This window comes from Amphiura filiformis, chromosome 4 (genome assembly GCF_039555335.1).
Source record: "Amphiura filiformis chromosome 4, Afil_fr2py, whole genome shotgun sequence".
Classification (NCBI taxonomy): Eukaryota; Metazoa; Echinodermata; class Ophiuroidea; order Amphilepidida; family Amphiuridae; genus Amphiura; species Amphiura filiformis.
The window spans coordinates 85261379-85333467 of NC_092631.1; the positions used below are offsets into that span (position 1 = coordinate 85261379).

The 72089-nt window shown below is 36.8% G+C and overlaps 2 protein-coding genes and 1 long non-coding RNA gene across 3 annotated transcripts; 2 read left to right on the plus strand and 1 right to left on the minus strand.

The window, feature by feature from the left end:
- Positions 1 to 12938: 12938 nt before the first annotated feature.
- LOC140151568 (alpha-N-acetylgalactosaminide alpha-2,6-sialyltransferase 2-like) lies at positions 12939 to 44009 on the minus strand. Its single transcript, XM_072173958.1, has 11 exons — positions 43895 to 44009; positions 36786 to 36863; positions 27708 to 27893; positions 27385 to 27425; positions 26347 to 26597; positions 24999 to 25167; positions 23094 to 23271; positions 22080 to 22328; positions 20884 to 20967; positions 18741 to 18828; positions 12939 to 14332 (listed from the first exon to the last, which is right to left on the minus strand). Exons 2-11 carry the CDS (start codon positions 36800 to 36802, stop codon positions 14159 to 14161), a joined length of 1437 nt encoding a protein of 478 aa, XP_072030059.1. The 5' UTR covers positions 36803 to 36863; positions 43895 to 44009; the 3' UTR covers positions 12939 to 14158.
- A 4329-nt stretch (positions 44010 to 48338) lies between these two features.
- LOC140149959 (uncharacterized) lies at positions 48339 to 52796 on the plus strand. Its single transcript, XR_011858786.1, has 2 exons — positions 48339 to 48566; positions 52201 to 52796. It is a non-coding gene; the product is annotated as an uncharacterized lncRNA (long non-coding RNA).
- A 6481-nt stretch (positions 52797 to 59277) lies between these two features.
- LOC140150444 (uncharacterized) lies at positions 59278 to 61716 on the plus strand. The gene is made up of 4 exons (XM_072172456.1): positions 59278 to 59351; positions 59744 to 59959; positions 60753 to 60995; positions 61668 to 61716. Exons 1-4 carry the CDS (start codon positions 59278 to 59280, stop codon positions 61714 to 61716), a joined length of 582 nt encoding a protein of 193 aa, XP_072028557.1.
- Positions 61717 to 72089: the final 10373 nt, after the last annotated feature.

The window sequence follows — 72089 nt, forward strand, 5'->3', positions numbered from 1 at the left end:
TTAAAATGGTACAATGGACTTCCATTCTTCCATTTCAGACACCCCTGGGCCGCACTTGCGTGGCGCGATGGCCGCTATGAGGCCATTACTTACATCATCATAATAATAATTACCTAAAATCTGCAAAAACGAACCCCTCCCCTAACTCGGATGGCTGGCTACGGGACCATCTTAATTCTACTACATTTGAAATTACAAATATATTACGTCCATTGGAGCACCTCTGGGATCCCTCCACCAATATCTGAATAACATATATGTTACTGAGAGTCAAAGATGTACACATGAAATTAATGAAACCCCTGCGCCTGAATTGCACCTTTTTCTTGTTATAACCGATATAATTTGCCTCTTTGTTATAATATATTAAACCCATATATTCCCGAAAATAATGTTAAAATGGTACAATGGACTTCCATTCTTCCATTTTTGACACCCACTGGGCCGCACTTGCGTGGCGCGATGGCCGCTATGAGGCCATTACTTACATCATCATAATAATAATTACCTAAAATCTGCAAAAACGAACCCCACCCCTAACTCGGATGGCTGGCTACGGGACCATCTTAATTCTACTACATTTGAAATTACAAATATATTACGTCCATTGGAGCACCTCTGGGATCCCTCCACCAATATCTGAATAACATATATGTTACTGAGAGTCAAAGATGTACACATGAAATTAATTTCAACAACATGATGAACTAGGTATCGTAGTGACCCCTTAAAGTTGGAATAGTAATCCTTTCAGTATTAGGAAACTACAGAGAGAGTTTCAATGGCATACGACGTCTGAAAATGGTATATTAAGCCGATCCTCCGTTTTCGATCCTCGTTTTATAAAAACGAGGAAAACGAGGATTCGTTGCTATGCTTTTATACAACAAACAATTGCGTCCTTTGACGGTTGCTAGAGAGTAAATAGTGCGCTTCTCACTCTAATAACATCCCCATGCCCCTACTACGTCAATGGGAGTATCCCTGGGGACCCCTCTACCAATATCTGAATAACCTATATGTCATTGAGAGTCAGATCAAAGATACACACACGAATTTAATTTCTTAAAAATGATGAAGTAGGTATCATAGTGACCCCTTAAACTTAGAATAGTAATCGTTTCGGTATTAGGACGCTACTCAGTGAGTTTTAATGGCATACGACGTCCGGAAATGAAATATTAAGCCGATCCTCGAGTTTTCGATCCTCGTTTTATAACCTTATATATAGGTGTTTATAAACCGAGGATTGGAAAACGAGGATTCGTTGCTATCTTTTATACAACAAATAATTGCGTCCTTTGACGGTTGATAGAGAGTAAATAGTGCGCTTCTCACTCTAATAACACCCCCATGCCCCTACTAGGTCCATGGGAGCACCCCCGGGGACCCCTCCACCAATATCCGAATAACATATGTGATTGAGAGTCAAAGATGGACACACGAAATTAATTTCTTAAACATGATGAAGTAGGTATCATAGTGACCCTTAAACTTGGAATAGTAATCGTTTCGGTGTTAGGGAGCTACTCAGGGCGTTTTAATGGCATACGACGTCTGGAAGTGGAATATTAAGCCGATCCTCGGTTTTCGATCCTCGTTTTATAACCCTATATATAGGTGTTTATAAACCGAGGATTGGAAAACGAGGATTCGTTGCTATGCTTTTATACAACAAATAATTGCGTCCTTTGACGGTTGATAGAGAGTAAATAGTGCGCTTCTCACTCTAATAACACCCCATGCCCCTACTACGTCCATGGGAGCACCCCGGGGACATCTCCACCAATATCTGAATAACCTATATGTCATTGAGAGTCAAAGATACACACACGAAAGTAATTTCTTAAATATGATGAAGTAGGTATCATAGTGACCCCTTAAACTTGGAATAGTAATCGTTTCGGTATTAGGACGCTACTCAGTGAGTTTTAATGGCATACGACGTCCGGAAATGTAATATTAAGCCGATCCTCGGTTTCCGATCCTCGTTTTATAACCTTATATATAGGTGTTTGTAAACCGAGGATTGGAAAACGAGGATTCGTTGCTATGCTTTTATACAACAAATAATTGCGTCCTTTGACGGTTGACAGAGAGTAAATAGTGCGCTTCTCACTCTAATAACATCCCCATGCCCCTACTACGCCGGGAGCACCCCCGGGGACCCTTCCACCAATATCTGAATAACATATATGTGATTGAGAGTCAAAGATGCACACACGAAATTAATATCTTAAACATGATGAAGTAGGTATCATAGTGACCACTTAAACTTGGAATAGTAATCGTTTCGGTATTAGGGAGCTACTCAGTGAGTTTTAATGGCATACGATGTCCGGAAATGGAATATTAAGCCGATCCTCGGTTTTCGATCCTCGTTTTATAACCTTATATATAGGTGTTTATAAACCGAGGATTGGAAAACGAGGATTCGTTGCTATGCTTTTATACAACAAACAATTGCGTCCTTTGACGGTTGCTAGAGAGTAAATAGTGCGCTTCTCACTTCTCATCAATATTGGCCCTAATCAGATTTCACAAATACCAGATACTAATACCCACTTTTCCACTTATCTCTCTAATCCTATTCAAAGCAGCATGTTCTTCACTCCAATTACAGAGGAGGAGGTGATTGAAGTTATTAATAATCTGGATACTAAAAAAAGTGCAGGTCATGATGACATTTCTATTCTAATCATAAAAAAACTTGCTGATGAATTAAGTATTCCTCTTACATGTATTTTCAATATGTCATTAAAAAGTGGCACTGTTCCAGATCAACTAAAAATTGCTCGTGTTATTCCAATTCATAAGAAAGAAAGTAAGAATATCTTCACCAATTATAGACCAATTTCAGTTCTGCCAGGATTCTCAAAAATCCTTGAAAGACTTGTCTTCAATAGATGTATTTCATTTTTAAATAAGCATAATATTCTATTTGAAAATCAATTTGGTTTCCGTCCAAAGCATTCCACAAATATGGCGATAACTAAGCTTGTTGACAAAATTGTACATGCCGCAAATGATAATCAAACAACTGCTGGCGTATTTTTGGACCTTTCCAAGGCATTTGACACTATAAAGCATGATATCCTCTTGGATAAAATGGCACATTATGGAATTAGAGGTACTGTCTTGGATTGGTTCAAAAATTACCTCACTAATAGAAAACAGTTTGTTGATTACAACAGCCATACTTCTGCAACAAAACCAATTAATTCTGGAATGCCACAAGGTTCAATTCTAGGACCTTTAGGTTTCATAATATATGTAAATGACATTCCAAATTTCTGTTCCTGAATTATCATTTATTCTCTATGCAGATGACACAAGTGCTTTTACATCACATCAAAATATTGAAACACTTAATAATATTATGAGTAATGGTCTAAGTAAATTAAGCACATGGTTTATGTCAAATAAACTTTCTCTTAATCTTACAAAAACTAATTATATGCTATTTGGAACTCGTAATAAAACGAATCAAGTTAATGACAAATTTAAACTTTCACTTGATAACACAGAAATAAATCACGTAAATGCATTTAAATTCTTAGGTGTTACTATTGATCAAAATCTGACTTGGAAAAATCATATTGATGAACTTTCAAAAAAATGTTCAAGTAGTATTGGTATTTTGTATAAGGTCAAAAGATATCTTCCTGAAACAGCACTTGTAACCCTTTATAATACACTGGTCCTTTCACATATTAACTATGGTATTACTGCTTGGAGTAGTGCAGGCAGTGTTGGTAAAAATAAGCTCCACATATTACAAAAACGTGCTCTACGGGCAGTTAGTAATAGTGAGTACAGAAGTCATTCAAATCCACTGTTTATCAAATATAATCAACTCAAAATTTTTGACTTATGTAAACTTAATATTGGCACATTCATGTATAAATACAGCAACAACTTGTTGCCACCAGCATTTAACAATATGTTCACAACTAATGCAGATAATCATAATTATAACACTAGATATGCTTCTGACTTTGAATATCCAAATAATAAGCTTGAATTTGGCAACAAATCTATTTGCTACCAGGGTGTAAAGATTTGGAACAACATCCCAAATCATGTTAAAAACTCCAGAAATCTTAACTCTTTTAAATGTTCTTATAAGGACTCTCTTATTTTAGATTACAAAATGTTAGAGTAATGATAATGGAGTCTGGGACTTGACAGGCCTTTGGCTTATTTCCCAGTCCTCCTCCACTATGTTTTAAGTAATTGTACTATATATTTCTAGTGATTTTATTGTACTTTGCATATGTGGAAAAATAAATTATGTTATGTTATGTTATGTTATAACATCCCCATGCCCCTACTACGTCAATGGGAGTATCCCTGGGGACCCCTCTACCAATATCTGAATAACCTATATGTCATTGAGAGTCAGATCAAAGATACACACACGAATTTAATTTCTTAAAAATGATGAAGTAGGTATCATAGTGACCCCTTAAACTTAGAATAATAATCGTTTCGGTATTAGGACGCTACTCAGTGAGTTTTAATGGCATACGACGTCCGGAAATGAAATATTAAGCCGATCCTCGGTTTTCGATCCTCGTTTTATAACCTTATATATAGGTGTTTATAAACCGAGGATTGGAAAACGAGGATTCGTTGCTATGCTTTTATACAACAAATAATTGCGTCCTTTGACGGTTGATAGAGAGTAAATAGCGCGCTTCTCACTCTAATAACATCCCCATGCCCCTAATACGTCCATGGGAGTATCCCTGGGAACCCCTCCACCAATATCTGAATAACCTATATGTCATTGAGATTCAAAGATGCACACACGAATTTAATTTCTTAAAAATGATGAAGTAGGTATCATAGTGACCCCTTAAACTTAGAATAGTAATCGTTTCGGTATTAGAACGCTACTCAGTGAGTTTTAATGGCATACGACGTCCGGAAATGGAATATTAAGCCGATCCTCGAGTTTCCGATCCTCGTTTTATAACCTTATATATAGGTGTTTATAAACCGAGGATTGGAAAACGAGGGCTCAGTTCTGAGGAGTTACACGACAGATAAGTGCGTAGATCGAGGGGGGAGACGGAGCAAAAAGAGAGCTTCTCACTCTAAGAACATCCCCATGCCCCTACTACGTCCATGGGAGCACCCCGGGGACCCCTCCACCAATATCTGAATAACCTATATGTCATTGAGAGTCAAAGATGCACACACGAAATTAATTTCTTACAAATGATGAAATAGGTATCATAGTGACCCCTTAAACTTGGAATAGTAATCGTTTCGGTATTAGGACGCTACTCAGTTAGTTTTAATGGCATACGACGTCCGGAAATGGAATATTAAGCCGATCCTCGCTTTTCGATCCTCGTTTTATAACCCTATATATAGGTGTTTATAAACCGAGGATTGGAAAACGAGGATTCGTTGCTATGCTTTTATACAACAAATAATTGCGTCCTTTGACGGTTGATAGAGAGTAAATAGTGCGCTTCTCATTCTAATAACATCCCCATGCCCCTACTACGTCCATGGGAGCACCCCGGGGACCCCTCCACTAATATCTGAATAACCTATGTCATTGAGAGTCAAAGATGCACACACGAAATTAATTTCTTAAAAATGATGAAGTAGGTATCATAGTGACCCCTTAAACTTGGAATAGTAATCGTTACGGTATTATGGAGCTACTCAGATCGTTTTAATGGCATACGACGTCTGGAAATGGAATATAAAGCCGATCCTCGGTTTTCGATCCTCGTTTTATAACCCTATATATAGGTGTTTATAAACCGAGGATTGAAAAACGAGGATTCGTTGCTATGCTTTTATACAACAAATAATTGCGTCCTTTGACGGTTGCTAGAGAGTAAATAGTGCACTTCTCACTCTAATAACATCCCCATGCCCCTACTACGTCCATGGGAGCACCCCGGTGGACCCCTCCACCAATATCTGAATAACCTATATGTCATTGAGAGTCAAAGATGCACACACGAAATTAATTTCTTAAAAATGATGAAGTAGGTATCATAGTGACCCCTTAAACTTGGAATAGTAATCGTTTTGGTATTAGGCCGCAGTTTTAATGGCATACGACGTCTGGAAATGGAATATTAAGCCGATCCTCGAGTTTTCGATCCTCGTTTTATAACCTTATATATAGGTGTTTATAAACCGAGGATTGGAAAACGAGGATTCGTTGCTATCTTTTATACAACAAATAATTGCGTCCTTTGACGGTTGATAGAGAGTAAATAGTGCGATTATCAGTCTAATAACATTCCCATGCCCCTACTACGTCCATGGGAGCACCCCATGGGGACCCCTCCACCAATATCTGAATAACCTATATGTCATTGAGAGTCAAAGATGCACACACGAAATTAATTTCTTAAAAATGATGAAGTAGGTATCATAGTGACCCCTTAAACTTGGAATAGTAATCGTTTTGGTATTAGGCCGCAGTTTTAATGGCATACGACGTCTGGAAATGGAATATTAAGCCGATCCTCGGTTTTCGATCCTCGTTTTATAACCTTATATATAGGTGTTTATAAACCGAGGATTGGAAAACGAGGATTCGTTGCTATTTATTTTACCACAGCCTCGTTTTCCGATCCTCGGTTCATAACCTTATATATAGGTGTTTATAAACCGAGGATTAGAAAACGAGGATTCTTGCCTATGTATTTTACCACAGCCTCGTTTTCCGATCCTCGTTTTTCGATCCTCGGTTTTCAATCCTCGGTTTATAAACACCCGGGAACCAGCAGATACAATAAATTAATTGGGTACTAAATTCCTCCCATTCGCGGAGCACCACTACTATTTTGTCAAAATATTTCACACAAAACTGTCCTTGGAAAATGAAAAGGGCGAACATTAGATGGTGGGCAATAATTAGGGACCGTTCACAAACACTTGTTAGTCGGGCCTGATGCAAAAAGGGGGCCCTTAAAAGTTTTGACCCTCCTGGGGGGGCTGAAAAAAATTACCACAACTTTGGGAACATTGAGTTTATATGCTTTTCTATGGGGTTGACTTCGGACCCATAATTTTCATGCAAGTGAGGCGAGCAAGGTAGGCTACGCCAACTTGATGTGGGAAACAAGTAAGGGGTGGGGTGGTGCAATAATTATGTGTACCCCCAGGGGTGGTGAATTATAGGGGGGGGCAAAGATTTTTTGGCAGGCCAAAAGGGGGGGCAAGCATTTTTTGCAGGTTGAAAGGGGGGGTCAAGCACTGAATTTTGGCACTAGTTGACCGTTTATATATTAGGCCTATGCCCTAAAAAGGTGTAGGAAAACGTTAGGAACATGTTTAAATAATTATGCAAAATTTCCTGCTCGCTGCGCTCGCATTAGGCCTATAGGCATACTGGGTAAGACAATTTTTAAAAAAGGTTTTAAATTCGGTTCCCCAAAATCTTGCATGTGTAAGGGTGCAATAATTATGTGGGGGTGAATTCTCAAAATGGTCTGCCAAAAATCGCTTGCCCCCTTTGGCCGTGCCAAAAATCTTTGCCCCCCCTTTCGACGTGCCAAAAACCTTGCCCCCCCCTTTGACGTGCCAAAAATCTTTGCCCCCCCCCTTACACATGCAAGATTTTGGGGAATTCAAAACATTAAATTGTCTTATGCGAGCGCAGCGAGCAGGAAATTTTGCATATTTGAATGTGTTCCTAATGTTTTCCTGCGCCTTTTTAGGGCGTAATATAGAAACGGTAGGCCTACCCAAAATATCTGTGCCAAAAATTGCTTGCCCCCCCCCCCTTTCGACCTGCCAAAAATCGCTTGAACCCCCTTTTGACCTGCCAAAAATGCTTGCCCACCCCTTCTGGCCTGCCAAAAAATCTTTGCCCCCCCCCTATAATTCACCACCCCGGGGGTACACATAATGATTGCACCACCCCTAAGGAGGGGGGGCAAAGATTTTTGGCACGCCAAAAGGGGGGGAAAAGGTTTTTTGGCACGTCGAAAGGGGGGCAAAGATTTTTGGCACGGCCAACGGGGGGGGGGGGCAAGCGATTTTGGCAGATCATTTTGAGAATTCACCACCCCGGGGGTAGGCCTACACATAATTATTGCACCACCCCTAAAATACAGACTAGACAATCAGGGGCAAAACCAGCAAATGTAGGCATAGGAAGTAGGTAAAGTTCAATAGCCAAAAATTCTAGTACCAGTTCCAAGGCTCACAAAAGTGCTAAACCTGCAAAAACAACAAGGATCAATGATGTAAATCACTGTACACATAAGCAGATTCGGTAAACCAAACAACCAATGTAGGTACAAAAACAGGCAAAGTTCGATGGCCAAAAATTGCCAATTTCAGAGCCCACAGAAGTGTCAGCAAAACAGTAGGCCTACAAAAGTAACCTGGAGCAGACAAACAAAACCAAACAGACAAAAAACAACCGACGTTTCGAGCACATCCCCTATCAATATATTGGGGATTTAACCCCCATTCCCCTTGGGATCTACGCCTAGGTGCCCTGTGGGGGAGGTCATTTGATATTGTGTTCCCCCATCCAAAAATGTGAAGGGGACATGAACCCTGTCCCCGAGATTGCCGCCCATAGTACATGGTCTAGAAAATTCAGAATTCCGCCACTCGGAAAGGGCTCACAATCCATCAGGGGCGCTGAATGCATCTAGGGCGACATGTTCCCCATTTGAACTCCATTGCAACACTATAATGACACGGCGCTAAATGTTTGAAAAAACTGTCATAAGCAGATAAGGATTAGGCCTACCTTTTAAATTCGCAAGAGGCGCGGAAACATTTTTGCCGCTTGCATCATGGAAGGGGCTCAAAATCCACCGAGGGGTGCTGATTCGACTTGAGGCGCCTGTCCTGATGGGAACTTGAGGCACCTGTCCTGATGGGAACTTGAGGCGCCTGTCCTGATGGGAACTTGAGGTACCTGTCCTGATGGGAACTTGAGGCACCTGTCCTGATGGGAACTTGAGGCGCCTGTCCTGATGGGAACTTGAGGCACCTGTCCTGATGGGAACTTGAGGCGCCTGTCCTGATGGGAACTTGAGGCGCCTGTCCTGATATGGGGGGGCACATGGCGTTGGAATTTTACAGGGATCGTAACGGTGCCCCCACCAGGTACCGAGGTGCGGGCATTCGGGTCATGATTCGGGGCTCTTGCGGCGCTGACCCGGGGCGCAGAGCGCCGTGGGAACTAAGAACTGATTTTTGGGCTATAGGCTTAATTGATGATCCGACATTTTTGTGGGGTATCCGGGGTTCTGTGAACTAGGGCAGGCTGGCATGGCTTCGTTCCATGCAGTTTTGTCTGACACTAGAATTCATCACGACCTTTGCAGGACTTAAACCCCATTAAAAGCTATTAAACCAAGATAACACTCATTGAAAACAGCTCAACTATGTTAAATCAGATCTTCTCTGAGATCTGGTTAAATCCACACTACACATGTTTCTGTTTTACCTATGCGATATTGCAATGAGTTGGTATTAGAGTTTCAGTCGCTGAATGATTATAAAGCAAACGCTGTTTCCGAATAGTCTGCATATTGTTTACCAGCATTCTTGAAAATGAGAAACATAATGGTTGTAGACTTAACACGGTTTGGAAATAATTTCTTCATTTTTATTTTTTGGTGTGTTATCTGGCGTTTACATATCCTTCCTAAAACACCAAAGTGCGAATATTTCCAAACACCTAAATTAGCTAAAACTTTAGGACATGTTATACAAAACTATATTTTCTAGAATTTCAGAGAGTACTTTAAATATTGGCCGGTTATTTTTCACACAGTGACGTTAACTAGGCAATGCCCTATACCTATAACATACACTAAAACACCAAAGTGCGAATATTTCCAAACACCTAAATTAGCTAAAAATTTAGGACTTGTTACAAAACTATATTTTCTAGAATTTCAGAGAGTCCTTCAAATATTGGCCGGTTATTTTTCACACAGTGACGTTAACTAGGCAATGCCCATATGTGTAGGCCTACATCCATATCAAAACGATGCACTTGTCGGCTGCTACATGTGTCTCTTTTTACATAATTGCTGGGAATAAATACGCGACTCATCCTTAAATTTGAGGCAACTTAAAATTATCCCCAAGTCATATGGTTTAGGAATCAGAGAACATTTCTAAACCACATGACTTTGGGATGATTTGATGCAACCTCTACTTGAGATGAGTTTGGTATTCACTTCTAGCTATAATGTGAAAAGAGACACATGTAGCAGCTGACAAGTGCATCCTGTTGATATGGATGTACACAATAACATGTAGGCCTATACACTGTTTGTAGAGGTCACGCGTCAATGGTGAAAGTACTGTGTATTATGTATAGTAAAATGGACAGTAACTGCAGGATGCAACATCTTCCATTCACCCGTGTATGGTGAACTTGATTGACTAGTACCGTACGTGTAGGCCTACGTAATAATCATACACTCAAGGATAAGTCTATAGGCCAATTGCTCATAGGCCGAATATTTTACGTTCTGTGTCTTTTTCTTGTGGAATCCAGAGGCTATTTTAACGTGACCCTTGTCACGTTCTTGCAGTGAGATTAAAATCCATGCTGTGAGAATTGAAAATCCGTGCCTTAAATATTTGTATGCTATTCAAATTCAACCTTAACCCCACAAATCACCAAGAAATTATGTGAAGTTCCTCCACAAAGAAAGCTCAAAAGAAAAATTCAGCCTGGTCGCCCTGGCGCAGCGGATCTGGATCTCTTTTTTAGATCTAGGCTATTTATGACCAAAATTTACTTTCATTATGGCCTAATCATGCTAATTAGTATGAAAAGGGCTTAAAATAGTAAAAGAGAGGCTCCACATGTTGGCTCATCTTATCATTAAAACTGCAAATTTTCGCTCGCATTTGTCCCGGTTAAGTCATTTCAGTACATGCAGCGAATCAGCGGGACGATACTTACTCTGTACATGGTCCTGGTGGTGTGTCAGAATTCTAGAATTCCGACGGGTGTCAGAATGCTGAATTCCGACAGCTGTCAAAAAGTTGGAATAATTTTGTAAAGTCGGGTTCATGCTATTTTTTAACCAACGTTTAAAGGGATATTCTGGTGGGGGAAAACCTCGATTTTAAGGCGATTTAGTTGCACTAGCGGGACACCCGCGCTTCGAAGGAGGAATATTCTAATGAAGAAGGCGGCGGCCTATAGGCCTATGCTTCACCCTAGCAGGGCGTAAGACAATGCGAGACACACATTAATAGGATCCGAAATAAACGATGCAAGCCCGAGAAATTATTATTGGGGCTCCGTTTGCTAGCTCGAGCCCCAAACACGTCATTTTAATAAAGTACATAACAATCGTGTAAAAAACAGAATTTTTAAATATAATTTTTATTGAGAGCGTCCTCCTCAGCAAATATATGGCTTTGAATTGACATTAGTAAATAAATAATAATAATAATAACATGATGATAATGATGATGATGATGATGAAAGATAGCACCACTAAGCATAACAACAGACCCGTACGCAGGGGAGGGGCCGCACTCCCCAAATTTGCAAAAGTATAAAAATAGTTCCAATAAATGCCAATTTGCGAGCAAATAATCGGATTTTTTTATGCTTTTTTGTCAAAAAGTCCCATTTTGGTTCCAACTTTTCACAAAATCGCCCCCCCCCCCCTTCATCAGTGTCATGCAAGAAAGTCCACTTTTTCAAAATCTACGCTCTCCAATAATTCTGCGTACGGGCCTGCCTAACACGATTATAGAAGTCAATATGTCTCGTTCAGGAGACAAAATGATAACTTTTAATTGGCGCCATCTTCAGTAGATAGCAAAATCACTTGAATTCACATACCAAAAGCAAATGTCGCAACACTTGGAAATTTTGATCTTCAGCAGACTAACACGATTCTAAAAATATCGATCTATCTCGTTCGAGTTATCTTCAGTAGATAGCAAAAATACATGAATTCAGTTATACCTAAAGATTAGCTGCAACAACGTATTACGAGCAGAAAGAAAGACAGTATCATAATGATTCAAATTCTACAAAATACAGTCTTACACAAATTTTGATAATGTTCTGTTTAATACGGTATTTATGGAGAAAGATGAAAGTTGACATGAAGTGACTATAGTATCCAAATTGATGCTTTTGTTTCTCATTATTAACTTTATTTAGTGAGTTACCCTGTTACAACAGGTGCTTTATACTTTATAATATTTTCTTATGTTTTCGATTATGTATGAGGTAATAATATCATAATGAGTTATATTAAAAGGGCATTTCGTGATCCACAGCCTCATCCCCCCCCCACTTTTCTCAAAAAAAGTTGAGATTTTTATATCACTGGAAACCTCTGGCTACATAATTTTTATGTACAAAATATTTCTTGCAGATTAATTCGTTTAGCAAAGATATCGTGAAATTTGACTTTCGTTTTGGTGCACCAGAACGAAATTACAACACATTGTCTATGGAGCAGTGTAATACACATATTCATGCATAACTCCCAAACACAAAATCGGAATTTTTCGTGGATATCTGCTGAAAAATATCATAAAAGGAGGATGCTAGGATCACGAAATACTCCTTTTTTTTTGTCTTTCAAAGCCCGTGAGGGTCTTTATTTTTTTTTTAACTCACAAACATTACATAAAATGCAAATACAATAATATCATTAAGTAAATACAATGTACCTTAATATTTCTATTTGCATACAAAATAAAATGAAACACACAAGTTTACAAACAACCATCAAACACGATACCAAAATTATTACAAACAACTTTTTTTCTGACATCTTTTGGACAGAACTCATCTTAATATTAATAATGGTCCCCATTTCTTCACATGATAACCATAAGTATCTTTTTTATTTGCAATTTCCTTCTCTACTTTTTTTCAATGAAAAAACCCAGTTTTAAAATCATTAAAGATAGGGTTAATTTCTTGAACTCTACATTTATAAATAAATCTTTTCGTCAATAATAGAATCAAGTTCAAAAAAGTGGCATATTTGACATCATAAATACCAAAACATACTTCCCGATAGGTAATATTCACAGTAATATTTAATTCTCTCAACCAGCCAAAAATATCACTCCACATTGCTTTGGCAGATTTACATGACCACATCAAATGCATCATGGTTTCTTCTTCCTCCTTACAAAAGGAGCAAATACTTATTTAAGGGAATGGATAGCAACGTTTGCACAATATTTTTTGTGAGACATGAGAGCACATCAGACATATCGAGAATTGCATTCTGAATACGAAATTATTAAGATTAGCCTAGACCCACAGGCGTGTGCTTGGGCTATATGCCCCAAAGCGTGATGTACGAAGATTCGTTATGTTTGTGTCTTCAATGCATAGGCCTATTTTAATTTCTACTTGACATTATATCAGTATCATGCTTATAAATGATGCTTCATATCATTTTTTCTTCGCGGACGGTCCCAAAAAATTTTAAAACCTAAACTGAGCCTATACATAAAATAATTATAGTGTCATCGTTTTCATCTTCTTTCGCAAAACAGGATACTCCAAAAACTATCGCATTTTTAAAAATGAATTTATGACTTAAATCACCTTGCTTTTTATATTCTCTTTTAGAATTATGGCCACTCAAACTCAAACAAATGTTTGCTGATGGTCCAAAACCTTCACTTGTCCGAAAGTGGAAGTAGGGATAGGGTCAGAGTTAAGACTTAGGGTTATAGCAAATTATTCAAAATTGCGGATGCAGACCACCACTCGTCCCATTGTTTAGACAACATACTTCCCCATCACCCAAGATTTGTCCTACTAATGAAAGCTATATATATTTGCTATATATAAAGTTATGTATACCACCGCTTGCAAGACAATTTGGACTTCACTGGGAGTTTGCTGCTGAAGCCCCATCCCTATACACTCTAAATAAAAAAATATATAGTAAAAAATACACAACGTTGAGTAAAAATGAAACAGAGCAATAAAATGATGGAACACGACATTTTTATTCAATTTGAGTACTATACATTCACTCATTTTGTTTGCTCTGTTCTCTTTACACTCAACATTGAATCAGTTTTATTTATAGAACTTTTCCCGTCCCTGATGGGGGCTGCACAGTCCGACCCCTCTGTCAAAAATCATGCGTAAACTCTAAATCCAGTATGGTGATGGCAGTGATCAATCCCTGGTATATATATGAAAGATGCCTTCGTCTATCAATAATTTCCAGAGTTTATTTTCCTTTTCCCAGTCGTGCCACGCCACACTTGTTAAGTCGGATCGGGTAAAATTCTGATCATAGTAATGTGAAGTATACTTTTTAGGGTCGCCCATAAATCCAAAGGCGTTGACCTGTCGAGAGAAAATAATGATAATAATAATAATAATTGATTAAAAACGGATTATCAACATAATTCTAAAGTAAAATTATATAATTAAGTGTATAGGCTTTCTCGAACTTATTAAAATTATATACATTTTATACAACCTTTGAAAATACGCTTTGCAAATTACCTCTTGATATACTTCTAGTGCCCGTTTCTATTCATCTAATCGTTATGAGCTGTTATGTATTCTTCTCCCGTGCATTATTTTCGCGAACTACTTCGCGTGCAGGTTTATATAATTCTCTGTGTTCGGAATTAAATATTAAATGATCACAACATAAAGTCAATTGGTTACAAACCATGCGTGAATAAGTTACTAAAGTATGACGTATGGCGCAATCGATACCATTGATAGCTAACTTCTACAGTGATTGATTTTCTTGACCAGTTACTAGTAAATGCTACCTGGTCAATGACCTGACGGTGTTTTTAAAATTTAAGATATTTTACCTAATATTCAAACTAATATAATGAATGCAGCCATTAATATTGCCTATTGTTTTAATACACTCAAAGTATATGACGGATAATGTACTCGTGCAAATGCATTCGTCAAGATAATCGCACTTGCCATGGAGTTATTGCATTTAGCTCTCGAGCCTATCGGCTCTCGAGCTAAATGCAATAACTCCACGGCGCGTGCGGTTATCTTGACTAATGCATTGCACTCAGTTCATTATCCTTTATATCATAATCCTTGATCAGTTTTCTGGGTACGATTCCAACAATCACTGGTGTGTTTTCAAATCGATTAAAATGTATTTATCCAAAAATATACTTCTAGTGCCCGTTTCTATTCATCGTTATGTATTCTTCTTCCGTGCATTATTTTCGCGAACTACTTCGCGTGCAGGTTTATATAAACCTGCACGCTAAACAATACATTATCTAAAACCCGCACGCTAAACAATAGATTTTAGATAATACGTGCACCCTCAAATACTAGAAACACTACTTTCACATTACTATACAGCTCAACTTACCGTACTTTGCCTAACCAGACAGTCCATGCCAAAATTGTTACTACACCTTTACATTTCATCGAATCTCTTTTTGATGTCTGTCATTTTGAACATCATACTTGAAAGATGTATGCTATGTAGAAACTTTATTTTGCAATTTCATAATTTGCATATTATTAGCATATTTGCAAGAAAAAACATGAAAATCTATAAATACCTATATTTTCACAATTTCAATATTTTATTAGAAATTAAGCATGTAGGCCGTTTGTTATGACTTGATGAATGAAACTGTTAGACAGATTTTGATATTTTTGCTTATTTTTTTTTTTGCCCCAAAATGTGTAAAAATCACAATTTTTGGATGACCTATATTTTCTTTGAATATTTATCAAATTTCTTAATTTAGGTATAATACAGTGCAGAAAAAGATGTCAAAAAAATCTGTTAAAACAGATTTCCAATAAATTGTTCCATTTTCCATTTTGGGTTAAATACTCAATTTTCATGCGCGGGATATTTAAAACATAAAATGAAAACATGTCCATTGCACTTTTTCCTCGAGATGTACTATAATATCAAGGTTACGGATATTATAATCCCTTCTTATCTTCACTGATCCATCAGATACCTATTGTTATGAATGATCAATGAAAAGGTTCAGAACTGGGCTACTAATGGTCTTGTCAAGTATCTATAGTTATTTTCATGACTGTGTCAACTCAAAAATCATCCAAGGTCGAATGTAGGCAAAGTATAGAGGTTATCCATGTTCTATAAGCTGCATGTCCTATCAACGACTGCTATACCTTGTTTAGGACATTCTAAAGAAGTACCTGCATGCACAACCATGACTGTTTCAAAATAGCCCGCCAAAGTCATGCAGGTAACTCCGAGGTCGTGCATTGAATTAGTTTGAATAAGGAATACTACGGGAACCAGTGCCTTTTGTTAGAAGTCACACATGAGTGAAGTGGATAACCTCTATGATAAGTTGAGCTGTATAACTTATTTTGTATAACTATGTTCGATATAAAACCACCAAAAAAGTACGAATATACATTCTGTGGTGTTAAAATAGTTATAGGGTATGGTATTTTTTCATGATGCAGTCATGTCTACAGTAGAATTCAATTCGACCTTTGCAGGACTTAAACCCCATTAAAAGCTATTAAACCAAGATAACACTCATTGAAAACAGCTCAACTGATTAAATCATATCTTCTCTGGTTAAATACACACAACATATGTGTCTGCTTTACACGTACAATGGAGCAATGAGCTGGGATTATACTTTCAGTTGGGTGAACGATTATAAAGCGAGCGCTAGAGAACAATTGTGTGTGGTCTTTGTTTACGAAATGAGACAATACGTGCTTATTGTTAACCAGCGTTCTTGAAAATGAGAAACATGGTGGTTTGCAGACTTAACACGGTTTGGAAATAATTTCTTCATATTTTTGGTGTTATCTGTCGTTTACATATCCTTCCTAAAACACCAAAGTACGCATATTTCCAAACATCTAAATTAGCTAAAAATTTAGGACATGTTACAAAACTATATTGTCTAGAATTTTAGAAGAGTACTTTTAATATTGGCCGGTTATTTTTCACACAGCGACGTTAACTAGGCAATGTACTATTACCTATAACATTAACTAAAACACCAAAGTACGCATATTTCCAAAAATCTAAATTAGCTAAAAATTTAGGACATGTTAGATGTTACAAAACTATATTTTCTAGAACTTTAGAAGAGTACTTTTAATATTGGCCGGTTATTTTTCACACAGCGACGTTAACTAGGCATATCCCCATACTTTTAACGTAGGCTATTTGTAGAGGTCACGCGTCAATGGGAAAGAGCACTGTGTATTGTGTATAGGAAAACGGACAGTAACTGCAGTATGTCATGCGCACTTTGTAAATCATAGGTTACAAACTGTTCTATTTTGCAACTATCATTGCCATAAATTATGATTAATGAACTCAAATAAATCAAACATCAAATGAGAATAATCGAGCTTCTATTAATTAAAAAAGGGCTAAAAACAGGTGGACCATAATTATACAAGATGACACCATTACAAAATATTCAGCATTTTACAAATGAATTACATGTAGGCCTATATCTAAGATAACATAAACACGCCCAGGAAACACACACTAGCGCATAATATCATGATCATGCTTTATAATGCTGAACAAATTGAAAAATTCCACTGTCGTGTGTTTTAACAATATTAGTAGATTTTAAAGTTCAAATTGTAGAACTATAAAGTCCAGTTGATATATAAATTTATTCTCTCATCTCCATTCACCGTAGTACTACATGTAGTGGGACGTCAAAATCGATTGTTTCTAGGTCAACTGCTTCAGTGCTCTCTGTGTTCGGAACCACGATATTAAATGATCACAACATAAAGTCAATTGGTTACAAACCATGCATGAATAAGTTACTTAAGTATGACGTATGGCGCAATCGACACCATTGATAGCTAACTTCTACAGTGATTGATTTTCTTGACCAGTTACTAGTAATGCTACCTGGTCAATGACCTGACGGTGTTTTTAAAATGTAAGATATTTTACCTAATATTCAAACTTATATAATGAATGCAGCCATTAATATTGCCTATTGTTTTAATACACTCAAAGTATATGACGGATAATGTACTCGTGCAAATGCGTTCGTCAAGATAATCGCACTTGCCATGGAGTTATTGCATTTAGCTCGAGAGCTAAATGCAATAACTCCACGGCGCGTGCGATTATCTTGACTAATGCACTGCACTCAGTTCATTATCCTTATCATATTCTATACGTTTTAATAACATTTGATGCCTGTTCGCGATTGATAAAATGATAATAAATATTTTAGCTAACAATTTTTACGTTTACAAAATCATGTTATTGCTGTAAAATATTTAAACAAAATATTATTGTATCAAAATGTTTCGTCAACATTTAAAAATAGTTGTAAACATTGTGAGGCATAATTTGAAATTGTTTTGTAAATGTTATAACACAGTACACTGTGTATGTCGCGAGCTTATGCTTCCCCAGCAAACTCAAAACGTTTTACACAAAACGTGTAAAAGTCGGGTTATAAAAATCGTAGAAAACGTTCTAATAATAACATTAAGAAAACATTTTGAGGAATTGACAACTTAACACAACATAAAATAACGTAATTAAGTGTTGACAAAATATGTTGCATGCCACACTTATATTTTTAAATAATTTAGACATTTTAAAAACGTTGTTGTATACTGTATAGTGCTTTTTTCATATAAAATGTTTTCAAAATTTTGACCTTAAAATTGCGAAAAAAATGTCAGCACTTCAGAGTATCAAAATGAACAAATCAAACAAACATACGAAACAAATACAACAAAATGGTAATATTACCTCATCACAGGTATGGAGTGCAAGAAATATCATAATAGCACCAGTGGTTGCTCGTCCTGATTTCTGTAACTTAGGAGACCGTAGCCAGCTGTTTGTAGAATGGGAAAACAACCAAGAAATGTATATTAGGGCCTATATTTAATCACAAAAAAGTAATATAATCCTAGATTATGATTATCCTAAAAATAATCCTAAAAAATTCTCTGCTGCACAGATTTAACCTGCACCCTCTATCAAAAAGATGTCTACGCCACTTAGGCCTGTTCTATACATTTTTAAGAAATAAAACCACTCTTCCAATAATGCCTTTAGAATTTGAAACATTTAAGGATTCAAACATAAAAAAAACACTGAAAAGCATTTTGCATTAGTTGGGAAGAGATATATATATAAGCAGGCGTACATAAAAACGGAAATTTTGTAAACACATCAGGAAGCAAAGTGCAAAAACGTATAAATGATATACGTAGGCCTATAAATATATACGGCACGTGAGAAAAAAACACGTGGAGAAAACCCAAGATATCACTGTTCAATTGAACACAATACACTACAGCAAGACCCAAAGCAAGTAAAATTTAATAAAGTGACCAATGTATGAGGAAAAATATAAAAATAGACATAGCACAAACTAATTAATTGAGATCCACGAAGATTTGACAACGGTATATGTAATGCTGAAAAATATACAATACGCGAGGGTCATTCAAAATGTTGTGCATTAAATCTGATAACTTCAGTTCTGAAAATGGCACCCCTAAAAACTTGACATGTTATACATTAGAGTATAAACATTAGCTACAAAATAAAAGAAATAAGTTGAATACAAGTTCATTTTTGTTGTAAATAAACTTAGAACATAAACACGTTTTGTTGTACTACGGAAAGGGTAAAACAAATTTTCACCCCCCCAACACACACACACACACATCTTTCCTGCACATCTTTATATTGGAAAGATTTTGTCTCCTGCTATACTACACTTTTATTGTTTTATTACATCAGAGGTCACTCAAAATCTGATAAAAGACCACTCAAATCAGGCCTCTTAAAAAGGGATGGAAATATTATATTGACAAGAAAGAGAGGAGTAAATTTCACTTCGCAGTGGTGGTGGGATGGATAAAACGAGAGCTTGTTGTTTTCATCTGGAAGTCCTATGTTCGCCTCTGTTATACGTTAGTCTCCGAATTCTAAATAACTATTATTTAACACCTTTATGTAATATCATAATTGTACAGGGTGAGTCAAAAAAAGTGCAATAGAGAAAAGAATCCATTTTTACTTAAGAACCGAGTTGAACTTTTTAGGTATGAAAACATTTTGTATATAGTATATCCATCATTGACCTTGTGTGTAAAAATTAAGGAATTAGCATTTACCGTTTTGTTTTTATAACACATTTTATAGCGCTACCCAATTTTAATGTTTGTCCAAGAGACATCTAAAATTTGAATGTCAGCCCACTCTGTGTAAGGTAGATTTGGAACAACTGCCATTTTCTTAACCTCATTGTCATTAAAATAAAATGGAGCACCCAAAGTGTTATTGCACTTGGTCTTGTTTAAGGAGAAGAAACATTATTTGTTGTTATTTTCATTTTACCTTTACTTTAAAGATGTTTATTCTCTATCAAAAAACATACAAATTTCCAGGCGGGTTTTTCAAATGTCAAAATGAAATGCGCGCAAATTGAAATGGAGTGAATTACAAAATATCCAGTAAGTTGGACATTTTGGGATTAAAAAAAAACTGGAGTTGGAGTCGAGTGAGGTATAAAGGACTTAAAGTAATGTTAGAAAGTATAAAAAAAAAAAAAAAAGAAATTAAAATAACGCAAAATCAACCTAATATTTAAGTTAAAGTCAGTTTCAGATATGGTGCCTTTACCGCGCACTGTGTGCTCTCATTCAAAATACATGGTACCTCGTGGACAAATAACGAAATTGGGTATCGCAACAAAAGGACTCATCAAAATTAAACGGTAGTCGCGATTCACTTTATATTTTCACAGAAGGGGGCCATTGAATGTAGCATTTATAGAATCTTTCAATATTGGGAAAGTTCGATTTGGTTCTTACATAAATATCGATTCTTTGCTCTATTGCAGTTTTTTTGACTCACCCTGTATTATATTACTTGCCTATTGTCGACATATCTACAAAAATCTGGATGGATTATTTTGATTTCTTCGGCCTTCAGCGGTTTGGGAAATAGGAACGGGTCTCTGTGCATATGGATGAGACAAATCAGAAATGGACATAGAGATGAATAATAAATTATTATACATAATTATTCAAATGAAGTAAATGATTCGCAAGTATAAATAACGGAACTGTCAATACAAATTAATATACACGCCACAAAAGGCAACTATACTATTTTTGTGCATCAATTTTTCTAACTGAAATGGCAAGAAGCAAATTATATTGACATATTTTGATACCTCATCTGTCACTTTTATGTCAATATATGGTAGCTCTCCAAAGTATTACCATACCAATCTAGTAACACATTGAATGAAAACAAACGTAGATTCTGAAGTTGCCGCCCGCAAAAGCTGCTCACTCGGCATAATACAATAAAATGACACGGGATTCGGTATGAGTGGCTATGGATGGGTAATTTTTTCGGAAAATAACCCAATTCTGCGTCATTGTTATAGCCAACATTTTAGAAATTTCCCCCAAATGGTAAAAAATTAGACTTTTGGCATACATGTAGGCCTATAGGCCTATGTGGGTCAAAATTTCTTGAAAACTGGTATATGACAGTGATGGGTCTACTTTTAAATTGAAAGCGGCAAACAAAACTTGAGTTGGCCTATATAGGCCTAACCCGCCGGCCAACCTTTTTAAAATGCAGGAGGAAACTGGAGAGCCCCGGCGGAGAAAACATGTGAGAGCATAGACCATCAAAATGTGGTGTGAGAGCAAGTATAAATACCAAATGCACATATGGTGGTATGGGAAGTTCGGCGCCAGGGCTAGAACCTAACTTAGAAGGGGAGAGTAATCCGTATAGACGAATCCAACGAGCCAAGTAATGGTCAGAATTCAGCCGACCATTGCTGGGTCCCGTCTGCACCAAACTGGTGTGGTTACTGCCCAATTGGGTGGATTAAATCCGCTTAAAACTCGATGTTGAATTGTATTGTGTTGTAAACTTTCATCATTCTTTTGTATATGTGTAACACGGGTGATGGAATGCAGTTTAATATCCCCGCCAAGGCCACATCATTTCACATTTTGGGTGGAATAGACCTAAGGGGGGCAGCTATGACTGTCAATAAGGTGTAGGAATGCGTGAAAATAGATTCGTCTATACCTGGGAAGTTACCTTTCAGCGTATCTTTCCTGACTTCCTTTCGGTATAGTACCGTTAGTTAATGCAGCATGAATGTATCGATACGCCCAATCATCTTCTGGTAAAAATATATAACGTATTCCAGCGTTCCACGGAGGAGCGGGAAATCCTTTAGATTTAAAGTAGTAAACGGAGTTGGAGAGAGTTTTCATTCCAAAGCAATAAAAAGATGTTTTAGTTCCTACATCTTCTTCGTATCCGTCTATTATTGCTACATTAGTTCTGAAATGGAAGAGAGTTCAAAATAGAATGGTATGAGAGCGTTATTTGCTGTACATTATTTACACTTCGACATATCTTGCAAATTAGTTGCAAGGAATGTGGAAAACAATTTGCGCTTTATACAGACTGTAACAAAAAAAATACACAATTGCAATTTCGATCCTAAGAAAAGGCCTAAATGAGATCATGGCAACAATGTTATATGCAGTGAAATCAGTAACATCTTGGCTGACAGAAAAACTTAACTTGTTTTTATTTTACTAGTTCGGGCTCAAACGCTATGCTCTTAATCATCCAGAAAACGGGTTGTGCCATACATATTAAGGTTAGCAACTATTTCAAACTGTTGCGATTTAATAGTTCACAGCATCTTGCGAATGGTAGTGAGCTTTTGGCAAAAATTGCATGGATCATTTCATAGCAAGTGTGTAGAAGAATTCAAATATCACAGATATTCTTTTGTAGGTCCTGTGGTTCTTGAGTTATGTTGTAAAGAGGGCTGAAACAACAACATTTTTGTAAAACTTACATAACTCATTAACAAGAATAAATCAAGCAAGTATTCAAAGTATATGATTTGTAGAATGAACTTTTGTAAAACATCAAAGTGTTATTTTCCAATAATATATAGATTAGATTTAGATAATGAAAATCATTTTTTTTTTTTTGGTTGCTTCGACCAATAATACCTCGTCTACCCTTAAATCAACTGAAACTTCTCCTTTTCTCGCAACCTAGACAAAAGAATGGCAAATTATTACCAACCTGAACACATAGTCATGAGAATCAATCTCGTGCCCCATTTTCGATCCATTCAAAATGCCACCATTGCCCACTACTGCACATCGTATACAATTTTCACGAAGACCTGTGTCACCGAGTCTATCATCAAATAAGAATTGATTGATTGTAGAATTTAAAAGCGCCATAGTTTTTGCTATAGCTGAAAACAAATATAAAAAAGGTATAATTTAATTATTGCATATATAAAATTGGAATATGAAAGGTAATTGAACATTGTATTTTGACGTTGGACTATTTTTTACTTTCACAATTGCCGCGTTCATGTTCCTTCATCTACACTGAGACTGAATTAAACAGATTAGTTTGGCGTCATTCAAACTCCTATAACGACCCTTGATTGGCTAGTACTAGCGCGTAAAAGAAGGCTGATTCAGTCATGGTGTCTTCATCGGAAAAAAGAAATGAAATTGTTGACATAGACCCTTCAGGAAAGAAATTTTCCTATTACTAATTTACTAAGACCTAACTTCTGAGCTGAGACCAGTGGCGTAGCCAGGATTTTGGAACCGGGGGGGGGGGGCACAGCTTGTAAATGTACCGACGGAAATATTTTTGCCGGCTGAGACGGTATGTGTGTTGAAGGTGCAAAATTAACCATAATGCACGCTGTTTTATGTTTAGACAGTTCAATCTCCCGGTTCAATCTTTACGACAACTCGTATTATCGCATATCAATTGGTAAGCGCTCTTTAGCAAAGTCATAGTTCATTGACTTTTACAACCGTATGACAAAACAGGCGAAAATAGTAACTTTTTCCACAAGATTGCAATTTAAAGAGAATTGGCCATTTGCTCATTCTAATGACGCTAGAGTATGGACAATATAACTTAGAGTATGGACAATATAACTTAGCGTGCTCTTTCATTTAATGACATAAAATTTGAAAAATATTGTAAGGAACACTTGAGGTTTTGACATTTATAACCTACATTTTGGTCAAAAATCGTGCTTGGATAGGTCGTTTCCAGCAGATTTACCACATTCGCCTTGCTATAAACATTGAATTGCGTCACCTGTTGACCTACTGTCAAAAAGTGTTATTAGGGGGAAGTGTTAGCTTTCGTTTGATATAAATAAAATTATGATTGGATGAAGGGAACACTTGAGGTTTTGAGAAAAAAACAATCACAGAGGCATATTTTCCAGCTAGAGCTACACAGCTCATATGATGCTATGCACTCAACCGTGTAGTATAATGAAAGATTCTGTAGAGACAATTCACTGCTAGCTTGGACGAAATTGTGTGCTCAGGTGTATCGAGGTGGAAATTGTAAGAGAATCGTTTTCGGTTTTGGGTTTATCCTTAGTGTACGAGAGCACAAAATACTAATAGGATTAGATTTAGGGTTAGGGTTATAGGGTTATATTAGGGTTAGGGTTAGGAATTAGGGTTAGGGTAGGATTGGGGTTAGGGTTAGGGTTAGGATAAGAGTTGGGATTTGTTTGGTATTCTCTTACACGAAGGATATACACTCGTTATTGTAGCCAAACCTTTCCATATACGTCAGACACAAAACTAGTAATTTATCTGTAGCTCGCAATTATTCTGCTCTTAGCCTTTAGGGACAGTTCACAAACACTTGCAACAGGGGGTGCCTGATGCAAAAAGAAAAATTCACATATAAAATTATTTTCAGGCCCCCTCTTTGGACATGGAAAAATGAACGTCAACCCCATAGAAAATATAGTGTAAACTCATGTTCTACGAGAAAAATTAACGTGCTATTTTTAAAGGCCTCCCCTATAAAAAAAAATGTCAGCTCCCCTTTTTGCATCAGCCCCACCCCCACCGTTAAGTGTTTGTGAACGGTCCCGTAGGTCTCTGTCTATATGAAGAAAATATAAACCACACTATGTAGGCCTACCTTCAAATTTATTCATCTTCCATCCCGTCAGGTCGCGATAAATCTTGAGTCGCTTATACTCCGATTCTGTAATATGTTCAGGTGTTAATAATATGGGAACATCCTGGATATATTTTCCTTTAAGTGCCCTGCTCCTTGACATTTTATGTCTAACTGTTGTAGGACATTTCTGAAATAGAGAAGAAATTAGTGACGAGAGATAAAGTTTCAACACCCGAGCATGCAGCACAAGTCGGCTATCACAGATCACATCGACCAAGAAAATCACGTTATTCATAAGCTTGGGAACCGGAGCGGAGGGGGATTCTTAGCCCACTCAATAATGTGGGTCGGGGACTCGAATATCCTTCAGCCCCCCATCTCCAATTTTTCCAGGTGAAGTGAAAAAATGTAATCATAAACCAGGGAAAATGGGTGTTTTGACGTATTTTTTACAGACTGAATTTTCTGACTCAGAGGGGGGGGGGCACTCCCGGTCATCAACAAATGTTCATTTTGTCAGCCCACCCCCTGTTCAACATCTTCCAGTAAGCCACTGTATTAAGACACGCATAGGCCTATTGGACAAAATACTCAAATGCCATTTTTAATGCCAAAGCAACCAACCGCTATGACGACACTATTTTCTCTCAGTCACGTACATTATGATCCACTGCTAAACATGTAAAACAAACTTCGATCCCGAGGAGTGAGATTGCATCCAAACATCGCGGGAAATGCATGGCGAAAGCCCATCATATCAAGTCGTGAGTACGATTTTATCCCCAAATAATCTGATAAAATTGTCGGCTCCTTAATTATTTGCAATTATATATACGAGCTTGCTGCTTCATTATTATGTTTAAATTATGTCATTATTTTAGTCAAAGGCAAATATATCAAAAAATATGCAAACTGAGCACATGTATAGCTATATCTACACACTACATATACAGTAGCTAAAATGAAAGAGAAAGGTGCCCCTTTGACAAAAAATGAAAGAGAAAATTGGACAGGCAAAGGAAAAGTAAAGGGACAAAGAGCCGGTTTTCCACAAAATTCATCCACGATCAGGGGCCAAAATAGTGTAATTTTTTTTGCGCGTTGCGATCGCACATTGTCCCAATAGGCTAAAGCACTTTTCACTTTCCACCCCGATCATGGGCCAAAATTGTGTTATTGTCCCAATAAAGCCTTTTTTGAAGCTAGAAGACTTTTATTGAGAATTAAGCCGTCTTACCAAAGGATGCAATATGACACTGGCCGTGTTGGGGCTCGAACCTGCAACCTTTCGATTATGAAGCTCGCGCCCTAACCGTACTTCCCTATAAAGATACTTTTTATGCGCAATATACTCTTTCACGCTTACCGTGTAATTCAAGTACTGAGAATCATGTTTGTAAATCGATCCAATCTTTGGCTTCTCGTATTTGTAGAACATGTTCTTCACTTTAATAACATTCTGGCGAATATTATTCATTAACGTTTTGCTTGCTTTTTGTTTCGTATTAGTATTGGTTTCTTTGCGGGTATGTTTAATCGTCTTCTTTGGATCTTCATTAACTTTAGATGTGTTCTGAATCTTTTGTTTGATGTCCGGAGCTGGTTTCACAACTTGATCTAAACAACAAACATGGAGAAGAAGAAAGAATTGTGTTTAAAGCTTTAACCCTGTTAGAAACTCATCGTAAATTTAAGATAATTGATATAGGAACAGAGATGAAGGACAGTATCAATTAGCTCACATTTCTAAAACTGCGATAAAGAAAATCCCCCGTTTGCGCGAAAATTTCTCAACTTCAGAATATTAGCCCCCCAAATGAAGGTGATTTGTTATTTGAGAGGCTTATGCGCGCGAAGCGCGAAATCTTTGCAATTTTGCCCTATGTGGATCCAAAACACGATGTTTAAGATGCACAGGGTAATCATTGCTTTATTTTTTCTTCAATTACGATTTTTAGGGTGGCCGTCCCCCATGGAAAAATTTACGTGGGACGTGTCCCCCCTCCCACACTTCCGCCGCCTATGAATAGGGGTGGGGTGTGTGTGGTGTGAGGAGAGAGAAAGAGAGAGAGAGAGAGAGAGAGAGAGAGAGAGAGAGAGAGTTAGAGAGAGAGAGAGAGGACAGAGGGCGTATGGGCGAGAAGCACACTCGGAATCCCGAATAAAAATTAATATTTTGTGAAACAAGATTCGTTCAATATAAAAGCACAATCACATCATATTATTAGGCAGATCATGAGGTTATATAAAAAGGATATACTGTAGGCCTACGTGTAGTATTAGTTAATGTCGAAATTACTAATGTTAGTGCACGACGGAAGAACATCTTTATTGTTACCACGGTTACAGAAATATTTCGCTAATGATTGACTAGTGCTCATCATCCCAGTTATTTGTACCGTACCTTTTATCATGTTTATTTTAGTCGTTAAACCACCTCCGGCTCTGTGAAAGCAAATATTACAGAATGTCATCAAAATAAATTAGCAATAGAAATAGTCAACATTGAAAAAACAAAACCTGACAAAATTTAGATATATTAAATTAGGTCGCTCATCTCTTGAATTTCAGCTTAAGACTGAATAAGTACAAATTATGTATACATAATTAAGAATGAATAAAACACAAACAAGCAGCTGAAAAAAGTGTTCAATTGTGGTTTCGAAGTTCAACAAAAGACTGAAACAAAAGACATTAATCAATTCAATTCAATAATATTTCTAATACCTTTCGTGTTTCACAAATGATGACAATAGGCCCCTTCGCTCATCGTTGTTTACACCATGGAAAATCTGAGCTCTTTCTTCCATGTTTATATATTTACTTAGATGGTACACAAAAATTACTAAGCTTGGAGCACTCCATGATATAAGAAATATAAAAATAACCCTATGCCTCTGGTTTCTGACATCTCTGAAATAACAAAATAGAGAGGAGTTAATGAGTAATCTTTTGAGGAGCATAGATGAGTAGTATCACTCTCGACACGGTGTAACTTCAATAACATTATAGAAAACACACAATTACTGAGATGCGTTTTTTTGTATTGATATAATTTGATTGAGAGGGACTTTTTTTTTCTTTATTTATTTTAAGCACGGCCCTTTCACAATACAAGTCTTTGTAGCCGAGCGTGTGATTCGAAGTCGATCTTCGTTCCTCGGAAGCAATATTATTAATTTGCTCGTTTACATGTAAGCTCATGTACAGGGTGAGTAAAAAAAAGTGCAATAGCAAAAAGAATCCATTTTTATATAAGAACCGAGTTGAACCTTTTAAGTTTTAAAACATTTTATAAATAACTTATCCATTAGTGATCTTGCGTGAAACAATCAAGGAAATAGCATTTACCGTTTTGTTTTTATGACACATTTTATCATCATCATCAGTCGGCTGCGGAGCAGGCGACTACAAGCTTTCTCCAACTGTTGTGATCTTGGGCAAGCGAAACAATTTTGTTTGGCTGCAGCATCCCTTCAGTATCTCCCAGGAGGTGCTGTACATACTGTAAGTACAGTGTCCGCGGCCGTCCCGGTTTCCTCTTCCCATGTGATGGAATATAAAGGGCATATTCTTTCACAGGCTCGTCATCTTCAAGACGCAGTATATGGCCGAGAAATTTGAGTTGATGAATCTTGACTCTGGCAACCAGTGGAGTGGTGTTGGTCAGATTGTAGATGGTTTCATTTGGGATCCGATCCACATGCTTGATGTTTAACATGGCTCTGTAGCAAGATGTTGCAAAGGCATTGATCTTGTTTTCATGTCCTTGGTGATTACCCATGACTCGCACCCGTAGAGAAGGATAGTGACACAAGTTGTCTCAAACAGCTTGATTTTTGTTCCGATTGGCAGGGATGGGCTTCTCCAAAGGCGTTCCAGTTTCCAGAAAGCGGCCCAGGCTAGTGCTTTTCTTCTTTTTAGGTCTCCAACACTAGAGCCCATCTTGGAACCCAAGTACTTGAAGTCTGTGACATGGTTGATGGTACTACCAAAGACTTCAAGTGCTGGCTGGGCGTTACAGTTTGCAGTCATATACCGTATTCACTCGATAGTTAGCACATGTGCTTACTATCGAGGGCTTTTGAAAACGTGCAAAATGAAAAAAAATGAACAGCGCCATCCACAAAAGTGACAAAAGTGTAAAGGGTTTTCAGCAAATCATCGATACACATAGCTATATACGAACAATTAAACCTACAAATTTGTGTGTTAACTACATTAGCTCAGTTGAATCATCTTAAGGCCAGAGTAATGGAAGACACATTCGTCCACGCCCGAATTTGAGATTTCTTGATATTTATCAACACTAAGATGTATTCTTTCACTTGAAACTGATAAAATACAACTTGTTAATATTTACACGTATTTTTGCTTGATTTATTTCACTCTTTTCAACTCTAAAAAGTCACATGGCTCAAGACAGCTTAGTAAATTGGCGGGAAATAATGAGTCAGAAATGCGCGAATGCGAAATATTGTGATTACGCGCGCGATTCGTGTCGCGTGACGCGGCGCAAGTCTGCGCGTATGTCCGACGCAGTCAAGGCGCATTCGGTATGTTTTTAACGCCGGCAAATGCGGTGTAAACAAAACACAAATTTGCAGTCAAATGCCACTTAGATTTTTAATTATTTTGAATTTTGGCGCACTAAAAGCAGACATTATAAATTCATTGTTGCAAAAAGATGCATATTAAGACCATGCACCAGGTACAGCTTTTACAAGCGTGAAAGTCTTGCCGTTTTAAAATATAAGGACATTTTGTGCATAATTTTGACATTTTTTTACTAAAACGTCGATTTCTCATAGTTCACTTTTGACAATATTGCACGATTTTTGTGACAAGATAACTCGAAAAATGTGCAAGCAAAAGGTAAACTTTTTGCACTATCGTTTAGAGTACATCAAAGTCTAGGGAAGGTTTTCTCATTTGTTTTAAACAAAAATATACACCATTATGTGCAAATTTTAATGACAAAATTGCTTTTTTCACATGTTTTTTCCAATATTTCGAAAAAAGAGACGAATTTCAAAAAAATAAAAAAACCTTCCCTAAGTTCATGTCTCTTCTTCATTAAAAGCTAACTGATTTTTTTTTACTCCGAACTGATTTTTTTTAAGTTGTCACAAAAAAATTGGGATAAAAAAGTGATTTTTTGTGATTTTATCAAAAACTCGAGATTATTGAAAAAATCTGACGTCACCATGGGATTCCTTGACTCATTTCCTTTCCAAAAATGTATAGTTTTATATACTTTGGAGATACAATTCAGAAATAATGATGCTCGAAAAGGTCCATGTTCTCTCCCATTACTCTGCCCTTAAGAAGAGCGAACTGAGTTTGAGGCTCGTTATAAACTTTTCCGTTGCTTTATTTTTATTTTGTGGTTTGAGCTTTTCTTAATCTTTGTTTTTCATTTTGTTTCTTTATTGTTTTTTATTTGCTTTATTTTGTTTTGTTTTTTTTTTCTTTTTCTCTCTTTCTTTCTTTTTTGTTCTATTCATACTGGGGTCATGGGTTATTTATTCAAAACATACCTATATACGAACAATTCAACCTGCAAATGTATGTCTTAACCCCATTAGCTCAGTTTGGAAAACGCCGGACTTCGAGACTCGATGAAGTTCAAATCTGTTCAGTATTTCACTATTTAGATTTTTTTCTCTGCCATGTTTGTTTTACAGGTCTTTTTTTAACTACGAATATAGGCCTACATTTGACAATTTTTGAAGGTTTTTTGTGGGCTTTTTATTTATTTATTTATTTATTTTTACCAAAGGAACAATTAGAGATCAGTTGGATTAAAAGTGGAGTGGTTACATAACTCCTTGGTAACTTGATCACGCACCTTTTTGAAAGCAAATAAATACGCTCATTTCGTTCTAATAGACAAAGTGATAATCGGATCACACGTAACACTTCGCTGGCGAATAATTGGATCAACTTTAAAATTTCACCCCTACATCCAATTTCATGCATTCCTACACCCATGCTACACCTCAATGGCAGACATAGCTGCTGGGACACAATAGAACAATAAATGGCGTTGAATGCCATAGACTTTGTGTTGCAATCATATCGATCGTGGTGCAGAACTCAAAAGCGTGATCCAGCTGACAGTGATAATCGGATTACACGTAACATTTCCCTTGCGAATTGTTACGCATAGTCGTGCTAAAAGTCGGTCGATACATGTTGAACTCAGCACAATTCAGAAATACGCGTTTTTGCTTTGAAAATTCTCGGTCAAATAAAAACTTTTTTTTCAGTAATGTTGAATAAAAATGTTGAATAAAAACATAGTTCTTAAATATACATTTGAAAAAAATCCCAGTGTTAAAATTAGGCACGAAATTGTTTCCTGTTTGATTTTGATAGGACTCAGCTTCACCTAGACTGCGGAACTTAGTCCTCAATGAGCGTGTTTATAGTGAGCCAGATTATCCGGTATTTAGCGTATAAGTACATCTTATACGGTATTGGTCGCCACTATAAACAGACCAATTCAGTATCGAAGTTACGTAATGTTACTATGTCAACGGGATCACGCGTAATCACGAGTAATGAACCACGATCGAAATGATCACCACATAAAGTATATGGCACTCGAAGGCATACCAAAGTAGCGTGATCCGGTAACCAAGAGAATTACGTAACCACTTCGATGCTGAATAGCGCTATTTGCCGCACATTTTATACGGAACTGATATCCTTCGATATCGATGGATATTGCAGTATATTCTTTCCGTATACGGCCACTATAAACAGACAGGGATTAACGATACCGTTATTCAAGGAAGTGGAGCAGGGTAATATAACTCTCCGAGCTCAAATTTGTCACTGTAATAACACATCACCTACAGATATGGTACGGCACTGTAGAAATAATGTTTTTATAAATGGTCGGTATCGTTTCGACGGCAAACTATTGGAAACTGGCACCATATTTGTGTCTCCCACATTGCATTGCGGTGACCTCGAACACGCTGAGTTCAACCACCTCGGATTCAGAATAGCGCTATTGATTGCCACTATAAACAGCCGAGATAACGGATAAGTCACATTCCATTCTAATCCCATATGCGTATAATGATACCGTATAAATACCGTACACCACTATAAACACGCTCAATGATAGTCAGTCATTTATCTTTTGGTCGTTATATGACTATCATTTGAGGAGATTGAGCGTGTTTATAGTGAGCCAGATTATGCGTTATTTAGCTGGACTGCCACGCAGTCTATATTTGTTTATGTTTTCTCCAACCATTGCAAATCTAGATTACGCGGTAGTTTAGCTAAATAACGGAAAGATTGTCTCACTATAAACACGCTCTATGATACATCTCCGAGGAGCAATTTCAGACAATTGCTTTGGATTACTGGGGCAGAGGTTAATTGAATCCTTTCATGACCACTGATGCATAGTCAAGTCTGACAAGGACACTCGGCACGAAATGAAAGACCATGTCACTCTCGACAAAAGAATGCATGCATGTCAAAGGTCATACGACACAAATTGCTGTTTTTTATGCTCCTCGAAATATGTACAGTAGGTCTATGTCTGGTTCCCTTCATTGTAATGTCCTTCCATACTTCTCCAACCCACTTGGTGATCAGAATTCGTCTTTGGCTTGCTGTTATGTCATTGTTGGCGTATTTTTGGCCATTCAATCAGGGACTGCAAACAGATATTGATAGCTATTGTCAAGCTATTGTTATCAGATTATCTTTTCGACCTTCGATTGTATGCGAGTTGCGCCGAGTGCGCTATGTTTGAATTTTATTATTTACTCATGTTGCCCTACTAAATATAAAAAAAATTCCAATATCTTTTTTAAGTTATGTAAAATTGTTTAAAATGTCTATCCTTTGTAGAACACAATTTCTGTGTAGCATGGAAAATCATTTACATAGGATTTTGAAGACAAAATGTGATAATTTTGTGGAGATACAGAATGCTAGAACAAACAAAATTATATTTTTTCTGGAATGTGTACACCGTACGCTTGGTATTCCTACTGATTTCGATAGTGAAATAATTCTTAAGATGATGTTCTTTAAGATTTATGTTGGCATTTCTAGAGTCTGTCATCATAGGCAAACATGTAGGCTCATTTCGCAATGTACAAGACAAGCCACGCGTTGTGTTGTAACTGTGCTTGGATTCGTACCATGGTCTATTGATCAACGTATTATTCATGCTTGCTCAACTGAGGATAATTTGTAAACCAGCAACTCGCATGGTACAATGGGTGGAAGCCGTTTACAGTCCCTCCATATAGAGGCCTTGCATGTGACGTATCATCCCGTGGCGGACTACTCAAATGCATTCAATAAAAGCATGATTGCAATCTACCGTGACAGTTCGTCTCACACACATAATCCTGCACTCCGATCAAATAGGTTGATGACAACATTTGATTGAATGGACTGCACTCCGCTATAACTACGGTGAAGGACACCGGTTCAAATCCTTTGTCTGGAGCCAATCGATAATTTCATGCAGGGCCTCTATACAAGGTCCCTGATTCAATAAAGCACACAATGTAACAGGCACAATTGAATCGGAGCGGGATTTTACATGTTACACAATGAGCGTGTTTATAGTGAGACAATCTTTCCGTTATTTAGCTAAACTACCGCGTAGTCTAGATTTGCAATGGTTAGTAAAACATAAACAAATATAGACTGCGTGGCAGTCCAGCTAAATACCGCATAATCTGGCTCACTATAAACACGCTCTTTGTTTTTTTATTTTTCGTATTGCACAAAATCATAAAAGTATAATGGATAAGGTTAAAATTATAAAATGCAAAAGATTTCTTTGCGGTTAAAAAGCATGTCCATATCAAGTCGCAGTTATTGTGTCCTTCTTGATGTAAAACGAAGTCAGTATTTTGAAATAGACTGCGGAACTCAGTCTTCAATGATAGTCATTTGATAGAAGGGAACCATCATCAGAGCCTTTGAAAAATATGGAATTTCTGTAGCGTGTAATGGCAAAAAGGACCATGACCACCTCATTTTAACATTGAGGGCATACCCAACTACATTGTTGAATAAATAGCCCATGACCCCAGTATGAATAGAACAAAAAAGAAAGAAGAAAAAGAAAAGAAAAGAAAAAACAAAACAAAATAAAGCAAAAAAGAAACAATAAAGAAACAAAATGAAAAACAAAGCAAAAAAATATTAAATTTATCAAGAAAAGCTCAAACCCCAAAATAAAAATTAAACAACGGAAAAGTTTATAACGAGCCTCGAACTCCTGCTCAGTTCGCTCTTCTTAAGATGATTTAAATTCTGTCGCTTTACCAACTGAGCTAATGTAGTTAGCACACAAATTTGTAGGTTTAATTGTTCGTATATAGCTATGTGTATCGATGATTTGCTGAAAACCCTTTACACTTTTGTCACTTTTGTGGATGGCGCTGTTCATTTTTTTTCGTTTTTGCACGTTTTCAAAAGCCCTCGATAGTAAGCACATGTGCTAACTATCGAGTGAGTACGGTATAGGTCTTAGGTGCGCTGATGACAAGGCCTAGATCTGCTGCTGCTGTTGCAGTCCTAGTAAGCTGTGACTGGGCACGGGCTATAGAAGATTCCAACAGGGCAATATCATCAGCAAAATCCAGGTCATTCAGCATAGCAGGATACCTGCTTGACCGACGTGGGTAGGTAACAATTCCAGTGTCAATTCCAGAAGTTGATTTCTTCAGGAGGTAGTCTACCAGGATAATGAACAGGAATGGTGCCAACACATCACCCTGAAGCACTCCAGTTGTTACTTGGAAAGGCTCTGAGATACTTCCATCTATCATAACGGCACTATTGGAGTCCTTGTAGAGCACCTGGATGGCATTGACCACAACCTTATTCCATAATGCCGCAGCACTGAGAACATGACGGACCTGTTGATGGAGTCAAAGGCTTTTTTGAAGTCCACAAAAGTGACTGTCAAGGGAAGTTGGTACTCCTTGAAGCCTTCCATGATCCTCCTCAAAATGTGTATTTGCTGAGCACAGCTTCGACCTGATCTAAAGCCAGCCTGGTTGCTTCTCAGTAAAGGATCAATGTGAGGTCGGATTCTGTTCAGAAGGATCTTGTTGTACACTTTTGCGGCAATGGACATAAGTGAAATATCAGCCCACTCTGTGTAAGGTAGATTTAGAACAACTGCCAGTTTCTTAACCTCATTGGCATTGAAATAAAATGGAGCACCCAAAGTGTTATTGCCCTTGGTCTTGTTTAAGGAGAAGAAACATTATTTGTTGTTATTTTCATTTCCCTTTATTTTAAAGATGTTTATTGAATATTCTCTATCAAAACCATATAAATTTGTAGGCGGGTTTTTCAAGTGTCGAAATGAAATGCGCGCAAATTGGAGTGGAGTGAATTACAAAACATCCAGTAAGTTGGACATATTGGGATTTAAAAAAACTGGAGTTGGAGTCGAGTGAGGTATGAAGTATTTAAAGTAATGTTAGAAAGTTTGTTTGAACAAAAAAAAAAAGAAATTAAAATAACGCAAAAATCAGCCTTATTTAAGTTTAAGTCAGTTTTAGAGCTGGTGCATTTATCGTGCATTGTGTGCTCCCATTCAAAATACATGGTAGGCTACCTCGTGGACAAATAATGAAATTGGGTATCGCAGCAAAAGGACTCATAAAAATTAAACGGTAGAAGTGAGTCACTTTATTTTTTCACAGAAGATGACTATTGAGTGTGGCATTCACAGAAACTTTCAATAATGGGAAAGTTCAACTTGGTTCTTACATAAGTATCGATTATTTGCTCTATTGCACTTTTTTTACTCACCCTGTATATCACGTTCAGCCTTTTGTAGCGTTGGATTTGTTTTTAAGCCTTGACTATATAGCTAATAGGAAACTATCTAAAGTTATGTTTGGGTTCATTTTATTCACTATCCATGCACAAAGTTTATTTCCGTCTTCAATATAATTATAACTTAAGGGGTCTGACCATTAAAGGGCATATTGCTGAACAAGTTTAACTCAATTGAAAGGTGGTCTCCAGTTTTGAACTCGGACCACAAAATCAGAAGCAGAACGTCTTCTAATGTCGAAAGCTACACTGTAAAAATGATCGTAAATTAACGGACGCCCGTATTTCGAAATTTCCCGTAATTATACGGGAACCAGCCGTTAGCAAAACTGCGTTTTGTGATTAGAACCACCTACCTACCTCCACACCCACCCACGCATCTACATGTAATACTACAAACTCATGTGTGTCACTAACTCCCACTTTAATCCTGCTTAATAAACACACTGAAAGTGAAATTTAAATTCCGTAATTTTACTGGTCGGTAAGTATAAGGGGAAACCACTGGCAGCAACTTTTCCGGTTATCCCGTAATTTGTTGTTTTTACGGGGTAACCGAAAAATTAATAATAATAATAATAATAATTAATAACGAATTAGTCACCTCATTCTCTCAGAAGAATAGGCCCTATGTGATGGGGGAAAATGGGAATCCATCGACACCATGGGGAAAGAGGAAGTACGAAATTTTATCTACAGATAATTAAAAAATTAAAAAATTAAAAAAATTAAACTTAATTTTCCAGGTACATATCCCTGCAAGTTTTCCACAGCTGGGAATCGAACCCAGGACCCCATGTACCTGACACAAAAATAATTCTAAACACTGAGTCACACTCTCATTTAAACCTTAAGGTTTGGTTTTTATCTCACAATGGTTTTATCTTTAGGGGTCAGCCAGGGTCCACTTTCTCTCTCATTAAACATTTAAAAAAAAAACGATTGTGTACTCACCTTGTGTGTTTTGGCATCGCAAAAACGCTGCTATTTTATTCTGATATAGATATTTCAATATTATGACATCGTCCCGGGCTACAAAAATTAACACAAACATGATAACATTAATTTATTTTATTATTATTATTCCAAAACGGTTGATCGTATGCCAAATTAGGGATATGCATTCGAAGCAGAATTTATTTTTGTGTATTATGACACCTCATTTGTTGGAATGGTCCCAATTGATAGCAACCCAAGATTTGAAAGTTGGAGGAAAATCCTATTCCTTAGTATAGATTTAGTAGCCATGGATAGAAATGCTTTCGCTCTTATCATGCCCTAAACCCCTGTTGTTAAGCATATTTTAGTTGGATTATACGTAACTGACCTGATCCTGTCATGACTCACTGCAGTAAACAACACATTTTTGGGGACTAAATTAGGTTGAAAAGCAATCAAATTATGATACAAATTCCTTGAAAGTTTGATTTTCAACAACGTAAACTTGAACCCGGCTTTAAAGCACCGCAATCGGCCAGACAACGACCGAGATGCATACGAATACGTTTCGTACACAAACCTGTTCATGGTTCAATTCAGCACAGAAACAGGGGCTAAAACAACGCTCAAAATCATCACCTCCAGATTTCAGATTTAGGTTGAGACATGATTTCTAGAAATTCACAGAAAATTGGATCACGATAGGTTGTTGCGAACGAAACAGACCAACTTTTTACTAACGCTATGGAAAATCTAGACCTGAGACGAAATTCAATCGCACTCAGCCACACATGCAACAACGAGCGAGAAGCATGCGAGTACGTTTTGTATATAAACCTCCCGGATAAACCTGTTTAATTCGGCACAGAAACAGCAGCTAAAAAGCGTTCAAAAATCACTTTTTAATTCAACACCTCCAGATTTCAGATTTAGGTTTACACATGTTTTCTAGAAATTCACATAAAATTGGATGACGATACGGTTTTGTGAACGACACATGCCCACTTTTTACTGTCGCTTTTGAAAATCTCGCCAGGTGAAATTCGATCACACTCGGTCAAACAACGAGCGAGATGCATGTACATACATTTGTACACAAACCTGTTCAATTCGGCACAGAAACAGTGCGGCCAGTTTCTGTCCTGCTCTGGATCAGACGTAAGAAACATGCTTTGTCCAGGTCAGCTTGCTGTCGACTATGACTCCCAGGATCTCCAGCTCCTCCTTCTCAGCTAGTTTGGTGTTACCAAACAAAAGATCTAACCTGGTTGGTTTCTCCTTCTTGATATTGTCATTGTCTTACATTACGATGGCTCTAAGGTCACCTTCCATCTGTCTGCCCAGATCCTCATTTTCTCCATGTCTCTGTTCAGGCTAGCAGTAATGACCCCTCAGGGTTGTCTCTAGATGTAATCTCACAAAACAAGCTGGAAGCATCTGCGTAGTGGTAGAGGTCATCAATGAAGACAGATATCAAAAGTGGGCCTAATATTGACCCCTGGAGAACTGATGCATTGATGTAGGAAGTAATTGATGACTGGCCATGCCAGATAAGACAACTTTGATGGAACGATCTGTCAGGTTGCTCCCAATCCAGGTGAGCAGCTTGCCGGATACTCCTTTAGCCATGTGTTTCGAGCAAAGGCCATTATGCCAGACCTTGTCAAACGCTCATTTGATGGAGTTGGACCACTCTTTTAGGATTTGACAATTTTAAAAATTAATGGAGTCTTTTTATGTTAAATGACAGAAGGCCTATATTACCTTTTATATAGGTTCTCGTTCCGATAACAATCGCAGTTTATCGCACATTGATCCGTATTTAATCGTAAAATCATCGCAGACGATGCAAATCCGCCATTTTGTGAATATAATGAAAATGCTGCTGCCATGTAAAATAGCGTAATACTATCAAGATGCAAGACTTAAGCTGTCCTCAGATCGATGCGGCAAGTCTCCAGTCCATCGCACTATACGTGCTCTATATCTCTGGTCCATGCTATCAGTTGGCTCCCACGGAGGTACTTCTGAAGTTGGTTCTGTACAGCAACATCCATGAGCTTGCTGATGATGCAGAGCACAGAGATGGGGCGGTACATAATTATATGGCTTAGACTTCGAATCTCTCTTGTTTGTGAATAGGGATGACAGATACAATCTTCCATTGGCTTGGGAAAACTCTCTTGGAGAAGCAAAGCTCAAAACAGCAGGCTGGGTGGTCTTGCGAGTTCTGCGCTACACTCCTTCAGAAGACCTTGTAAGACCAAGGGTTACATCTGTTGGTAACATCTCTCCCAATCAGGACATAGGCTAGCTTTACCACTGAAAGGACAACTTGCAATGCCATTTAGGACCTTGTTAGTCAGAAAAATATTAAAATCGTCATATTTCAATTTGATTTTCACATGTTTTGATCCCCTCAAAATGCATGACACAAAAAGGATAATCCATTTAGAGCTGAACAGATTTCCTCTAGTCCGAAGGTTCCCTAGTCCGAAGGCTCCTTAGTGCGAAGGTTCGCTAGTCCGAACACGTAATTTACTATTCGGTTATTCGGTAGTCCGAATTCTGAAAAAGTTCGCTTGTCCGAATACCCGGTCCGAATATCGGGTTTTCAAGTCCGAGGGTTCGCTAGTCCGAATAATAAATAAGGTTCTCTAGTCCGAATATAGAATAAGGCTTGCTAACCCTAACCCTAAACCTAAACCCTAACCCTAACCCTTATTCTATATTCGGCTAGAGAACCTTCGGATTAGCGAACTTAATTTGGTTTTCGGACTAGCGACCCTTCGGACTAAAAAACCTTCGGACTAGCGACCCTTCGGACTAGCGACCCTCCGGACTAGAGAGAAGTCACGTTTCCCTCCATGGATACTGAATACAAGGCAATAGGATTTTACTGCAACTTCAAATCTTGGGTTAGGCTACTTGCATTCAAATATTACGATGCTGCATCGATATTGGGACCATTGCAACAAATGAGATGTCATAATGCGCAGAAATAAATCCTGCGACTGCCCATACCCGAAATTTTGTATAATTATGATCAACCGTTTTGGAATAATTGTCATTCATGGGGGGATTACTTATTGATTGATGTTTAGAGTGGTCACTTTGTGGTTACATAGGTCCCCGTGCAACAGTTTGGACAAAGGTGACAGCCGGGGTAGAATTAATAGGGCCGGATTTACCTTTCTTGGGGTCCTGGGCCAGGCCAAAATCTGGAGACCCCCAACTCACCGTGAGGAAATCATGTGCGCTCATAAGTTTTGGTTATAGGTCAAAAACTTTTCACGGAGTTGTCATAATTAATTTTCTTTTTGATGTACACATTTATATTAATGCTTTGGTATACTTTTTATTTCATATATTATCTTAACTTTAAAATAATCCACTATTTAGGGCTACCATGTAAAATTAACATTTTTTGGTCAAAATTGAACAAAATCATCAAAATAATGCATTTCCCCAAAAATATTGCATCAAGACATAAATCCACATTATGAAGTTCGCATTATGAAGGTGACCTGATATATTTGGAAAATCAAATTCTTTAAAACTTACGTATAACATAAAATGTCATCCCTTTCAGCTCCTTTCAAGCACTCATGCAAAAAGAAAATGTAAATGTTTTTTGTAAATGTGACTAATTCCTAATGGAATTACCGACATTTATACAGTGTGATATTGGAAGTCCACAGTGTTTTTATTAATGATAATCATCGTGATCATGTAATATATTGATTTCAAGTGAAAGGCCCTATTTTTCTCATAAACATATTGAAATTAAAAGTTCCAACTCAGTGTATTTCCCAAGATATCATCAAAAAACTGCCGAATTAGTCAAAACTATGGTATACCATAGTTTTGACTAATTCGGCAGTTTTTTGATGATTTCTTCGGAAATACACCGATTTGGAACGCCAAATTTCAATATGTTTATGAGAAAAATATGAGCTTTCTTCTGATACCAAAATCAGCATTTTGATGAGGTAAAGTGGGGGATGAGATTTTCAATCAGGTTACCCACCTTTAATTTACTTTCAAAGTTAATATAAAGTCTGCACAAAAAGTAACTCAGCTGTTATAAATGCGCCTATAGATTCAGAACTAATAATTGTTTTCACAATATTTCAACATAGCGAGAAGGATGATTTATTTACATGCATTTTGATACCCCATTCGTCAAATGTCGTTCAATATTAACGCCACAGTAGTGCTTTTACAGAAAAATACCCGAATTTAAAAGTTGCAGTTTACAGCGATCAATGGTTATAATGCCAGCACTGTAAACACGTAAAGCCCGCCATTAGAGAGATTGCGGAGAGGCGTTCACTGCAAACGCCATACGGGTTACGGATTTCTGCATTTTGCGGTAGAACGTCATAGTCCCGTTCACATCCAAACTAGCCTCCTACACAGCCAGTTTGTGTCGGTCCTAACGCTCGTCGTTCCTAGTATGTTCGTGATAGCCGCATAGAGTCTGACCCAAGACTACGTATAAACGCAATTGCAATCATGATGGCGCTATATGCTGAGACAAATAATCTAAAGGTAATAGGAAGCACCCATTGATTCACCTTGGGTGCATCGAACCAGAGAAGATTATCTTCTTTCATCGAACTACTTTCCTCGGTATTGATATGCAAATACGACTGGCTGTATCTATAATGCTCTAAGCATTCAGTCCAGATTAGCGATATTTGAGTTTTGCGGGCTATTGGAAAATGAGTATAGGCCTATGTTCACACGTGTATGCTATTTGTCTGAATAATCTAAACAGAGTTTGGTGTTGGATGCCTAGGAAGTCTTGGTGTATATTATTCGAATAACAAGAAACAAACTCCATTATCATATAAATAATACACTGTTTACTTTCTAAAGCAAAATGAAAATAGATAATCTAATATGCCTAGTTACTACCCAGCAAACACAAATATATTACAGAAAACGTTAAATGTCGGGTTAAAGGTTATGTGAGGGTCAAGGGCATTAAAAGTTTTAATAACATTCAAAAAACCCTTTGTTCTAAACTTGCTGATAAACGTTCTAACACAATAGACACTTAAATATGTTTGCCAAATGATATTTTACTATAGCATTTCGAATTTTGGCTTGAAATGTTGTTGTATTATTTTTCAGTATAACACGAGTTTTCATGATTTTTATATAAACATACATCGATATGTTATCAAAACGTTTTAACTAAAACTAAAAACACATGCATTATCATGTTTTAAAAACATTTTGGAGCTTGCTGAATAGTATCCATAAGCAAAACACTTTGACAGCTGTTTAATGCACAACGGAAAAGCAAGGCGAAAAATAGCGTTGCACGAACTTCTGTTCCCCGTCCCAAACAGACAATTATACCGCATTTATGCCGTAACACGACACAATCTTGCCTAAAACGCCTCTTCGCAAGCTGATTTTTGGACGGCATTTTCCACACACAAATGAATAGGCAATCTACCCGTTCGAATTCGCGTCGAAAAAATTTGTTCACTTCTTCTTGTCTATACGAGATCAAATTTTAACCCCCAAAATGGATTTTATTACATTTCGGACTCTACTTGTTCTATTAGGATACTTTGATTCGTTTCATAAAATGATAAACATAACATTTTTCTGCATTTTATAATGCGTTTTTTTGTAATTTTGGAACGTCATTTTTTGCTACCAACCGCAACGTAATCGCCTTACGGTAATTCCACGATTGACCAATTCACAATAGATTTCACCCTCTAGAGGGCATAATAACCGATTTTCGACTAATGTAGCTTGCCGTTCGCGTTCCCGTGTCACGTTTCACGTAAATTTCGCAATCTCTCTATTATCTTCGTGCTTACTTCAAATCAATACAAATAAGTGCAACTTTTAAATTGGGGGTATTTTTCTTTAAAAACACTGTTGTATTGTCAATATTAAACAAAATTGGACAAATGGGGTATAAAAATGCGCGTAAATAACTTATCCTTCTTTTTATGTTACAATATTGTGAAAACAATTATTAGTTCTGAATCTATATAGGCGTATTTATAACAGCTGAGTTACTTTTTGTGCAGACTTTAGATGTTTTAATAATTAACATTAGAGTAAAAAAATCACAAAAACTGCATTTTACAACCCATCATCTCAACACACATCACTCCTCAGAAATGGCAGTCGGGTAAAATGAAAGATCAGAGCAAGTGGTATTATAACGTTCACTGGCGTGAACAAAAAATTGAAAATGAATTCTTTGTCTGAACTTTCATGAAAAATTACGATTGTTTATATTGCCTGCAAGTGAAGGATAAGTCATTCAAATTGTCATTAGGTATTTTTGAAATAAAAAAAAATACATGTAACAAAATATATTAGCAGCAATATTGACAAAGTTGAGATTTATATGCGCTACCGCCCCAAAAGCAACACATTTTGATGTATATTACAATTTTTTCACATTTTCCGCCCTTTTTCTTTACTAATTCTTTTTTGCCGCCCCTTCTTCTTCCGCCGCCCCTCTTTTTGCCGCCCCTTCTTCTTCCGCCACCCCTCTTTTTGCCCCCCCTTCTTCTTCCCGCCGCCCCTTCGTTTTGGCCGCCCCTGCTTTAACCCCGGGGGGCTCGTGCCCCCAAAGCCCCAAAAAAAATACGCGCATTATGTTAGGGACCGTTCACAAACACTTGCTGCATGGGGGCCTGATGCAAAAAGGGGGCTAAGGGGGGCCTGAAAAAAATGACCACAAATTTTCCTGGGAAAATTGAGTTAGGGGGACTTATAATGCTTTTCTATGGGGCTAACTCATAATTTTCATGTCAAAAGGGGAGCCCTGAAATTTTTGAGATCTCGAAAGGGGGGCCCCGAAAAAATTTGTGATGACATTTTTTTTTTTTGTATCAGGCCCCCCAACAAGTGTTTGTGAACGGTCCCTTAGCACATCTATGACAATGACAAAGGTACCAAAATCTGAATTGTGATGATTTTTACAATCGCCGGGATGCGCAAATCACTGAATGGGCTTTTAAATAGAGCAATATAATTATACGGACCAGGAAATTCAGATGTCAAATCTCCATTTATGAAAATGGTATATGCCTAGTACGTGTCGCTATTAAAGAGAAAAACTAAGGCTAACTTACCAACTGCGTCCGCATTTTCATTTGCATACGATGATACGAATTGTGTGTATCGTAGATAACAGAGCTGATAAACAGTACTACTCTGTATGCGGCTCCGATTCCAACTGACAGTAATGTGAGCTCAATCACTTCTGCAAATTGTATTAGGAAAGCACATGTGCAGTTTGCACGGTGTGTGTAATCTTGGTATTAAACATTGACCGAAAAGTTTCAGACAACCCTACACGAAGCGACTTTTGACCTTTTTCCAAGGTCTTGGCAAATAAATATAAATTATTCCCGGAAATTATTCTGCCATCCCGGTCTGCCATCTAGCTATTATTATATCTCTGCCCACTGCCCATAGCAGATTGTGTGATTTATTGGTTGTGTCAAAATGATAAATCTTTTAATATGAGTAAAATAAAATAAGAACTTCACCCGGGGAACATCATCTTATAATATTATCATCATTAAAATAGGACTATTTAGTATTAGGGGTTGTGCAATAATTATGTGTACCCCATGGTGGTGAATTTTCAAAATGGTCTGCCAAAATTGCTTCCCCCCCTTTGGCCGTGCCAAAAAACCTTTGCCCCCCCCTTTTGACGTGCCAAAAAATCTTTGCCCCCCCTTTACACATGCAAGCTTTTGGGGAACCCAAATTTTAAACCTTAAATTGTCTTATACAGGGTTCAAAAGATATAACTCCCCCCTAAAATTACAAAACATTTCTTTGCATACCATCACATACATTTGGTTGATTTAAATAAATTAAAAACCTATGAACAGAGGAATCTGTTTGTAACCCTCCCAATCTTCTTCTTTTTGAAAATCATTTTTGTTGGTCAAAAATAATTACATTTTTCAAAACTGATGCTTTTAAAAAAGTTGCATTTTTCAACATACTATACATGTAATGTACAATAACGTTCTCGATATCAACGTGATCAATGTTTTGATTGATTTAATTGTTTCTTTATTTTCTTAAATTTTATGTATCCAATTATTCAGTCACCCATGCAATCCTCTTTAAGTATAAAACAATGATTTATTGACATGAATTTTGACATGAATGGGGTTTTCAGTCGGTGTTTCAAAAATGGTAAAACCATTATATAGGAGCAGAAATAAGGTGTGTAGTGTGATGCTTATTTCTTTCGTTGGTTAGAAGAGATGACAAATTGCAAATGGTATGACTGAAACATTTGCAAAGATCTATAGCAGCGGCCCCGCAGCGGCTCTAAAGGCGTACATGACAAAGAAGAAATGGCAAACAGAGATTGGAGGTTGGAAGTCAGATTCCAGCCAACTGCATGCAGTTAATTGGATGCATCTTGTGGCCACATCATGAGTGTTACACCTTTATCCAAGAAAGCCATCATTTTAAATCAAAATGCAAGATGCTTCAATCGACCCAATACAGGTAAATATTCACCCCGTGGAGATGATTTCTCCTTCCTAGCTTTTATCATTTCGAAACAACATTACTGCTGATTAAAAACTTCAAAGAAAATCTCATTTTACGTAATAATTAAGTTCAACAAATCATTGTTTAATTTGTTTTGCACTGAATGGTGGTTGCATGGGTGCCTGAAGGACAGTGAAGGAAAAAACCAAGAATTAAATCAATCTTAACTTTAATATCGAGAAAGTTTTGTACATAATGTGGTAAAGTGCAACTTTTTCTGAAAGCATCATTTTTATGTGAATATGTGATTATTTTTGTCCAAAAATATTGTTTTTGTAAATGAAACAAATTTGAGAAGGTTGAAAAACGATTCCTCTATTCACAGCTTTTTGAAATTTTCAAATCAACAAAAGTTGTGTCAAGTTATGCAAAGAAATGTTTTGTAATTTTAGGGGAAGTTATTCCTTTTGTGTAATACGAGCGCAGCGCGCGAGCAGGAAATTTTGCATATTTGAATGTGTTCCTAAAATTTTCCTACGCCTTTCTGGGGGTAATATAGAAACATCCAAAATATCTGTGCCAAAATTCGCTTGCCCCCCTTTCGACCTGCCAAAAAATGCTTACCTCCCTTTTGGCCTGCCAAAAAATCTTTGCCTCCCCCTATAATTCACCAACGGGGGGTACACATATTTATTACACAGGGGGTTTACTTTCAAAATTTGATTTAAAATGATGGCTTTCTTGGATAAAGGTGTAACACTCATGATGTGGCCACAAGAGATTGGCTGCATGCATTTAATTGGCTGGAAGCTGACTTCCAACCTCCAATCTCTGTTGGCCATTTCTTCTTTGTCATGTACGACTTTTTATTGTTTATTCAAGAGAGCCGTTCCTGTAGATCTTTACAATTGTTTCAGTCTACCATTTGCAATTTGTCATCTCTTCTAGCCAACGAAAGAAATTAGCATCACATTTAATACAAACCTTATTTCTACTCCTATAGTGGTTTTACCATTTTTGAAACACCGACTGAAAACCCCATTCATGTCAAAATTCATGTCAATGAATCATTGTTTTTTACTGAAAGATGATTGCATGGGCGACTGAGTAATCGGATGCATACATATATAATTTAATAAAATAAACTAACACTTAAATCAATTAAAACATTGATCACGTTGATATCGAGAACGTTTTGTTACATTACATCATTTTTGGAAAATGTAATTATTTTGACCAACAAAACATGATTTTCAAAAAGAAGAAGATTGGGAGGGTTACAAACAGATTCCTCTGTTCATAAGTTTTTAAATTTTTCAAATCAACCAAATGTATGTCAAGTTATGCAAAGAAATGTTTTGTAATTTTAGGGGGGAGATATATCTTTTGAACCCTGTATGATAAGACAATTTAAGGTTTTAAATCTTACATGTGTAAGGTGGGGTGGGGGCAAAGGTTGTTTGGCACGTCAAAAGGGGAGGCACAGATTTTTGCTCCGGACAATCGTAAAAATCATCAAAATTCAGATTTGTGTACCTTTGTCATTCAAGTGTTATATATAGATGTGCTAAAATAGCCTGCTAGTTGTTCAGCCGAAAGCTGCGTATTTAAGACAAAATAAGGTATTTACATGACATCTGTAATTTATATACTGACAGTTTACAAATTAGCTACATGTATTTGAATGGGGCCTCTACTTTGACAATACAGCTGTTTTCCTCATTTTTTGCCAAAGTTTTTCGCTTTATCATTGAATGATTTAAGATTTTTGAGAGTATGAATAGCAGTTCTTTGCCACTGACGGAGCTATCCTGTATAATGAAAGCGCAAATAAATAAATAAATAAATAAATAAATAAATAAATAAATAAATAAATAAATAAATAAATAAATAAATAAATAAATAAATAAACAGATAAATATGTTTGGTCCCAAATACCATAAATTTAGATATTTAAAGTTAATTGATTATGATTCAAACCAATGAGATAGTTTTAACATACGCTCGTATTACAATGCATTTGAGAAGCTAGGTCATTTGGATTTGTGGAACTGAAAAGAGGTGTGGTGTCACCCGGTGTGTCACCAGCATATATTACACATTTACAATGTACTATACAATAAAGTAAGGTATTTACGTAGATAATAAACAATAGAGGTCCTAAGATTGATCCTTATGGAACACCAAAGTCAATAGCATTAAAGTTTGAAAGTATTGAGTTTACTGGAAAGAAAAAGAGCAAGGTACACCAACTTGACGTGGGAAAAAAGTAAAATACATACTAGATAGTACGCAAAGAGGGGCAAAAACAGCAAATGTAGGCATCAGGAGTAGGTAAAGTTCTATAGCCAAAACGTACTATCAGTTCCATGGCTCACAGAAGTGCGGAACCTGCAAAAACAACTTTTATCAATGGAATACCGTCACTAGAACCAGTTTATCTGCTCGAAACGTCGGTTGTTTTTTGTCTGTTTAATTTTGTTTGGTCTATGGTTTGTCTGCTATGCCCGGTTGCTATGTGCAAATTGATTTTCATCACGTCCAGTGTAATTCTTGTACTGTTTTCCTGCAGAGGCCTGTACTAAACTAGCATTTAAGTATATTTGGATTAAATATACAGGTAAAAATAAGTCATATTTCCCACGTTAAGGTGGTACTACACCCCCTGATAAATTTTGTGACTAATTTTGCATTTTTCTCAAAAATTAACTACACACTGGTATAAACAAAAGTTATGTATATTATAGGGGCAAGGAATCCAATTACTTCACTGAAATTTCAGTAATTCAAGACAAGTGGTTCATAAATAACGTACCGCTTGTCTTGAGTCACTGAAATTCCAGTCTAGTAATTGGATTTCTTGCCCCTATAATATACATAACTTTTGTTACCAGTGTGTTATTATTTTTTGAGAAAAATGCACAATATAGTCACAAATTTATCAAAGGGTGTAGTACCACCTTAAAGGGAAACCCGAAATGACCTTGGAAATAATGAATATGCTCATCGTTGCGAAACCAGTGCAAATAAACCTGAACTGTCAATATTTCCGGGTCAACTTATAGTATGTTGCGTGTGAATGATGTGCGTTGGTAAAATCCCGCACGGGCTTCATTAATTATTGTTAATTATTAATAATTGTTAATTGTTAATTATTGTCTATCTTATCCTTTCTTGGTTTTTGGGTTCACTCATGTTCCATGCCCGCACCGCAGTGTGCTCGCAATGATAAATAACAACACATGAAAGACTCAACGACACAAACGCGTATCACATCGTATGGTAAGTGCTATACTTATTCTAAGTAAATCAATTCAGTCTCACTCAGCTCTGGTCTTTATAATTCATTTGAGGGCCCGAAATTGTAATTTTGTAGAGTCAAAAGTTCAAAACAAAGAAATAAAAGGTATTAACCTAATTGTGTTCGAGAGAGGCTTTTCACAATGTGAGGTCGAACATGCATGATGGTCTGGATGACTCAAGGACTGAATTTGAATCTTCAAACAGCATAGGCCGAGTCTTATATAGTGAGACAATCTCCTCGGTGAAAAAAAATTATAAAAATTCTTGAACTATATCTTCACGATGCGTGGGATTTTACCTTCACGTGAGAGCGTGATAGATTGCTCACCGAATGCGTGAGAATTGGCAGCCCTCTTCGCTAGTCCGTAGATGATAAATTATAAACGGGTTATAGGGTAAGGTGAATGAGTAAATGGTTAGGGTATTGCAAACATTTCGGACTAGCAAACTTTAGAACTAGCGGATTATTTGCACACTTTACTATTGACCACTATTTTTTCACGTTTAGTTGAACCATGGAAGTGGTTGAACTGATATGAATCCTGGATATTATCAATTATACACCGTAAAGGAAGCAATAAAGCAAACAGTATGCCTATGGTTTGACTACCAAGGCCGTTACTTCGCCTTGTTTGTTAGTTGTTAGCTCATTTCAATCAGTACATTAAAATACTAGGTATATATCTGTGTTTACCTCATGTTATAAACTGTAAGCAGCTCTCTATAAATTCAAGTGTTTATTTATTTTTATTTATTTATTTATTTCTTCTTTAACCTGGGACATGCAATCAGTGACCAGCACTGTTCTCCCTTGCTGCCCAGGATACAACACAGATAAACAACAAACATGTATTTAAAAGTATTTAAAAATATACATAAAAGTTAGTATACAGCCTGTCTCAAAAAAAATTGTGCAAGTGAAAAGCGCCCTCTTTGGCAATTAGAAAATACCGTTGTGACATAATGCTTACATCAACGTCACGGACGCAGTCTTAGCTCTCCAATGCCGTTTGTTCTGTTCAAATTGCTTGTTCCAATTTCGAGATATGTTTATTTAACACCGAAAGGGTAAAATCACAATTGTGCCACTTTTACTAGGGGAGAGAGCTGTACATGTAAATCAATGATAGCTGAAGTTGATGCTTCTAATGCACTCCCCCCCTTTCGGGGCGCATGCATTAGACGCAACAACATCAGCGCACGTGCATTATTTTGCCTAATATCTCTCCCAACAAGTAATACGCGTTCATTAACCTAAATAACATGTAAAAGTGCGCAATATTTGTTTGTCTTTTAACATGTCTGAAGTGACTAAGAGAACAGTATTTACCATGATAAAATCATTGACGTGCACATGTATTAAATTTTTACAGCAGAATGTGAAATATGTATTTATCTTTTAAGCTCTTTACAGTGGAAAAAGAGAATCATCATTCCTGCATCATGATAAAACAGTAAAAACAGTCAGAAAATATTTGTATTGTGTAATTGATGCATTCTTTTGATTTCACGAAGGAACTCTTGATAAACTTGATGCTATCACTGTTACATGTAAAGCCCTCTTCCCTAGTAAAAGTGAATTGTGACTTTACCCTTTCGCCTTTAATTAAACATATCTCGAGATTAAAACAAGCAAATTGAACAGAACAAACGGCATTTGAGAGCTAAGACTACGTCCTTGACGTTGATGCAAGCATCATGTCACAGCGGTTTTCCTAATTGCCAGAGAGGGCGCTTTTCACTTGCACAATTTTTTTTGAGACAGGCTGTATATGTTCTTGAAAACATTTGCATTGACAGGAAGGGGATTTTTAATGTTTCGGGGAAGATCATTCCAGGTCTTGGCCCCCCTGAAAAGGAAAGTTCTCTTGCCAGTCTCAGTGCGCATCTTATTTATAACCAGATTCCCAGAGGTTGATGATCTGAGAGTACTATAATTGCTATAAGCATTGATACACTTGGTGAAAATATTGCACAGGTTGGGGGGTACCAGCCCCCAAGACATTTAAAAACATTGAGACAGATATGATATTTACGACGATCAGAAAAAAGTTCCCAGTTTAGGGAATCAAAGACAAAATGAGTTGGAGTGCGCATTGGGACGCCAATGATTGCTCTACCGAGACGTTTTTGATGGCGATCCAACCTGTTCAGGAGAGTTAAGCCTGCATTTGACCAAATTATATCACAATAATCAACTTTAGGTAAAACAACGGATGTATACAACAACTTCAGGGTGTCAACAGCTAAAAACTTTCTGATACGGTAAAAAAGACCAATATATTTATAAAGTGACATGTAGATTTTATCAATTTGGTGTTCCCAAGTTAACCGCTGGTCAAAAATAATGCCAAGATACTTAAAATGTGGGACACACTCAAGGGGCTGATCTTTGATATAAACAGTAAGAGGACCAGAGGATGCAAGTTTACGAGCAGATCCAAACAGCAAAAAGACCAATATATTTATAAAGTGACATGCAGATTTTATCAATTTGGTGTTCCCAAGTTAACCGCTGGTCAAAAATAATGCCAAGATACTTAAAATGTGGGACACACTCAAGGGGCTGATCTTTGATATGAACAGTAAGAGGGCCAGAGGATGCAAGTTTACGAGCAGATCCAAACAGCATAGTTTTGGTTTTATTAACATTCAAAGTGAGCCTATGTTGGTGAAGCCATTTAGCAACACTTTGCATACCAGAATTCAATACATCATTTACTTCATCAATATTTCTACTGGCAAAGAAAATGGCAGTATCATCAGCATAAAGGTTTATTTTGCAATTCTTGACAACTGTAGGGAGATTGTTGATATATATTGTAAATAAAAGAGGCCCAAGGATTGACCCCTGGGGTACCCCAAATGTCACAGGTGCGAGTTCAGAAAATGAATTACCCACTTTGGTAGCCTGTTTTCTTTCACCCAAGTATGAGGAGAACCAGCGTAGTTCCAGTCCACAAACACCAACACCCTGAAGTCTCGAGAGCAAGATAGGGTGATTGACCGTGTCGAAGGCCTTTTTCAGGTCTAAAAAGGTTAGGTGTTTAGGTTTCCTGCAGCACCTAAAACAGTTCTTTTAGGTAAATTTTCACTACACAGTATAGGCCTAGCTAGACAGTTAAACCATAGTGACCAAAAGTTAAACACATAAACACAAGGGTATAAACAGTCTTAGCTGTAGATTCTTTTAACAGTTACTATCAAAATGCGCATGTGATTAATTTCTTGCTTAATCTTATGTTTAATCTTTGTGTTTATGTGTTTACTTTGATGTTTGGGCCAGTAAACCTGTCATATACATTTACTGTGTAAATGAAAAATTCATACGCATAGAATTACTTAAAAGTGTAAAAAAGAAACAGTGGAATTGTTTTACGTTCAATATGAGAAACATTTGTATTCGAAATGTAAATAAATAAGGAAATAAAATGCATTGTTTATTTTCAGTATTTATTAGAAAACAATAATTGCGTTTGTGCAAATCGCCGCAGTTAAAGCAAATATTTAAGTTCTCATTCGCACCTCAGTGGAAGAAACTGCGTAATGTCACATAGGCGCTATGCCAAGTAAATAACAATATAATAATTTGTTTTACTGTTTTACCTTTCAGAACTTGACATATCGCCATTTAAGTAACCAACTTCTGTAAGAAGAGCATAACATTAACGTTCGCCGATTAATATGGCTTCTCTGCGACCAATTTCCATCCTTTTTCTATTCTGCTTCACTCATTCGCTTTGCTTTGAAAACATAAACTGTGATTGTACCTTAGTGGCTACAAGTGGATCAAGCAGTCAATTCAACGAAACTCTTACGGCAAAGACGAGATTTCTCTACTTGAAGTTGAATTTTTTAGATGTCGATTTCAACAGCACCGAATTTGCATATTTACAAAACACTCTAGATGTTATCGATCCTCTGACCTGGGTTTTATCTGTAGGTGGAAACGGCAAGTTGCTGCTGCAAAGTCCGTTTGACTTCAAATACGTTTCACTTGGAACTCACCTTGGTCGGTTAACCACTGGCGTATAGGACATTTATTAAAATATAGAGGGCAGCATTCCTTCGATCCAAGGATCGTCAACGTTTCTATTATTCGTCCAGTTGTAATTTAGAAACACATTTTAAATATTGTATGATATTAGTCCATACGGAAATGTCACATGTCGTTAAAATAAAATGCAAATAAAATAACAACAGACATGACTTTTATATCTTGTGTTGGGATTTATTTCGTGTGTGATCAATAACTTAGATATTTTAGACATAATTTAACGAGTTTTGGGGAATTTTTTTTTGCCAGGAACGCTTACCTCTATGTTGAACTGTGGTAAATTACGTGGATGAACGATTGCCATTTACAGAAAATGGACATGTTGTTTTTTGAAGTGACTGATGTCATGTTTAAGTAACATTAAGGGCTAACTCAAGATGTATGTGTTTTATCTGCTCTCCTCTTAGAAATCTGGATTTACTGATGTAAAATATGCCTCACCGGCGACACTCAACTCGTCGCGAAGCAATCGACAGCTCAATATAAAATGTACCGTCTAGTTGATGCATAAAGTTAGTGTTAGTCATAACCTACATGGAGGTTAATTATTGGTATTTGCATAGTAATAATTCCATAAAATTGTAGTTTCTTATCATGTATATTTAATTTGTACTAGATAAATTAAGAATTTACAGTGCATAACACCTAATATAAATAATAACTTGAATTTTTTGCATCACTCATGAAGTCCGAAAAATTCACTTCTTGTGCGGTAAATTGCCAGGTGTAGGTTGCCAAGGATGCATTACCTGATTATCTCTGATTGAGGATACAGTCATTAATTAGATGAAATAGCAAAATAAAATACGTTTGCTTGAATATAAAAGTAAACGTTGTACTTCCCTAAGAGGCTGTGCAATAATTATGAGCCCTGTGGGAGGGTAAAATTGGGGCGGGGCAATACATTTTTGGTGAGCGAAAGGAGGGGGGAAGCAATTTTGGCAAGCCAAGAGGGAGGGTGGAAGCGTTTTTTTGCACACATTCATGGACCGCCTTTTTAATTAAACACTCTAAAAAGGCTTAGGGGCTGGCATTTTCTTCGGGGAGGGGGGTCCCAAAAATACTGGGGGGGTCATAGAATTTTCAGACCAAAAATAAGGGGGTTATAATTTTTTAACACCTAAAATAGGAGGGTTATAGAATTATTAAGGGCTGGTGACTCAAAATTTTTATGCGCTTCTTGTATGCAAGATTCGTTAACTTTGCAATAGAAATGTGCATACAATCTATTCAAAATTTTTACACGTTCGGGCACCTTCTTTACACTTACAATAAAAAGTTTTAACGCGCCACACACTTTTTTCACTTTTAAGTTTTGACGCGCTCCGCGCCTTAGTTCCGCAATGAATAATTGTGTAGTTGGAAGGGGGGTCATAAAATTTTTCGACCCAGCGATAGGGGGTCGTAAAATTTTTTGCCCTTGATAGGGGGGTCATAAAAATTGACTCGGTCACTGACATATTTGTGACCCCCCCCCCTCCGAAGAAAATGCCAGCCCCCTTAGGAAAACAGTACGGAAACCCTTTAATATGCAATTTTCCTACTCGCTGCACTCGCAACATAGGCCTATCTAGACCATTTTAAGGTTTGCAAATTGGGCTGCCCCCTACAGGGTGCTCATAAATTATTGCACAGCCCCTTAGAAACAATAATTTTATAATGAACAATAATCTCGATCTGGAGTGATTTTTAAGTGAATTTTGTCAAAATGGTTCACTTTTATGACACTCACTTATCAATTATGCGGGGGGTATGCCCATAATCTAACTAATAAAAACGGTTGAATCCTTTCTAAAATTAAACAATAATTATTGTGATTTTATTTAATCAGGAAGGTGTAGGCCCTACCTCAAGCAATTAAATGATTAATTAATAAAAAACAAAAACTAGAAGTACATCACAATTTAATCAAGCAATAAATTAATGTTAGTCCCGTGAGGCCCCTATAAATTATTTTTGTTATTATCATGGTAATGGTTAAATCACGTTTATAAAAGGACAACATCAATAAATCACAGAAAATATTTGCCTTTTCATTTTTATTATCATATCGTGTTAAAATTATCTGAAACAATAGTAACAAAATACATTGATTGATTGATATCATTTTATTGCCAATTTGTGGCCCGTAGGCCAATTTACATGTACAATAAGTTACAATATAAAAATACACATTTATAAGGTCAATAAGAATGAAATATTTAAGCAATAATGGCACAAGATATAAAACACACAGAAATAAACACTTTGAATTGCTCAATTAAAGCCATAATGTGTGATTTGCTTCATAGCGATGCCCTCGATTTTACTCGGATTTCTACTTTTTGCATAATTATAATGCCCAGTGGTATACTAAAATACCATGTAAAAGACTAAGCCTGAAGTGCTTTAATAACAGTAAAATTGAACCTTTTGTATTAAAACCGGGCGACCGGTTTTATTCTAAGTCGACGATCAGCGGCGTAGTACACGCATTGTAGGCATTGGAATGAATTGCAATTTTCTTCGTTATACCTCATTTGTTTGGCTCAAAATTAAAAGCGGATTATGCAAATCACATTATTGCTTTAAGAAAATTGAGCATAAAAGTCACTAAAAATCTTTTTTTTTGATATATTGCACTTTGTATTGCACAATGTGATTATACAAATCCTACAAGTAAAATACAAGACTTTTGAGGTAATATACAGGTGCTTATTGCAGAGCGGTGTATATTTGCAGAGCGGCACCAGACTTTGTGTGGGCGCCAAGTCTGAGCGGTGGCTTGCCCCCCCGTTAAAAATTCCTGGTTCCACCCCTGATATAGATGATAAAACCTACAATGTAGTGTGTTCAGACTTCAGAAATACTGAGGGTGAAGTTTTCACATTTCTGAAGATGGGGAGGGAGGCTAATAATATTTTTACCAATTTTTGGTACCAAAAGTCTAAAGATTACGACACTAGTTAAAAAAGTAACTTTCAAAATGTCAAACAGGCTTCCCGCTCTGGCCCAACCAGAATAACTTGACCATGATAGTGCCCTGACACCCACCCCACCCCCAAAAAAAACTAGCAAAAGGTTGCTATTTGCATCTTACATCCCGCATGATTGGTTTTTTGCATCAATGGCGCTCAATAATAAAGAAAAATAGGGGGGGGGGATCAAAAAAAATTTCGAAAACTTTTTTCAAAATTAGTAAATACTATAACATTAACATTAGGTCTATTACGTACCAGCAGTACAATTTTGTTACATATTAAATCTTTTATATGACTTTTGCAATGCCAATGTGTCAACAATCACATAGTTTTTTACTACATTTGCTTAACAATCACATGGTTTTGACAACAAGTCAATTATTGCAGACAAAAATTGTGTAGGGAGGTGTTCATTGACAAATAAGTATCTAGACTACTGACTTATGTGTGCGTAGTGTAGTTGACACTGCATAAAGTTTTTAACAAAATGCAAATCAAACATCCTCGTTTTCCATAATATCAGGTCTACACACTAAGCCGCGCAACTTAAGTGGGAGCTAAGTAACGCCACAGAAATTATGCAGTTGTATGCATGAGGGAATTCCATTTCTCCATTCATAGCAACACACTTTCAGACAGTCCAAAATTACCATGGACATTAGGCTTTACCTAACTCTATGGTCAGGGATGGATGCCCGGAGGTCTAGATACTAATCTGTCAACTGCACACCTGAGATTTTGAGGTATACAACCAATGTGATATTCCTCAAAGAGAAGTTATTCACTATTTGGAATTATCGTCTGTTTATAAGTTCTGTTCTAATACCCACATGGATCACAGAAATTACACCCAAAGAGTACCAACTCAATAGTGAGAACTGAATTGAGGGTGTTGGGTCGGGGTGTTCGTTGAAAAAAAATTTACGGGATGTGCCACACAGACTTTCGGATGCCGACTTTCTCTATACTTACTTTTTGCTGATTTTGCCACCCATCGTTTTTAGGGTACTTTGGCCCAATTGGTCTCCACTGAAAACCCACCCATTGATATACCAAAATTGCTGAAAAGGTACCCCAAAACCGTGGCACATCCCCGTATACCTTCAATCAGGAGAACTCCCTCCGGTGTTGGGTGCAGGCTGTTTTTTGGATGTCTTACTTGCAGGGTGAGTTACCTGTGGGGTGATTTACCTACAGAGTAGAACGAATTAAGGGTGGATTAGGGGGTGCGTAATGAATTATGTTTACCGTGGTAGTTACTTTTTTTTAGTGCATGGTCTTTATTGCAGGATGCTTTTTTCTGAATATGTGAGCATATTGAGCGAATGGACAGCGCATTGCTCTACTTTCTAAACCATGGGATGCACTCAACTTAAAAAATTATGTGTGTGAAGGCATTCAAGAATCCTATATCGTGTTGATGTTCCCAAGGGTTTAAAAAGTTGATGCAAATAAAGTACCTGAAGTTACTAAACATAATCCACCCACACCACATAATCCACCTGTATTAAGTTTGTCCATTCACCCATCCTGCAGGTAACTCATACCACAAGTAACTCATCTTGCACCCCACAAATAACTCATCCTGCCACCGCAAGTGACAAGCCCTGCACCCTGCTAGTAACATATCCCGTAAAAAATAACACATGATTTGTTTCATGTGTACATGTATGAAATAGGTTAATACCGTATTTCCTTGAATAGTCACCCCGTCAAATAAACGCCCCTACCTCTTCTTTCAACCATGTTTCCTAGTGTTTCCATGCTATCTTGTGTAGTAAGCTTACCAGGTGCACACATGGTGTCAGTAGTTAGCGAAAATCTTATCGTAAACCCGAAAGTGAACCGGAAGTTATCTTTCCTAAGTTCATAGTTCGTCATCTCATCTCGAGTTTTAAGCTATTAACCTAATGATTTTAACGGGAATTATCATTCCAAAAATGACCTCTAATAAACGCCACCTTTTGAAAACGCATAGCGCCCTGGGGGCGACTATTCAAGGAGATACAGTAAATGTAAATCACTTGTGGCTTAAGAAAATTTTCAAAATAATGCACTTGTACATAGATGTTGATGCACTCCCCCTTTGGGGCTCGTGCATTAGACACACCAACATCTCAGACCAGTATGTGTGCATGCATTATTTTGTACAATTTCACTGCCATATGTTTGTCAGCTCTCACAAAAATCTGCTTATTCGTGTATATTTTTTATAGAATTAAGTCATGGAATTTCATAGAAATGCACTGGGCAGTCTCTGCCATATGTGGAGAACGACTAAAATTAATGAAGCGTCGTAAAAAGACATGAACATGAGCATCCACCAAAGCTAGTGACCAAATATAGAGCTGAAATTTTATCAGCATTTGGGGTTGACTGTACTAAAGATGATATGGACACTCATCCAACATTAATGTGTCCCAAATGTTACACAATATGTATAAAGAAGAGAAGCAATCCTTCATACTATCATTACACCAAGCCTGTTGAGTGGCATGTACATAAACGGACAGAGCAATGCTTCACATGTGACAGGAAACTTTCTTCTAAATTTGGGAAAAAGTTGGTATCAAGAAACGCCATAGCAATCTCGAATAGATTGCCATTCTCGCTTCAAAGTGAGAATATATTTAGTCAATCATCAAATGGAGATGATGTTTCCGGTGTAGAGATGGTGACATGTAATACAGATGAAGAAATTATCCATCTATATACTTGTCCAATTTGCCAAAACCTAATATCACAACCTGTAGTAACAGAGTGCCAACACCACTTTTGCACAAAGTGTCTAACCCAGCAGTTCCAACAGGCACATAATGTAAAAATCTCCTGCTGTGCTTGTAATGAAAATGTTTCATTTGACAAAGTAGCTGAAGTTCCACGATCCTACATGATTACCTACAAAAGTTGTGGGTCAGATGCAAGAACAAGCTCTGCTCTGGCTTCCGAGTTGAAAACATCAGCCCACACTACTTGTATCGCACCACAGGATGAGTTTACCTCACCAGCTGCTGAGCACCTAACACAAATGGCAAACGACCACTCATCTGGAGAACCGGTGAGAGACGATATCATACAAGCTGTTGGAGCCTGGGTTGGAGTTCTCACGAAATCAGAGCCATTCCTGAAACTGAAAAGTAATCCCAAAGCCAAAAAGGTAAGTAAACTCATTTAACACCAATCAATTAACATGATTAAAACAATTTAACACAAGTAGTTACTATTGTGTAATTTTTGTGCTCCATGTACATGTGTACATACTGTATTGTAACCACTTACCACAGTAAGATGTGAAAGATTATATTCAATAATTTATTCCAATTGAATTTACTTAAACTGGAACACAATACTCTGCTTAAAAAGATACTGATAAAATTAACCTTTCTGTATATAAATTGCCATTTAGAGAGCAGCTCTTACGTTTAATATTGCCAAAGTGTGAGTATAAAGACAAGAATTTCATGACTATTATAATTTACATAATTAATAACTATAAATGATATATAATAATGATATTTGCTAATTTATCATTTTACAGTCATTCACAATAACCAGACTGCCAAAGTCAGGAGGAAAAGTAGGCCAAAGACAGGCGAGGAGGAGAAAATCGCAACTACGATCAATTACACACTACCTGGGGGTCAAGAAGAAGTTGTTCAAAAAACCGAAGAGAATGGGATGTACAAGAACATTGGCATTAATGGCCCACAGTAATATGACGTGGAGAGCTTCAAGAAAGCTGAGATTGTAAGTATTTTATGCCAACATTCCATATTCTATGAACTTTTTTTACCTTTCTTTATGGACTTTCTTGACATGAAAATGGGTATTACAATTTCAGACTTCTTGAATACTGTATTCATCTATTTAAGGGAGGCACCATTATCATCAGGGTATCATCAGGGACAGGAAAAAAAAAAATAAAAAATTACTTTGGCCATTACATGAGTTTAAAAAAAAGGAAATTTTATCTTACATAATGAGTCCTTAACAATTAAACACATCTAATAACTATGTATACAGTATTAAATAAATGAAACCGTGATAAAATGTTAATGTACTCAACATACCTTGTAGGATTGACTTATTCTTGAGGTACAATCCTAGGTCCAGTAACCAGTGATAATTGTATTCCACAGATATCCTACAGGGTTGAAGCTTCCCAAGGAAGATGATGTGAGGGCTCGTCAAAATAATCTTCTAGAGTCTGCACATGTTGTCACCAAAATGGTCATAATCAAGGAGCCGTCAAATGCACCCAACAGCGTCAATGGTTTTCTTGCTAAGAAAGCCCCTGTCACATATATAGACAATATACGAGAGTTCCTGTTAGACTACATGGAAAGACTGGACAAGTATGTATTTGGTGAAATTAAAAAAAAACTTTGCAAGTTACAGTTCAAAAGGCATCTTATTGTATGCAAGAGTCAAGGGGTACTCAATTTAGAAGTTATGTTATGGTCTGTCAATAGACCCCTTTTTTGAAGTCCAATATTCTGATGAGCGCCTTTAAAAAAAAGTCATACCCAATGACACTCTTTTTCATTTTGTTTGTATCCAATGACCCCTATTGTAAAACATTTTGTATCAATAGGCCCCTACCTTGTGATGCCAGTAGCCACATACCCATCACTTCTAAAGTAGAGTGCCCCACTCCAGCAGTAGTAATAGGATTAAAATCACATCTAATTCTCCATCGCTTTAGGGGATGTTTAGTGTTATAATTTGTGTTTTAGAGTGGAACTGCAACTACCCTATTTGTATATTGCACATTTAAACATTATGAATTGGTCACTGGCAGATCTAGATTTAATTCAAATTTTAAATGCAAAAATGAAAGAAAGATAAAATAATAATTTAAATTTTATTAAAAACTTAACATTAGGCCTACATGTATACAGGTGGAATCAAACATATTGAAAGGTGACAGCTATGAATGAGGTTAATGACTTTGCATCATTCTAATTTTGATGGTTATTGTGAAAAATCTTAACAATTTGTTTGGATACTGGATTACAAGGAAGAGCGCTCTATTCCATGGCTAAATTGTTCGATTTTTGCAATCAACTCGGAACAACCAGTGCAGTCATTATCCCACAAATATTTCAAAATGCTGGTGTTCAATGTTACATTTTTTGTTCTATACAGAAGTGGCAAGATAACAAACAGAGGCGTTATTCCCGATGACGAGGTATGGATCAAGGTTGGTGGAGACCATGGCAAGGGGTCATTTAAGGTTGCTATGTCAGTGTGTAATACAGCAAACCCAAACTCATCCTACAACACCATCTGCATATTACTCCTTGAAGGCAGTGAGACAAAAGCAAATGTCCAGAGAGTATTACCCTTAATAGTTGACCAACTAATGTCTTTGGAAGACATGACATGGAGGTGAGAAACATTGAACACATTCAAACTTTTCCATGGACTAAAGAGAAAAAGACTAACCACAAACAGTCAAAGTCGCAGCATCACCCAATAATGAGAGCCGATCGTTCCATGAACCGTATATCTATCTTGTGTAAATACGTAAAGACATGTAAGGCTGCCGTGATTGTTAGACACATACGATAAAACAATCAGCCCTCATGAATAAGCCATAATTCACAGCCTACAAATACAAAGCACAGGGTCTTTGACTGATAAATAGTCTGCATTAGTCTATTGATTTTCATTTAAATGCTGCATTTTAAATGAATCTGTGCACCACCTTGAAGGAAAAGTTAATATTCTAAGTAATTTTAAAATTTGAACCAAAGCTATTATAAGATATACCATGGATAGCACTTATATTTAGAACCAACCGAAATTTTTTTTACACATAAATACCATCAAGGTTGTATAAATATATTACAAAGTCTCATTATGCAAATATACGCTGGTTGGTGACCATTTACCTGATATTAAAATGCAATACATTTTTTCCACTGACTTGAAAAGTGTTGTAAGCTTCGATTTTCATCTTCAATGTGCCACTGTGCTCTTGACCAACATGAAATAGGAGTCAATCTGGAATGATAAAATAATGAAGTGATAATAACAGTATACACATTTTCATTACAGAGGCAAAAAGTTTCGACTCTGGGTGAATGGAGATCTGGCTTTTTGGTGAACATATATGGAATAAATGGATGTCAAAGTGAGTACTGAAAATTAAACCTTACAAATTATGGATCAATAATATATGGTAGGTCCAAGTCCTTCACTTCGACCTTTACAAAATGTATACGCTTATCTTATATATGCCCAATCATTTTACTGCATGTAATTGCATTGCTTTTGCTCATACATGTGGTTACAATTGTAATTAAAAGTATCCACAAACATGATAACTTACTACTAAAGTGTATGTACATACATAGAAAGTATCTTTATTTTATTGTTTCACAATCCAGGTAGATACTGCTGTGTATATTGTGAAGAATCTAAATCAGAATTTTCCATTTCAAAAGATGGACGAGTTCCGGTGGAGAACAGATCGCTTGAGAGGATGAAAGAAGATGTGAGGAAATTTTGTAAGGCAGGAGGAAGGAAGGAATCCTCCAAAGATTTATCACACAGCATCATTCACCCACCGATATTTCCGGTCCCCATTGATCATGTAAGTGCTAAAATTTTCAACAAAATATAAAAATTTTCGAACCAAAACAGCAATAACATTAAGTGCACTGTAAAAAGTATTTCACCGATAAGGTTATTTATGAGTCTTTCATGGTTAGATTGAGCATACATGTAGCCTATTAGTCAACATTTTTGATAACAATTGCCAAATCCTTAACAGCAACAAAGTGGGTTGGAAATGGTAGGGGCCCATATAACTTCTGGAATGGATAATTCAACATCCGGTCATACGTGGGTTTGTAATGAACATGCAATTGATCAATGTGAATCGGTAAGTACAGGATTGTGAATCCACATGTTTGCAGTGAGAACATGATTGATTATATTATACTGTACTACAAATAGTGACTAATAATGCCTGTTCTTATTTAATTTCATGCAATAGGTGTGTATACCAAGTCTACACATATGGACTGGAATTTTTAAGAAAATCTACACCATGATGTTGAGAGAATTACACAAGCTGGACCAAAAAATGTTTTTGGCCCTGGCCCGGTCTTGGGCAGAAGATGGCGATGGCAAACAAGAGGAGTTTTTGAAATGGGTGGAAACTGAGCAGAGGAGGGTAGCGAAGTGCATGCAAGAGAAGAGTGAGCTGGAGGAGGTGGTCGAGGATCTAGAGAAGGTGGGAGGAGGCAGAGAGGCAGTAAGAGTGAAGGCGAAACTACAGACTGAGATAAAGAAATTGGTTGGTACCTTTGTTACTTTTCATTCCAAGTGTGGCTCCCGTCATCCTTATCAGGATTTATCCTTTTATCTCCAACTCATTTCACAGTCCCTGTTTGGCCTGTTATTCATGGCTATACTTATTTTCCTTCAGGTTCAGTTAAGGAAGAGATTCAAATCCTGTAAAGAAATTGGATAAAATTAATGTTATCAGTCTAAAGAAAGTCTAGCAAATTGCAGACAAAAAGCTACCCGAAAAGGTGAGCTATTTTACTGCTGTAGAGAAACAAGATTCGTTTAATAGTGTTATCACTGTTTTAAGTAGTTTTGTAACTTGCAGCGAACTGTTTAAAACTACGAATAATGATGAAACTTGGCTCAGCATTTACACCCTCCAACACCCTTCTCTCAGATGCCATAAGTAAATGCAATTTACCATGCCAGTAATGTCATGAGTAAAAGATTGTATCAAATTCTCCATTTTGCATGATAATTGACCCTAATTAGTATTAAAAAAAAAAAAAAAAGTGGTAGCCCCTACCAAAATGAAAACTATAGAATACTTTAAGCATAGTTGTCATCTGTAAGTACTACTGGCTGGGCTATAATAATTCTACCACTTTTATGTAGTAAACATCTCTTCATTCCATTTCTTCTCAGGAAAAGCAACTTGAACACGAGGGACTAAAATACGGATGTGGCCACTTGGTAAGCAGCATGGATGATGTGCTGAAGAAGCACAAAGTCAAACTTGCTGCTTATCAAGGTGGCCATTTCATTGGAAATCATGTCGATAAACTATGCAAGGTATGAAAAATTAAAGTTTAACAATACAAAATGTAAGCGAAGAAAACTTTTTTAGGTAATTCAAACTGAGTATGAACATTGAAGGTGAATTTCATATAACTAAATAAATTAACACATTTAGAGGCTTTTCAACTTGATTAAAGCGCTTTACAACAATTTATTCCTCTGACACTGAGATACATCGGAATGATTTTGCTTCTACAAGGTAAAACCATACTGCAGCTCCTCTTAGCACTTTGATTGAAGTGTATTTAATTTCTTCTACCCTTTCTTGTCTTTGATTCCAAAGTGAGGATTAGTGTGCTTACTAATTTTATCATACAAGCCTGTAAGTTTGGTTCAAAATGCAAAATATCAGCATATTTATTTAAATGTCTTTTTTTATAGGAAGAACCCATCAATGATATTACAGGGCACGCATATAATACAATCACTTGGGTGCCCTGGACCACATCTTAGATGATATACCAATTTCAATTATCCAAACTCTGGAGCGGGAGGCGAATGATTTACAAGAACACTTCTCCATCCTGCTGATGATGTTCGCCAAAGTAAGGAAGTTGGTCGGGCACTCAAACCCAATCAAGGAAGAGGAACATAGTGACATCGGTAAGAAAACAGGATTCTCAACAGATGATGATGGTACCCAAATGAGCATTTACATAAGGAATATTGATGAATATTATCTTATAGAATTCTCACCTTCAGTTCAAGACCCTTCCAATCTCCAACTGCTTTTAACTCCTATATTTTTCCAAATGCTGAAATCAATAAAAACAAGTTAAGAGGTTTACACGTCAGTACACTGCAGTGGAACATAGAAGCACTAAAACATTACACACATGCTCTCTAGATCAAAATGATGTGTAATTGTTAATCTTAATCAATATACAAGGAAAGGAAGAACCACACAGTAGCATATTTTAACATTTATAATAAATTTACAACATTTGGACCTTTTATAACATGCCAAACACCGAGCTACACCAAAGAGTGTCTTTGATTTATCAGTAATTGTTTGAACAGAACTTTGAAAACAAGCCCTGGTACATCTAATACATAATGTATTTGCATAATATTATGTGCATAACATTCTGATTTTGTTTTACTTGCAGAAATAGCAATCACTGAATTCTTTCAGTACTTCAGGGCATATTTCCGCAAGAATCTGTTACACTTAAAATGCACATATTAGAACGTCACATAATGGAGCAGATACAGAGAACAGGCTGTGGTTTAGGCCTGCTAAGTGAACACGGACTTGAATCGCTACACCAATACTGGGCGAATTTGCTCCACAGTTACCTCCACATGAAGAGCCAACCACTCAGGATGTATCGTTTCTGTATGAGGCGTCACCTTACTGGTGTAATGCCTGAAGTCACATCCAAAATGAAGTTACCAACACCAAGAGTTGTATCACAAAATGAACGTTGAACAATAATGGACGCCAGGTTTTTTCATCTGTAGGGCATATTAAGTTAGCAAACATAATTGCTTAGCACATAAGAGTTAATAAAGTGGCATACTTGTCAACTCTATCGTACCATAACAGAAAATATATTTTACTTCAAATGCTACAATGTTATGATATTAACATTGCTACTGTACTTCACTCAATTGTGTTGTCAGTCTCTTTACTCTAAAGACATCTGGAAGAAACACAAACAAATGTTAGAGTAATTACTAAAATATGCTGATGTATGATTTTTTTTTTAAATGTGGTTTTAGCAGCAAGCTACATGCTACATTGTATACTGGCTGTACTATTCACCAGCTTTCTTTTGAAATTGCTATAAATTTTAGGCTTTTAGCACTGAACAGTCTGAAGAAGTTTGGCTAATTAAATCATGCGATAAATAATAAACATTCACCTCATTTACTGAACAACCTGCATAGCATCGCATGATATAGGTCCAAACCGGCATGGTTATTTTTATGTGATACCATAATCAGGACAAGTGCTTTAGCCAGTCATCCATTGCCATTGCAAAAGGACCTTGGTGAGAACTCGAGGATGAGGATGACTTTCACATACATGTACCAGCTACTTGTGCATTCGGGTTTGTGAGACAACACTCCTTTCTTGTTGCAATTTTAAGATCAAATATTGCTTATTTTGACAAGTTAACTAAAATTACCGGTGTCTACAAAAAGCCACAGTGGTTGGCATTTAGCATTTTGTAATTGGGTGGGTTAGGGATAATTACTTACTTACTGGTACAGTACCGGTCTGGTACTGTGAAGCAAAATGCATTGTTTTAATTAGGCAAAATATTTAGAGAAAGAATGAAGTTTTGTCAACATTTTAAAAATAAAAATAGCATGTTACAAATTGTACATATTGTTGCAAATGTACTGACCATTAACCTGATCTGGATGAGTTTCCAGGGTCAGCATCTATTAAATGAAATATGCTATATTTGTAACATTAATTTGTGTGATTTTCTTTGCATGAGTCTGATATTGGTAGAATGGTAGGTAGAATGCCTAGTAGGGGAAGGTGGGGCATAACAGACCCCCAGGGCAAAACGGACCCCCGGGGCAAAACGGACCCCAGGGCAAAACAGGCCTTGGCAATTACTACCCTCTATGCAAATTATATTGAGGAACACAAGTATGGCCATACTGGATTTACAACAGAAATTTGTAAGTACTGCGTGGCGTATGTGCTACAATGTATTAGGCATGCAAACCTGCAACCATTTCTAAAAAATCGGGTATGGGGCAAAACGGAACCACTATGTGTGGAGCATTCCGTTTTGCCCCAATTGGACATAACGAACAGGGCTCCATTTTGGCCCAATTGGACATTACACGTCTTCACTCACGGATAGAATTAATGATTAAAAATTCTTATTCAATGGGCGTCTTCTAAAGAATTCACGTAATTTGATTGGTTTTCTGGTGTATAATATCTCACAATAGTTGATAGTGATATTAGTCAGGCGCGCGCCGCGCAACGGCGTGCACGCTTGTTGCTCCTCAATGATCGTAGCGATAATGCGTTCAAGCGTAATACACGTGCGAGAACTAAATCGCGATTCGGGCGGCTTAGATGTTCATGATGGTTTCGTTCATTTAAAACAACGGGATGTCCTCACAAAAGTAACTTTATTTTTTCTGAAAAAAGGCAGTTTTTCTCGCATAAAAATTACATTAAAACTGAATAAGAATGAGAATAAAAGATAGGATTTTGTCTTTTGCCTATCAATATTGTGTCATAATGGATGGGGTGGCCAATATTTTTATCGTATCTTGGCATCCACTACTCAAAATATTGGCCAGCCCATCCATTATGACACGATATTGATAGGCAAAAGACAAAATCCTATCATTTATTCTCTAATTAACCACTCACTCCACAAAGATGGGTAGCCTAATTAATCATGTTAATATTTTTGGTAATCAAATAATAGTCGTAGGCCTACATATAACTAGGCCTACAGATTAAACTAATTGATAGGCCTAAGCATGATAAGTTACCCACTCACTCCACTAAAGTATACTTAATATTTTTTGTAACAGTAATGAAAATATTACCATACTATAAATGGTCAAGTGAGAAGATAATGTTGACTCAATGTTGCGATATGTACCTTTAGCAGAGATGCCAGTCAGTTTCACTAAAAAAAACCTGAAAAGCATGTGAATGCAGGCCAAAAAGCCCCAAAACAGGCTGAAAATAAATAAAAACGCAGGAATTTTAACTCACAAAAAACCTGAATTCAGGTTAAAACCTGAAAACTGGTATCTCTGCTTTAGGCACTTAAACCCCGGGTGCCGTTTTGCCCCGATAGTGGGGCAAAACAGATTTTTTTTTTTGAAAACATTTGTTCATTTCTATAAAAATTGTACAATGTAAGAGTCAAGTTGTATTGGTTAGTGGTATATTAGAGGTAAATACAAACTTCAACTGAACATATAATTTTTATAGTCAAATTACTAATGGTGACGTCACAGAGCATCTTCGAAGTTAAGTGTTCCGTTATGCTCCAACTTCCCCTACTGTTGATAGTATGCAATGGAAATGCCTACATACATGCACTTAATGATGGCACCATTTGTTGGTGTCAACACTGATTGAAAATTTTAAAAAAATTAAAAAAATTAGGATTTTGCCTTTTGCATTCATGTCCAATATGGTGTCATTATAGACGGGCTGGCAAATATTTGTTAGTACAGTACAGTAGGTCACAAATTGAACTCAAAAGTTGTGCAAACCCTGAATCTTTCTGTGCGTTAGGCCATTCGCCCTTGATTATTAGTTTCCTGTTAAAGATTTAGTAAAAGGGACAAGGCCGTGTGTTTTGAACTCGCCACCCTTAGCGTTACATCACAAATATTATGAATTTTTACACCAATCAAGTTTCAAATTAGAATATCTACACAACTATCAACCCTAAACTAGCAAAAGTATACATTTTTGAAAAGCTGAAGGCATAAGCAATTCAAATATACACATTTCAACTCATTGTACAGGGTGACCTTGAAGTTATACAGGGTGGAATAAAAAAATTCCAAATAAATAATGGGTCACTTAATGCATTGCTTATTACTAACTTGCAGTTATAAACTGAAAGTAAACAACATTGATTTGGTTAGAGGTTAGGGGGATCCTACTGACTGGGGAAGAAAAAAAAAATCACAGCTGTTTGGTAATCTCAGAATACAGGGTGTCCCAAAATATGTTCGAATTTTTTACAATTCAACATATTTTTAACTGAAACATTTTACCCTAACCCATACAGAAAAAGTAAGTCCATATTTAGATTCCTCGTCAAATTTCATCTCAGAAAATGTATACTTTGACTATGATAGGATAAGTAATTAAATATTTACAGCAACTTTTAGATTTTGAAGACATCCGCATTGCTTACTACAGTGTTTAATATGAAACCGGGTAGTTTTGTACGTAAAAGTTTGTATTTTATAGACTAAACCAATAATAAAGAGTTCCAAATGATTAAAAACAATTAGCATAATTAATAACCTTTCACAAGAGCTCTTAACCATGCCTGTAGCCCATATGGATGCAAAAATATGATCAGTTGATTCAACGTGCACACACAAAATCTATATTTCTCATAGACTTTGTACATACCGCCACCGCCACAACCGCCACCGCCACAACAACCACCTCAGCCATTCTGAACTCAAAAATTATAACTCCACTATCTTAGCTGATAAACAATTCTCCTTTGGAGGTCTGTTAGGTCACTCATTTAGCTACAAAATGACACCAAACACACTACAATACCTTTTGTTTAAGCAGAGATATAACAATTTGAACGGGTCTGGATTTGGAAAAGCGTAACAAAACCACCATTTTTGGGTGGCGAGTTCAAAACGCGTGGCCACAAGGTGACTTTTAAAGGAGTATTTTCGTGATCCTAGCATCCTCTTTTTTTTTTTCAGTACATATCCACGAAAAAAGCCTATTCCCAAAATTTCAGTTGATTCCGATTTTGCGTTTGCGAGTTATGCATGTTTATGTGTATTACACTGCTCCATAGACAATGCGTTGTAATTTCGTTCTGGTGCACCAGAACGAAATTCAAATTTCACGATATCTTTGCAAAACGAATAAATCTGCAAGAAATATTTTGTACATAAACATTATGTAGCCAGAGGTTTCCAGTGATATAAAAATCTCAACTTTTTTTGAGAAAAGTGGGGGGATGAGGCTGTGGATCACGAAATGCCCCTTTAATTATTAATTATCTTTTATTTTCTTTATTTAGTTTGAACTATTACAAGCAACTATTGACTTGTTTTGACTAGAGCGGGCATTTAATTATTTCACAACAATATTTGATTTTATAAATAAGTGAAGGTGGAGTTGTAGGCCTACTCTTTGTTTATTCATCATTATTGTTGATATTATACAAGTCAGAAAATGGCAAGTAGAAGTAGTTGAAAAATTAGAAATAAAATAAAATAATTAATTATTTTGAGATTTTCAATTTTGGACGTGGCGGTAAACAGGAAACTAATAATCAAGTGCGAAGGGCCTGATGTACTGGTTAATGGTCTTTAAAGGTAAGGCCCCTAACAGTCAATTTTGAGTTTCCCGTCACATAATTTCTGAAAACAAGTGAGGTAACTTTTTCATTATTCATTATTTGTCTGCCTTTCATTATATGACCAACATGCATGTAAAATGTGTTGTTATTTGCCGCTCACTCACTTGAAGATGGATGTTTAGCCCAAATGAGATTCAGAAGTATATTACAAAGAGTCTGCAAGGTTGAGAGCAAAATGTATGTTTTGATTTTGATTTTTCCAAAAAAATAAAGGGATATTCATATTTTTTTGGCAAATATAACCAGTTTTAATTGGTATTTTTTGGAAAATCACAATAATGAATTCAAGTGAGGGTCAGAAAATGAAGTGAGGGCGGGTGACGGGAAACTCAAAATTGACTTTACTTGGCCTAATAAGCTTGGTTGGGTGTCAACAATAGACAATTTTGTATGTTGAAGAAGCAAAGAACATGTCGCTCAAATAATTCAACGTTAACACATTGATTGAAGGAAATCCAAAACGTAACGCTGTGAATTTAGCCCTACACCACCCCCCACTTTTAAGATTTTCGAGGACTATTGCGGTACATTTACCAGTGGCAGTTGTGCCACCCCACCCCGCCCCGGTTCCACCACTGCACTGATGATCATGATGTATCATGATATATTCATAATTTCCATAAATAAAAATTAAAAAAAGCAAAAATGACATGAATCATTGAATGAATAATAAATAAGCATAAGACAGCAGCTAACTGACCAGTGCGAGTATTAAAATTATATGCGCTTCCGCTTACACTTTTACAGTTACACTTTACACTACACTGTCACTGCACTAATTGAAGACCGAATTAAATTTAACAAGACTAGTTTGCGATTGCGTCTGACGTCAGGGCAAAGGCGCGACGACATGTCATGTGGACGTGATTGGTTGCTGACCTGCGCAGTACAGCAATTTTGGTCTGGTTGACAGGACGTCATACGCAAACTAGTCTTTTTAATTCGGTCTTCAATTATATGATTATTGCTGGCCATGCCAATGCTGCATAGCCATGTGACTGACAGACATGCTTGATCATGTATAAACATGTTGATGTTGATATTGATACAGATAATGCTACTTTTTACTCCACTTCAACATGTGATTATTAAATACTGATTGCTGACAAAATTAATTTAATTCATGAATTCGATACATGCATGCATATCGTAATAATATGGCACTCATTAATCAGCATATCAGTGCACTAACCATGTCCATGCCCATGTGTATGTTGTGCATGTGTGTACAATAGTACGACGCGACTCTCTCGGTATCATGCATGCGCATGTGACATCAAAAACCAAACATGTCCACTGCTTCTCAATGTTATAATCTCGGTAAAAAAGATTCTTTACAACATTATTAGAACATTTGAAACATACAATACCTTAATCATGTCGTCTAAAATTGCACATTTGCATGATTTGGTTCGAAGATTCATCACTTCATGGCTGGAGAACCGCTGCATATGTTGAACTTTTGAACGTTGACCTCATGAGGTTCGAAGGATGACCCCGAATTAAACAATTATTTGAACTTCAAATCTTCATGAACACAAGACAAACCAAGAAACTTAAAGTTAAATTAATTTAATTCCAAGAGCAATTAATTGTATGAAATTATAAAAAGAGAAGATACTGATACATGATAATAACACGAATGCTCATTACGATGCATGTAAAGCAGTTGTACGGAGCACCACTACCAGCGAAGGCTCGGCGCGGTCCGACAATATCGTCTTTTTCGGATAGATTTCAACAAAAATGTTTCGAGTTTTCGTACAGAAATAGCGAGAAAATTTTCTTTTATTATTTAAAAAAAAAAAAAAAAATTAGGAGAGCAGATAAGAAAATCTGATTATTGATTTACATAACATTTGAAAAAGCTACCCGAGTAATATTTTGTAAAAACACGAGTCCATTTTTTTAATGATCCCAAATCTACACTAGTGGCATGAAAGTTTCAACAATATTTCAAACATTCGTTCTTCGTTTTACTTATTAGAATCGCTACCTTAGGCATCACATAAACCACTGGAAAAAATATTTACACATACGTACTACTGCTTTTGTTGATCTTAAATAAATTAGTACGATCAAGTAATCATTTTTGTATGAATGAAAAAATGTTAAAGGGACTTGCATCAAATTAATTGATAGCTAACTGATGAATGGACACGCAATTTTTAGTCAAGCTACGCACTTGGCGCCAATTTGCGGGAGGGGGAAATCCCTTACTGATAGCGCCCCCTGTTGTTGTATATATGCTAGTGGAAAATTTAAAAAAAGTCGCGGCGAGACCAAGGTGAAATTAAACTCTAAG

What these genes read in the sequence shown, in the direction of transcription:
- LOC140151568 (XM_072173958.1), bottom strand. An exon ending in CTCAGTACTTGAATTACACG is followed by an intron (nt 25,168 to 26,346) that starts GTAAGCGTGAAA and finishes TCTCTATTTCAG; the next exon opens with AAATGTCCTACAACAGTTAG. An exon ending in CACTCCATACCTGTGATGAG is followed by an intron (nt 14,333 to 18,740) that starts GTAATATTACCA and finishes TTCTCTCGACAG; the next exon opens with GTCAACGCCTTTGGATTTAT.
- LOC140150444 (XM_072172456.1), top strand. Translation starts at nt 59,278, where the DNA reads ATGGGATGTACAAGAACATTGGCATTAATGGCCCACAGTAATATGACG. An exon ending in GCTTCAAGAAAGCTGAGATT is followed by an intron (nt 59,352 to 59,743) that starts GTAAGTATTTTA and finishes TGTATTCCACAG; the next exon opens with ATATCCTACAGGGTTGAAGC. An exon ending in TACATGGAAAGACTGGACAA is followed by an intron (nt 59,960 to 60,752) that starts GTATGTATTTGG and finishes TGTTCTATACAG; the next exon opens with AAGTGGCAAGATAACAAACA.